Here is a 72,089-nt window from a genome sequence, read left to right as displayed (position 1 = left end):
TTTGTTGTGAATTTTGACTTTGTATTTTCTGTTCCCTAAGAACGATTTGAACCATGATAGTGCTGTTCCTGTTATTCCGATGTTTGCTTATTGGATTAGTAGGGTGGAGTGGTTAACCGTGTCAAAGGCGGCTGAGAGGTCCAGGAGGATCAGTAGATAAGTGTGACCTTTGTCCAGGCCCATGATGAGGTAGTCGGTCAGTGAAATTAGTAGTGATTCGGTGCTTAAAGCTTTTCTGAAGCCATATTGAGATGGGAACAGAATTTTATGTTCTTCGAGGTAGTCGGAGAGTCTGGAGTTAACTAATTTTTCCATTACCTTAGCTATGAAAGGGAGATTGGATATAGGACGGAAATTGGTAGGATCATTAGGATTTAAGTTGGGTTTTTTTAAGAGCGGTTTGATGGATGCAATTTTCAGGTTGTCCGGGTAGATTCCTTGTGCTAGAGAACAGTTAATAATGTCTGTCAGAGCATTGGAGATTGTGTCTGGTATTAGCAGGAGAAGTTTGGATGGGATGTGGTCTAAAGGGTGAGATGAAGGTTTCATTTTCTTCAGTGTAGACAGTATTTCAGAATTAGTGATGGGTTCGAAGGATTGTAGAGTAACGTCTTTGTTGTGGTGGAAGTATGTTTTGGGTGGTGTTGAAGTGTTGGTTCTCAGCTGTGTTATTAGGTTGGAGATCTTGTTGCTAAAGAAGAGGGCCAACTCCTCTGCTTTTTCTTGTGCTAGGTTGGCAGGGATGTCAGGAGTCATGGTTTGCGTTAAATTAGATACATAGGCAAAGAGGGCTTTGGAATCAAAGATAATATGGTGGATCTTCTGTGCAAAGAAGTCCCTTTTTGTTTTTAATGTAGCGCTTTTGTATTGGTGGAGTGCGAGTTTGTAAGCAGAGAGGGATGTCTGTGTTGGTGTTTTTCGCCATTTGCTTTCCTTCTGTCGGAGGTAGTGTTTCAGTTTTTGAAGTTCTTCTTTAAACCAAGGTTGTCTTTTGGAGGAGTTGTGTACGAGTTTTTTTGTTGCCAGAGGACAGAGATTGTTGGCTGCAGTTTCTGTTATCATGGACCAAGAGTGGAGGGCTGAGTTGGGTGATGAGATGTCTATGAGAGGGAGTTCTGGGCCAAGATGATTGTGTAATTCCTCGGATGTGCAAGATTTCCTGTAAATGAATTCAGGTTGTAGGACAGGTTTTTTGCTTATTTGTTCTAGCAAGAAGGCGGAAGATATTAGAGTATGGTCAGACCAGGGAACAGGTTGGCATTTGGGTGGAGTTGAGTGAGAGATGCTAGAGTTTACGAATATAAGGTCCAGGGTGTGACCTGCTCTGTGGGTGGGTTTATTTATGATCTGCTTGAACCCTATGGCCGACATGGAGGTTAGGAAGGATTCGCAATTGGTTGAGAGGATGGGGTCGTCGACGTGTAAGTTGAAATCTCCCAATATTATAGCGGGATGCTCCAGATTTAGGTAAGTTGTTGTTAATTCTAGGATGGGTGAAGCATCGGATTCCAGAAGGCCTGGAGGAGCATAGATTAGAAGGATTTGTAGACTGTCAGATTTGAATAGACCTGTTTCTATTTTTGATGGGGAGTTGATTGGGAATTGAGTGATTTTTAGCTCTTTTTTGGCTGCTAGGAGGATACCTCCACCCCTTTTTTTCTTTCTGGGGATAGAGAAGATATCATAGATTTGAGTTGGAAGTTGGTTTAGTAGTGCGGTATCCGTTTGTTTAAGCCATGTTTCAGTTATGGCGCAGAGGTCAGGATTTTTGTCCAAGAGAATGTCGTTGAGAATTAGTGTTTTCTTGGCGAGTGATTGTGCGTTGAATAGTATCAAAGAAAAGAGAGCTAGGCCTAAAGTTTGGGTAAACGGGGAAATCATGATGGGGATAAGGGATTTGTAGGTGGGAGGTCGTGAGATCAAAGAGTGTTTTGCTGTGAGAAAGGTTCTGTGCTGGAGTATTGGAATTGGGAGGCCCATGTACATTGTGGTCTGCTGGATGAAGAATGGATGAGTGGCTGCTGGATGAAGATTGGATGAGAGGCTGCTGGATGAGGATTGGATGAGTGGCTGCTGGTTGAAGATTGGATGAGAGGCTGCTGGATGAAGATTGGATGAGAGGCTGCTGGATGAGGATTGGATGAGTGGCTGCTGGATGAAGATTGGATGAGTGGCTGCTGGATGAAGATTGGATGAGAGGCTGCTGGATGAAGATTGGATGAGGGGCTGCTGGATGAGGATTGGATGAGAGGCTGCTGGATGAGGATTGGATGAGTGGCTGCTGGATGAAGATTGGATGAGAGGCTGCTGGATGAGGATTTGAAGAGTGGAATTGCTGTGAGAAGGTAGGTGAGTGTTTGCTGGAAGACGATTTAGGTGCATGTATATGATTAATGTTTGGGGTGGCTGTACTGTGTGTGCCAATTTGAGGTTGAACGTTGAAACTCGCTGGTGGGAGCTAGAGGACGGGCTGGAGTACTTTTGCTTAGCGCTGTGGAGGTCTACTCCGCTCTTAGGGGCCGCACGAAGGGGCGCACAAAGGGGCAGGCCCCTTTGTCGCGCTCCTTCGTGCGCGCGACGCCCGGCGCGCGACGCCTAGCTGCCGTTCGTCGATTTAAGCCAAAGGGGCTGTCCCCCGATTGGCTGTGCGGCTGAGCTGGCGATTGGTTCCGGCGACGGAGGAGGCGGAGAGGAGGCGCGGTTTTTATCGGGACAGCCTCGTGGTCGGCGCTGGGTCTGCCGTGGGTAAGCTGAGAATTTTTAAAGGCCTTACCCCGGCAGGTCTCGGCGCCGAATGCGCAGGCCCTCAGCGATCCCCGGAGCTCCTTCTGCCACGAAAAGGATTTTTTCAGCCTGCCGCTCGTCGATTTAAGCCAAAGGGGCTGTCCCCCGATTGGCTGTGCGGCTGAGCTGGCGATTGGTTCCGGCGACGGAGGAGGCGGAGAGGAGGCGCGGTTTTTATCGGGACAGCCTCGTGGTCGGCGCTGGGTCTGCCGTGGGTAAGCTGAGAATTTTTAAATAGTGATTTGCTCATGTGGTTCTACATTGTGATTGTTGATAAAAGGAATGCCAGTTACCTTTGTACAGTTTGATGTGTGATTCTATGGATAAAACATGTGGTCTTTTCTGAGCTATTTGGATTGTGTAGGTATGGGAGGTAATTGTCTGTAGCACTGCTGACCCTAATAGGTGTGGAAGAGGGGGAAGCAGTGTAGCAGATAGGTTACAGAACCCCTAATATTGCATACAAATATATCCTTCTAACTTTAAGATAGCCGAATATATTCAGCAGCACTGCCATGCTGCTGAATATCCCAGCTACGTTACTTGCTTAAGTGAATCCAGTTACCTTGCCGACCATTCAGTGGCTGAATATGGACCTCATAGTTTATAAACAACTTGGTTAAATTTCCACATGTCCACTTATATGCATAAATGCTATACTGTGAATAGTTTACAAAGTAATTATCTATTTTTTAATTTTTAAAAGAAAATCTTTAAAAATTGGATTTTCATACATGTTTATTAATATAAAATTTTGCTAATGAATGCAAATATTACATGGAATTACAGCATAATTTCTAATTCTCAATTCAGATTCTACTCAGAAGCTGATGCAGGAAAATGGTAGCATTAATTCTAGCTAGGTGCTTCCATATCTAAAATGTCCCTTCTCTGCAAACTAATTTTCCTGTCACTTTATCCAAAAAGCATGTGTTTCAGTTTTTATGAAGCCACTGCAGAATAAGTTGTGTGTGCAATGCCTTTTGTGGTATAAGCATAGTCAGAACATTTCCTTCCTCTTTGCACTCTTAATAAACATTATTTATGATGATGGTGTATTATTCATGAAGGTCACTCTTTATGTGAGAGCATGCACAAGGAACAGAAGATCAATGGGTGAGGGACATTTTCATATTATACAGTGTTTGTAGATGTATAAAATGGAAAAGTCCATGTAATAAGGTCAGCATAGATGGAATTCATTGATGCAACCAGGAATTATCTAATAAAGAATTTGATAAAGTCAGCTGAGTGGGAAGCTGCCATGTAAAGGGATTTGGATTTGATTTCTTGTTCAAATCTACTATACCCCATGATGATTAGATCTGGGTATACCACAGAGGGAACATTCATAGCCCCAGGGTAGGAAGGAGTTCTAATGACTGTGAAATGGTCTCACCCAGTAGCCAGATTTAGGGCCTATGACTACAGAATTCTAGAGGGAACCCTGGTGTATGGCTCCTGACCAAAGGTGTCACTGCAATGACTAAAGTAAGTTGGAAGGGAATATAAAAATGGGAGAAAATTGTTAAGAGATTCTACCTTGTCCCTGTCAACTGAAAAGCAGGCTGTTAATATCAACAAAAAAAAGTATCCCTGTTAACTGAAAAGCATGTTGTTAATACAAACACAAAACACACTTTGAAATGTTTATATGCCAATACCAGAAGTCTAAGAAGTAAGCTGGGAGAGTTAGAGTGTATAGTAACAAATGATAAGATAGTCTTAATTGGCATCTCAGAGACATAGTAGAAGGATGAGAAACAATGGCATAATGTCATACCAGGGTTCAAATTATATAAGCAGGAACAAATTGGTGGTGGGGGGGAGAAGCACTTTGGGGCTTATGCAATATAGTGCGCTGAGCTGAGCCCACCATTAACAAGCAGTTAGACGCGGGTAAAATAGGTGCTAATCAATCCCCTAATGCAATTAGGGGATTGGCGCCTATTTTACCCGCATCTAACGTGGAGTGAATGTAATAGCGCTCTTCACATACAAATGCATGTGAATGAGGCTATTAGGCATGGACTCCCGATGCAAAAAGAAAAATGTGCGTCTCCGACGCACATTTAACTGTCATCTATTAACGTCTGCCAGGAGCAGGTGTTAATAGATGTGCGCACTGAAAAAAGAATAAAAATAAAAGAAATAAAAGTAAAAAAACAAAATTGATGATCGGGCCCATCACCAAAACTGACGCCGAGTTTATCAGTGTCGGTTTTCGTGGCTGTCTGCCGCTAAGGAAAACCAAAGCTGATAAACCAGGTGTTAGTTTTCATGATGGGCCTGATCGTCACTTCTTCCTACCTCGCTCCTTCTAGAGCAGCAGCGCCTGTCCTCCCCATCTTCTCTTGCAAAGGTGATGTCCTGCTGTCCGGGGCTTCCTGTTAACTGAAGAGTAGTAAATCACCTGGACCAGATGGTATACACCCCAGAGTTCTGAAGGAACTAAAAAAATGAAATTTCAGACCTATTAGTAAAAATGTGTAACCTATCATTCAAATCATCCATTGTACCTGAAGACTCTAGGGTGGCTAATGTAACCAAAAGGGTGCCAGGGACAATCCAGAAGACTACAGACTAGTTAGCCTGACTTCAATGCCAGGAATATAGTGGAAAGTTTTCTAAATATCAAAATCAGAGAACATATAGAAAGACATGGTTTAATGGAACAAAGTCAGCATGGCTTTACCCAAGGCAAGTCTTGCCTCACAAATCTGCTTCACTTTGTAGAAGGACTTAATAAACATGTGGATAAAGGTGAACTGGTAGATGTAGTGTATTTGGATTTTCAGAAGGCTTTTGGCAAAGTTCTTCATGAGAGGCTTCTAGGAAAAGTAAAAAGTCATGGCGACGTCCTTTTGTCGATTACAAACTGGCTAAAAGACAGGAAACAGAGAGTAGAATTAAACGGACAATTTTCTCAGTGGGAGTGGGCAGTCGAGTGCCTCAGGGATCTGTATTGGGACCCGTACTTTTCAATATATTTATAAATGATCTGGAAAGATATACGACAAGTGAGGTAATCAAATTTGCAGATGATACAAAATTATTCAGAGTAGTTAAATCACAAGCAGATTGTGTTAAATTGCAGGAAGACCTTGTGATACTGGAAAATTGGGCATCCAAATGGCAGATGAAATTTAATGCAGATAAGTGCAAGGTGATGCATATTGGGAAAAATAACCCATGCTATAGTTATACAATGTTAGGTTCCATATTAGGAGCTACCATCCAAGAAAGAGATCTAGGCGTCATAGTGGATAACAAATTGAAATTGTCAGTTCACTGTGCTGTGGCAGTCAAAAAAGCAAACAGAATGTTGGGAATTATTAGAAAGGAAATGGTGAATAAAACGAAAATTGTCATAATGCCTCTGTATCGCTCCATGGTGAGACTGCACCTTGAACACTGCGTACAATTCTGGTTGCCGCTTCTCAAATTGGTTGTGATGGAGAAGGTACAGAGAAGGGCTACCAAAATGATAAAGGGGATGGAATAGCTCCCCTATGAGGAAAGACTAAAGAGGTTAGGACTTTTCAGCTTGGAGAAGATACAGCTGAGGGGGGATATGATAGAGGTGTTTAAAATCATGAGAGGTCTAGAATGGGTAAATGTGAATCAGTTATATACTATTTCGAATAATAGAAGGACTAGGGGGGCACTCCATGAAGTTAGCAGGTGGCACATTTAAAACTAATCGGAGAAAGTTCTTTTTCACTCAACGCACAATTAAATTCTGGAATTTTGGTTGCCAGGGGATGTGGTTATTGCAGTTAGTGTAGCTGTGTTTAAAAAAGGATTGGATAAGTTCTTGGAGGAGAAGTCCATTATCTGCTAATAATTAAGTTGATTTAGAAAATAGCCACTGCTTTACTAGCAACAGTAACATGGACTAGACTTAGTTTTGGGGTACTTGCCAGGTTCTTATGGCCTGGATTGGCCACTGTTGGAAACAGGATGCTGGGCTTGATGGACCCTTGGTCTGACCCAGTATGGCATATTCTTATGTTCTTAGCCTCAGCTTCAGCAGTGATGGATATAGTCTTGGCCATGATTTAATTTTCTTTTCCTTAAACCCTGGAGGAAGCAGGCAGTAGGGATCATGTCTGGTCCCCCTCCCTAAGAATAGGAAGACAGAGCAGAGCCTAGGGAACTATAAAAGCAGCAGACTGTGTAGGATTAAGGAAGCCCTGAGAAGTGGAGGCAAGCTACTGTAATTGAAAGGAGAGGGGTGAGCCAGAAAGAGGTGCCTGTGCATTGTTAGTGAGGCTTCAGTCTGAGGTGGCTGGGCTGAGCTTTGTGGGAGCAGCTGGCTGTAGGTCTAGTAAGTCTTCTAGAGATTGAAGATGCCAAGAAGGTGTGAAAATGAGAAAGGGAGTGGGCTGCTGCAGGCTGAGGAAGGGCTTGCATCAAACATCAACTTTTAAATAATGAAGCAGTGCTGGGTGCAGGGGGACCCTCACTGAATGAGCCCATGAGAAGCAGCACAACAGAAAATGTCTGTATGTGTTTGAACTACTGCTAGTAGTGTGAGTGTCTCACTACTTGGCAAATAGTTCAAGAGTAGATTGGTTGGCAAAACACTAATACTAGACCAGGAATCTAGGATATATGAGAGATTAACCAGAATTGGGGGAGGGGGACCCAACCAATTGCCTGGATAGAAGTGGGGACTGCAGCTCTGCTTTCTCACCACCTGTCTGGGATGTGCTCTACTTAGGGGGTCATTTATCATAATGCGGTAAGGCGTTTTCACATGCGTTAAGGGCTTATTACATGCGAAAAGTCAAGTTAATGCATGGGATAGGCCCTTAACGCATGTGAAAATGCCTTTAACACATGTGTTAGCACCATATTGTATGGTGTGATGCAAATCTGAAAAAGAGGAGGAGTGGGCTGGGTTTGCCAATCTGTGAAGTGCTATTGCACAGACTTAATGCTAATTTTAACTACACCTTTTTCAGTAGTGTTAAGCTGTTAGTGCATTTTGTAATGTCTCCTGAAAGGCCTGTTTAAGTTGGTTTGAAGCTCCTAGAGAGAGAGAGAGAGAGAGAGAGAGAGAGAGAGAACCTAGCCATAATGTCCTTGCCCTAGATAGTTGTTTGTATCCCTGTGGGAGGCCCACCTAGTAACTCGAGGAGAGGTTTAGGTATTAGTGTAGGGGGTTAGGGGCCACTTTGACATTCAACGTGAGATTTACGAACAGAACAGTGGTCTCTTGTGAAGATTTGATGACCTTTGGAGTAAGGAAACTCACCCAAAGATGAGATTTGTGCAATGTTCTCTCCACCTAGCTTGATGGACTCTCTACCTGGGTAACATCAAGCTAGGTGGAGAGAACATTGCACAAATCTCATCTTTGGGTGAGTTTCCTCTCTCCGAAGGTCACCAAATCTTCACAAGAGACCACTGTTCTGTTTGTATGTCTCACGTTGAATGTCAAAGTGGCCCCAAACCCCCTACACTAATACCTAAACCTCTTCTCGAGTTACTAGGTAGGCCTCCCACAGGGATACAAATAGCTATCTAGGGAGAGGACATTACAGCTCTCTCTCTCTCTTTCTTCCATTAACAATGGTCCTCTAGTGGTTGAATGCAGGAAATTCAACAGGTATGGCACTTATTGCAAAGTCTGAAAATATCATCACAATTTGCACTAACTTACAGGCTGATACAGTAAAGTGGGGCCACAGTTACCCCACTCCTAACCCGCTTTCTACTCACTTTCCGGCCGCATTAGCCCTTCCTGCGATATACTATCACCTTTAACTCATCCTTACCGCCTCTTTAAATCCACGGGTAACCCCTTCCGCACGCAGCATGTATATTAAATGTAAACGATCGAATTAGCTATTCCCTCCCTCCCTCCATACAGTAACGCGCGCCCTGACTATCGCTATTTTATCCTGTCATTTTGCCGCATGTTTAACCTGCTAACTTACCGCTTACCCTTACCCCTGCGTTAGAGGCAGGGGTAATGGTAGACGGCAAACTTTCCCCCAAAAGGAAACCTCTAAAAACCTAAAATACCCTCCTTCCCTCCTCCTGAAGCGACTTGACATTACTTTTTGTTGTTTTCTTACTTTTTGTTGCTTTCAGCTCCTTCCCTTCTCTGCCGTCCTCTGGAGGGGCAGCTGGCAGCGAAAGCGGCTTGCAGCGTTCCCTCATGACCATGTGCAGTGTCTTTTGGGAGGAACCGGAGTCCTAGCGCCTCCAGTGCCCTGGAGGAAAAATCCTCCCCCTCGGAGAACCCAGCTGGGGTTGAGAGGCGCGAGTACTGAGTGAATTCCCTTCCCCAGGGCAGTGCCCCTGACAGGGGCTGCAAGGATGTGAGGGAAGCAAAGCGTACTTTCATTGGCCTGAGCGCCTGTCAGTTTGCGCGCTCCAGCCAATGAAAGCACATAGAAGGGCGCGCGTGACGTCACGGCGTGCGTCACGCCCATCTATGTGCTTTCATTGGCTGGAGCGCCCAAATTGACGGGTGCTCAGGCCAATGAAAGCACGCCCGTCTATGTGCTTTCATTGGCTGGAGCGCCCGTCAATTTGGGCGCTCCAGCCAATGAAAGCACATAGAAGGGCGCGCGTGACGTCACGGTGTGCGTCACGCCCGTCTATGTGCTTTCATTGGCTGGAGCGCCCAAATTGACGGGTGCTCAGGCCAACGAAAGTACGCTTTGCTTCCCTCACAACCTTGCAGCCCCTGTCGGGGGCACTGCCCTGGGGAAGGGGATTCACTCAGTACTCTCAACCCCAGCTGGGTTCTCCGGGGGGGGGAGGATTTTTCCTCCAGGAGAACCGGGACCTGCACGGGGGGACCGCTGCGAGCCGTTTTCGCCGCCGGCTGCCCCCTCCGGAGGGCGGCAGAGAAGGGAAGGGGCTGAAAAGCAACAAAAGGTAAGTTGGCAAATGTCGAGCCGCTTCGGGAGGAGGGGATTTTCGGTTTTTAGGTTTTCATGGGTTAAAGTTGGGATCCACTTCCTGGTGCCTGTCATTTCAAATGTCTTTTGAAATGACATTTGAAATGACAGGTACCAGCGCACCCAGGATACTGTATAGGCGCTGTATTAAGCGCCTTTACAGTAAAATGGGTTGCGCGGGCCTAATGCTTCGCCTAACGCTTTGCAGACGCGGCTTGCATTTGCAAGAAATTTAAATAGAGTATCGAGCGGTATGTGATCAGAACAGTGCGTGGGGCAAACGAGGGTGCGCCCGGCACTGCCGCACTCTTTCTAACGCGGCCTTACTGTATCGACCCGTTAGCTCTTCACATAGGTAATTAGCACAAATTGCAATAAACTGTATATTAGCATAAAACACACCCCTTTTGCTATCACATGCAATACTTATTGCATTTTGATAAATCCAGGCCTTACTTTGTTAGGAAAAATGTGAAATGCATGCTGGATATTTTTTCTAAGTTCTGCCAGGCTCAGTTCACATGATGTACATTTCAATGATTAGCTGCTATTGTTTTGGGAGCTTTTAAATTATGTGCCACACAGAAAGGGCCAGATTTTTAAAAGGTTACGCACGTAAATCTGGAGGGCTGATATTTGCCTGCAATCCGTCCCTGGGTGGAGGAACCATACCTATGATGTGTGATTCTACTGATGTGTCATTCAAGCATCATGTTCATCCTTTATAAAAGATAATCTTGTTATCCACAATCAGCTTAAAATAATAGAGAATAATACGAGAAACTTTAATCTACTTTTTTTTTTAACTTTCCTATGTTCATGTTCTTATTGCTGGATGAATTGTATAAAAAATACATTTGTGAAGTATTATTGTTTAATGAAGACAAAATACCAGTTCTTTTTAAGATTTACTACCTACCAAAGAGAAAAGTGCTCACTGCTAGGGAAGGGAAAATGGATGTGTTAGAGAGTTCAAGGTTTTCTGCATTTTTAGAAGCCTCTATAGATGACATTCCAACTAGATCTACTCTATTAGCTTCTTTTTCTCTGCAGAAATATTTAGTATTTTATAAATATTTTCAATGTAAGGATTTTCTTTTCTGTGCTTAAAAGATACAGATTTTTCCTGATATGTCACGAGCAACTCAAGCCCATAGGAAACATTTTCTTTCCTATAAACAAAGGGTGCAAGTTTCTATCTAAAATTTCCATATAAGTGATTAATTATACATTTAATAATACATTTGTTTTCTCTGATCAACTGCATTTGGATCGTTTTTTAATAGATAAGACTATAGGATTTTTTGTGAGTGTTATGTAAACTAAAGTCTGGTGTTAAGGCAAAAAAAATAGTTTCGCTAATCTCCTCAACTTAATGTGACTGATTCTCATATAATTATTTGTACAAATTGCCTTATTCTCTGTTCCGTCCTCAATTAATAATGTGAGCTAAATGTAGAAAAGTAATTTCTGTGTTTCTTTTTTCTCTCCAAAGAGTTATTTCTTGTTTTTTTTTCTTATTTCATTACATGTAATGTTAATGATATAATTAATAAAATATAAATAAAAAAAAGAACATGAAATCTGGAGCTTCTTCCAATTAGGATAATTTGCATGGAGACAAAGAATTCCTGGGCCTCTACATTCAGCAGCTGTGCGACACTGCTAGTTCTCAGGATAAACTTATCCAGCTAACTAGTGCTGTATATTCAATGGCTCAGTCGCGCCACTGAATATACCCGGCTATCTTAAAGTTAGTGGATAAGTCTATCCAGCTAACTTTAGGACAGCTTTATGGAACAACCAGAGTTAGCCAGATAAATTATCTGGTTAATTCTGAATAATGGAGTTAGCTGGATAACTTATATGGCAAACTCAACTCTTCCCTGGAATGCCTCTGGACCTCTCCTGGAACACCCCTTGTTTATCTGGCCAAATTCTAGCCAGACAAATAGTTATCTGGCTAGAATTTAGTTGGATAAGTGACCAAATTGATATTTAGCTGGATAACATCTTGGTTATCTGGCTAAATGCATTTGAATATGGACCTCATAGAATGTAAATGGGATCCAGCTGATCTCTATTCCTTTTAACCCCCACCCTCTGACTTATTTATTTTATTTATTTAACACTTTTCTATACCGACCTTCATAGTAAGAAACCATATCGGATCGGTTTACATCGAACAGGGTAAAAACTAGAGAGACAACTAGAATAAATAAAATAGAATAAGCAAATGAAGTGGAAGAGGCAAAGTTACATTCAAACAAGGGGTATGAACTTGGAAGCTTAATCAGCTGGAAAGGTTAAAAACTGGCGATAATTATAAATATAATACAATCGAGAAAAACAGGTTAAATCATCATGTGCTTAGAAGTACCATAGTCCACCGTTCAGGTAGAGGAGAGGTCAATCGTTCTGGCAGGGAAGAAGGACAGACTAGTGTGTATCTGGGGGGTCTGAGAAGGCTTGGCGGAAAAGCCACGTCTTGAGTTTTTTCCTAAATGTTAAGAGGCAGGGTTCCAATCTGAGGTCTGAGGGGATGTTATTCCAGATGGATGGGCCTGCTGTCGAGAAAGCTCGGTCTTTGGTCGAGGTGAGGCGTGTGGCTTTAGTCGGGGGAAATTGCAGGGTTCCTTTGTGAATTTCTCTAGTTGGTCTGTTGGTGGAATGAAGTTTGAAGGGGATTTCGAGATCGAGTTGAAGTTGGTTGTAGATGGATTTGTATATTAAGGTGATTGATTTGTGCAGGATTCTGAAATTAACTGGTAACCAATGTAGGTTTCTGAGGATGGGTGAAATGTGTTCTCTACGGTTAGTGTTGGTCAGCAATCTCGCTGCGGCATTCTGTATCATCTGCAGTGGCTTGGTGGTAGATTTGGGGAGGCCTAGGAGGAGGGCGCTGCAGTAGTCAATTTTGGTAAACAGCAAGGATTGGAGAACTGTCCTGAAGTCGTAGATGAATAGGAGTGGTTTGAGTCATTTTAGAACCTGGAGTCTGTAGAAGCAGTCTTTGGTTGTGGTGTTGACCATTTTCTTTAAGTTTAGACGATTGTCGAGAATTACCCCGAGGTCTCTTACATGTGTATGGGTGAGGTGGATGTTGTCGGAGTGTGGTGGGGGAACGTTATCTTGATTTGGAGAGATGAGGAGGAGCTCTGTCTTCGAAGCATTGAGTACCAGGTTTAATCTGTTGAGAAGGCTGGTGATAGATAGTAGGCAGTTATTCCAGTGGGTGAGAGTTTTCGAGATAGATTCTGTAATAGGGATCAGAATCTGTACATCGTCTGCGTAAAGGTAGTGAATAAGGTTAAGATCAGTTAGCAATTGGCAGAGGGGGAGGAGGTAGATGTTGAAAAGGGTTGGAGATAAGGAGGATCCTTGTGGTACACCAAGTGGGGACTTTGTTAAGGGTGATTCTTTATTATTGATTTTGACTTTAAAGGTTCTATTGCAGAGGAAGGACTTGAACCAGCTGTGGGCTGATCCGGAGATACTAATGTCTGTTAGGCGATCCAGGAGGATGGAGTGGTTGATGGTGTCAAATGCCACCGAAATGTCTAGCAGGACCAGTATAAATGAGTGGCCTTTGTCTAATCCCATGATGATATGGTCTGTAAGTGAGATGAGGAGGGTTTCCGTGTTGCGTGATTTGCGGAAGCCATATTGCGAAGGGTATAAGATGTTGTGATCTTCTAGATACTCTGAAAGCTGGGTGTTTACCAGTTTCTCCGTTAGTTTGGCTAGGAAGGGGAGATTAGAGATGGGGCGGAAGTTGACCAATTCATTGGGGTCTAAATTATGTTTCTTAAGGAGGGGTTTAAGGGAAGCGGTTTTTAGACTATCTGGGTAGCTCCCTTGAGTTAGAAGGCAGTTTATAATGCTCGTCAGAGATCCGGAGATCGTGTTTGGGATGAGAAGTAAGAGTTTCGACGGGATATTGTCTGCTGGGTGGCTAGATGGTTTCTGTCTTTTTAGGAGCGATTCAATCTCCTTGGTGGAGATTAATTCAAAACTGTTGAACTTGGCTCCTGTGAGGGGGTGAGGATTCCCACCTGAAGTGGGCGGTGTAGTAATAGAAGGGAGGAGGGATAACGTATTCGAGATCTTCTGTTGGAAAAATGAGGCAAGATCATTAGCCTTGGATAGTGCTTGTTCGTCTGGTATAGACGGGGGGTTGCTTTAGTGATTTGTGCAACATAGGAGAAGAGGGCCTGGGCATCATACTGGAGATGATGGATTTTGTTGGCGTATTCCTTTTTTGTTGTTAGAATAGAGGTCCTGTAGTGATGCAAAGTTCCTTTGTATGCTGAAAGGGTAAATGAGTTGGGGGTTTTGCGCCATCTATTTTCCTTGTGCAGTAAGTCTTGTTTCATCCATTTGAGTTCGGAGGTGAACCAGGGTTGATTTCCTTTTTTTGCTGGGTTAATTGTTTTGGAGACTATTGGGCACAGTTTGTTTGCAACTGCTTCTGTGATCTTATGCCAAGAAGATAAGGCTGAGTCAGGTTTAGATCAGACTTGGTTTAGATCAGAGGTTCACAAACTATGACCATTGGGATAATTGTAGCACATGGACACAATTGTCTAGCCTACCGCACAGCTGAATATTGTGCTGAGATACATCCCTTATCCCTGACTTGCACTAGAGGGCACCCCTTTAAAAGTAGGGTGAGGCCAAGGCAGAAAAATCTCAGAGCAAAACAGACATTCACCAGAACTACATTTCCAAGGTTCAATGAGGAAAGTTTAAACCAACTGGGCTCTGTGCATGGGAAGGATGCAACACAAGTGTGGAGAGCTGGGAGAACTTTCTGGCAAATGTGGAGCTCCACCCAATTTAAAACGTTTGGGAGCCAGATGGATAGTTGGAAGGAGACGTGGTAGAAAAAAATAGAGTTAGAGGTTCCTCCATTAGGCAATGAGACACTGCAATTGAGGTGAACTGAAAACAGCAGACCACAAGTTTCATTTTTTGTGGGCAGAAGAGCTTAAAACTATTTTGCTATTTCTTCCTCCCCCCCCCCCCCTTTTTTTTTGGCATTTTTTTTCTCAAACAAGGCACTGAGTTTGGGGCTGGGCTCACACTTCTGTGGGGAGAAGGGGTATGAATTGTTTCCAGTTTCCACAGTTTGAAATGCTGGTACTGGCAAAGCTGTTTTTAATTTACAGGATTGTTGTGTCTTGGAACATTGGCTTGATATTGTACTTGTAACTCACAAAAAGAGCTTTATTACCATATGAATTTTAAATCTCCCCTGCTCTCGAGGGTGGTCTTACCCCACCATACATTGAACAATTATTGATATGTTTTTTTTTCTCATTGCACTCAAAATGTTATCACTATGTGGGCTCTGGATTTCACCCTGAAAGAAAATCTTTTTTGCTGTATGAGTCTGGGTTTGCCAGTTCCTCAGAACAGGCCTTGTACTAGCACAAACTGCAGTGGTATTTTCTATTACCTTTCTGGATATTTTGGAAAAAGGTATGCACTTCTAGATAAGCCTTTATTATTTATTTATTTGTTTATCCCTTGACAGCATTGCTGCCCAGAGCAAGGTGGCAGAGTGCTAGTTAGGCAGACTGAGTGGTCACCAGACAGGGATGGCCCTGCAGAGGAGAATTAGCTAGCCAAGTCAAGTCTGTTTTTTCAACTCATGAGGTCAATTGGAGTTGGGACCATGACAATATATAATAATACTTGCAGTCAAGATCTCATGGAAACCCCCAGAGCCTCTTTACAACCAGGGCCCGGTTCCTTGTAGTAGGCCTCAGAGACTCACAGAGATCAGGATCTCATGAGTAGACCCAGAGCCCATTCAACACCACAGCCAGGAACCTCCTTAGAGCCACTGAAGGTAGAAACGGGGCAAGAATCAGCCTATTTGGGAGAGGAGGGTGGCTGAAAAGGGAGATGCTACTGAAACTGCTCATGGTTGATGGTTTATAGAGAGAGATGCTGAGCAGGGATGAATGTCAACAGGAGAAATAAATTATTTGAAAAAATGCAAAAATTGTTCTTTGTTGATATGCAATCTTGAAAAAACACCACCATACTCCCCAGTGTAATTTTTAATACTTGCAATAGAATTCACTGTTACATTTGTTGGACCTTCATGGATATCCAGTGGTGAAGAGAATCATGTGAATGTGGTGACTGGCTTTCCCTAGGACCAGTCATGGTGTTATGGAACAGCTGGAAAGAGGGTAGTGAAAGGGGAAAATGCTAGGTAGTGTGTGGAAGAAAAGGGCATACTACTGCTGCTGGGCACTGGTGGTGGGACAGAGAGGGGATTTACAGGCTGGAGACAGTATCAACAGAAGAAGTAAACATCTTTTTAGTATTTGAAGGTCTTTCTCCTTTTGGCAGTGACCCCTGCCCAGTATCTTTGGCCCTACCTTCCCACCTATGCTGAGCAGCAATAGTGCCCATTTTCAAATGTGAACATCTTTTAGTATTTAAAATTTGTTTGAAAACAAATAATGGGAATATAAATACTGTTTATTGTGAGAATGCCACTGCTGTCTTAGCACATTGAACTAAGTTGAATTTTTTCTAAGACTCATAGGTAAAAGTACAGCAGTGGAAAGGTAAAAAGTTGTGAATTTTGCTGTTCACTTCATCACTAATTTGAGAGATATACATATTATTAGAGAGGCATGGGAATTAAGCTACTTACTAAAAACATTATTGGAAGGGGATAATAAACATGTGGATAATGTTGAGAGCATGGATTATAGTGCAAGGGTAGCAAACTCTGGTACTCAAGAGTTAAATACAGGCCAGGTTTTCAGGATATCCACAATGCATATGCATGGAAAATATTTGCATACAATGGAGGCTGTGCATACAAATCTATCTCATGCATATTCGTTGTGGATATCCTGAAAATCCAGCCTGTTTGTGGCTCTCAAGGACAAAAATTGGCTACTCCTGATAGGTAGGATAACTTTCAAACAACTGCATGCAGCCACATATATTCGCTGTAGTATATTATAATATGTGAATATGATATGTGCACATTTTATAAAATATGCGTAATTCTACCACACAGCATACATGCATATGTAGGCTTGTATGCAAATGTATGCAATGCACTGAAACCTTGTATATCAAGGGATTGAAAACATGTAACTTATCCACCTATTTTAAATATAGTTTTCATGTAAAAGTGGAGTGCCTTAGGGATCTGTATTGGGACCCTTACTTTTCAATATATTTACAAATGATCTGGAAAGAAATACGACGAGTGAGATAATCAAATTTGCAGATGATACAAAATTGTTCAGAGTAGTTAAATCACAAGCAGATTGTGATAAATTGCAGGAAGACCTTGTGAGACTGGAAAATTGGGCATCCAAATGGCAGATGAAATTTAATGTGGATAAGTGCAAGGTGATGCATATAGGGAAAAATAACCCATGCTATAATTACACAATGTTGGGTTCCATATAAGGTGCTACAACCCAAGAAAGAGATCTAGGCATCATAGTGGATAACACATTGAAATTGTCGGTTCAGTGTGCTGCGGCAGTCAAAAAAGCAAACAGAATGTTGGAAATTATTAGAAAGGGATTGGTGAATAAAACGGAAAATGTCATAATGACTCTGTATCGCTCCATGGTGAGACCGCACCTTGAATACTGTGTACAATTCTGGTTGCCGCATCTCAAAAAAGATATAATTGCGATGGAGAAGGTACAGAGAAGGGCTACCAAAATGATAAGGGGAATGGAACAGCTCCCCTATGAGGAAAGACTAAAGAGGTTAAGACCTTTCAGCTTGGAGAAGAGACGGCTGAGGGGGGATATGATAGAGATGTTTAAAATTATGAGAGGTCTAGAATGGGTAGATGTGAATCGGTTATTTACTCTTTCGGATAGTAGAAAGACTAGGGGGCACTCCATGACGTTAGCATGTGGCACATTTAAAACTAATCGGAGAAAGTTCTTTTTCACTCAATGCACAATTAAACTCTGGAATTTGTTGCCAGAGGATGTGGTTAGTGCAGTTAGTATAGCGGTGTTTAAAAAGGATTGGATAAGTTCTTGGAGGAGAAGTCCATTACCTGCTATTAAGTTCACTTAGAGAATAGCCACTGCCATTAGCAATGGTAACATGGAATAGACTTAGTTTTTGGGTGCTTGCCAGGTTCTTATGGCCTGGATTGGCCACTGTTGGAAACAGGATGCTGGGCTTGATGGACCCTTGGTCTGACCCAGTATGGCATTTTCTTATGTTCTTATGTTCTTAAGTAAACTAGGACTTACTTGCATAAGTTCCGATTTACATGCTTAACTTGACCAATTTTAAAATATGTATGTGTCGAAGACCAACAGTCCCATCATGTTTGCCCAACTGTAATTTTATGTGCATTTACCCAAAGTAGAACATGAAACTCAACTCCCAATCCCATTGTGTCCCCTTTAGATTTGCAACTGTGGATTGTGAGAAATTGCAGGGGGACATTTGAGACTGGGGAGGCTGGGCATCCAAATAGGAGATAAAGTTTAATGTGGTCAAGGGTAAAATGGTACACACATTAGGGATGTGAATCGTTTTCCATATCGTCTTAACGATAGAAATCGTGTGGCAGGGCAAGAAAATCGTCTTAGGCACGATTTTTTAGTTAAAAAATCGTTAAAAATCGTTTTTTCCGATTAGTGCGCACTAACTCGAGTTAGTGCGCACTAACTCGAGTTAGTGCGCACTAACTGGGAGTTAGTGCGCACTAACTGAAAATGATACAATTTGACACTTTTCAGGTCAGTTAAGGTCAGTTTAGGAATGAATATGTATTCCTATTGGCTGCCCTCTTATTTATTCATGTTACCAAGTTTCCTACTGACAGTATATGGGGGATGGGAAATGGAAACAGTTGGTAGCTTGACAAAACAAGTAATGTGATCAGTCAATGTGACTAGAACTTGTGCCCTAACCCTGATACCAGGGGTATTGTGATCTTCCTGCACACAGTGCCCTATCCCTATTAATACCAGGAGTGTTGTGATCTTCCTGCACACAGTGCCCTATCCCTAATACCAGGGGTGTTGTGATCTTCCTGCACACAGTGCCCTATTCCTGATACTGGGGGTGTTGTGATCTTCCTGCACACAGTGCCCTATTCCTGATAACGGGGGTGTTGTGATCTTCTTGCACACATCCCGATATCAGGGATAGGGCACTGCATGCAGGAAGATCACAACACTCCTGGTATTAATAGGGATAGGGCACTGCATGCAGGAAGATCACAACACCCCTGGTATCAGGGATAGGGCACTGTGTGCAGGAAGATCACAATACCCCGGAGGAGTGAGGGTCAGGCAGCTCCCCCCTGTCTGTGAAGCCAGCCTATCACTAGTAATGCAGGGAGGGAGCTGTCTCAGACTTCACCATCCACCCCCCCCCCCCTCACCCACACACCATTCACTAGCTGGGACATGGGGGAAGTCAGGAGTGAGGGACAGGCAGCTCCCCCCTGTCTGTGAAGCCAGCCTATCACTAGTAATGCAGGGAGGGAGCTGTCTCAGACTTCACCATCCTCCCCCCCCCCTCACCCACACACCATTCACTAGCTGGGACATGGGGGAAGTCAGGAGTGAGGGTCAGGCAGCTCCCCCCTGTCTGTGAAGCCAGCCTCTCACTAGTAATGCAGGGAGGGAGCTGTCTCAGACTTCACCATCCTCCCCCCCCCCTCACCCACACACCATTCACTAGCTGGGACATGGGGGAAGTCAGGAGTGAGGGTCAGGCAGCTCCCCCCTGTCTGTGAAGCCAGCCTCTCACTAGTAATGCAGGGAGGGAGCTGTCTCAGACTTCACCATCCACCCCCCCCCCCCTCACCCACACACCATTCACTAGCTGGGACATGGGGGAAGTCAGGAGTGAGGGTCAGGCAGCTCCCCCCTGTCTGTGAAGCCAGCCTCTCACTAGTAATGCAGGGAGGGAGCTGTCTCAGACTTCACCATCCTCCCCCCCCCCCCTCACCCACACACCATTCACTAGCTGGGACATGGGGGAAGTCAGGAGTGAGGGTCAGGCAGCTCCCCCCTGTCTGTGAAGCCAGCCTCTCACTAGTAATGCAGGGAGGGAGCTGTCTCAGACTTCACCATCCTCCCCCCCCCCCCTCACCCACACACCATTCACTAGCTGGGACATGGGGGAAGTCAGGAGTGAGGGTCAGGCAGCTCCCCCCTGTCTGTGAAGCCAGCCTCTCACTAGTAATGCAGGGAGGGAGCTGTCTCAGACTTCACCATCCTCCCCCCCCCCCCCTCACCCACACACCATTCACTAGCTGGGACATGGGGGAAGTCAGGAGTGAGGGTCAGGCAGCTCCCCCCTGTCTGTGAAGCCAGCCTCTCACTAGTAATGCAGGGAGGGAGCTGTCTCAGACTGGTATCAGGGTTAGGGCACTGTGTGCAGGAAGATCACAACACTCCTGGTATTAATAGGGATAGGGCACTGTAAGAGATGACTGTAGTAGATTGAATAAAGATCTGATGTTTCTGCTCTCCTCACACCAAACAAAAACAACACACAAGCAGAGAAGCCCTTCTTACAAAGCTGAGCTAGTGAGTTAAGTAGGAGGAAAAGTAAACATACTGGTGCCAGTGTGGCTACTTAAAAAATACACTTACCAACAATCAATTACATATATTTGAACTGTGTACAGTTCCAGCCAGGACCACCTTTCTAAAATGCACAGTGATTGGCAAATTCAACATGCACTAGCATTTCAGGTGCCTGCTAACAAAAATAATAAACAAACAAGTTCTAGTCACATGAGTGCTGATCATTACATTACTTTTTTTGTCAAGCTTCCAACTGTTTCCATTTCACATCCCCCCAACCATATTGGTAACATCAATAGATAAGAGCACAGCCAGCCAATAGGAATACATACATACATATTCATTCCTAAGTGACCTTTACTGACCTGGGAAGTGTGAACACTTTGTTTCATTTTCTGTTGGTGTTCGTTAGTTTCCAGTTCCATTTCCCATCCCCCCAACCATCACCTCAGTGGTAACCTTGGTAACATCAATAGATAAGAGGGCAGCCAGCCAATAGGAACACATATTCATTCCTAACTGACCTTCAGTGACCTGGAAAGTGTTTATTTGTATCATTTTCAGTTAGTGCGCACTAAATCGAGTTAGTGCGCACTAACTCGAGTTAGTGCGCACTAACACGATTTAACGATTTTTAACGATAAATCGTTAGAATTTCTATTGTATCGTGTTCTATAACGATTTAAGACGATATAAACATTATCGGACGATAATTTTAATCGTTGAAAAACGATTCACATCCCTAACACACATTAAAAAATAATCCAGAATGTAATTACATGATGTCAGGGTCCATATTATCAGTTACTGCTTAGGAAAGTAATCTAGGCATCACTGTGGACAATACATTGAAATTCTCAGCTAAGGGATCGATTTTAAGAGGCCCGTACGCAGGTCCATGTGCACGGCTCCAAGTGCACACACATGGACGCGGCTATTTTATAGCATGTACGTGTTGGCACATGCATGTTATAAAATACAATTCCCACATGCGTGCCGAATTTTAGTGTCCGTTCGCGGATGTCACCTCCACCGCACGCAGGGGATGGGATTTTTTCAATTACGCGTTTCGACGCGATCGGGCTTCTTCCCTACCCTTCCTACCTAACATTCCTCCCTTTTCCCCTCTCTACCCCAACCCCTAAATCTCGTGCAACTAACCCCATTTTTTTTGTTTTGAAATTTACCTGCTCTAATGAGCAGAAGTAAGTTATGCACACTGGCTAGCTGCCGGCATACACTTTCCCGGGACAGCGTTTATTGGCACTGTCCCGGCCTGCACCCTGCCCCACCCCTCCCCATCCACCATCCCGCCTTTTTCTTCTGACTCGGCACTTTGGCACATATCGGGGGTTACGCACATGGCTGGGCCCTCTAGAAAATGCACGCAGCGCACGCAGGGCCCAGCCACACCATTACCCCTGAATTTTATACGTGCGGGCCTTATAAAATCTGGCCTTAAGTGTGCAGTGGTGCTTAGAAAAGTAAACAGAATGTTAGAAATTATTAGGAAAGGAATGGAGAGTAAAAAAAGAATATCATTATATCTCTGTATCGCTCCATGGTGTGTCTGCACTTAGAGTACTGTGTGCAATTTGGGTCACCTCATCTCAAAAAAGATATAGCAGAACTAGAAAAGATACAGAGAAAGGAGATCAAAAGGATAAAGGTAATTGAATGAGTCCCCTATGAGGAAAGGCTAAAAAGGTTAAAACTCTTCAGTTTGGTGACGAGATGGTTGAGGAGAGACATAATAGAGGTCTATAAAATCATGAGTGGAGTGGCATGGGTAAATGCAAATTAATTTTTTTACTCTTTCAAAAAATAAAAAGATTAGGGGACATTTCATGCAATGACTAAATAGTACATTTAAAAGAAATAGGAGAAAATATTTCTCACTCAATGCACAGTTGAGCTCTGGAATTTATTGCCAGAGGATATGATAAAGGCAATTTATTTTTTGACTATGTTTGACATTAAAGGTTATGCCCAAGTATCCCTCAAAAACAGGCATTGGAAATCATTTGTCATACACTGGAGAAACCTGTACCACCAATCAGGATTCCTATGGAGTTTGTACGTGAAATAGCAGAATTAGCTTTTTGCTTCAATTATTTTGGATTCAAGGGGAGTATTTGCTCCACATACAAAGAGGCAAGTATGGCACATCTTTTGAGGAAAAGTTCCTGTACATGAGTGAATAGATATCCTTATTTGTGTGTTGGAAGAGGTACTTTAATGAGATTTTTGTTCAGTGTAAATGATCAGAACAACTGATCCAGTTTCAGGAAAAGATGAATTGTCAAGACCCTTTTCTAAAGTTTAAAGTAAAATATCATCCTAGTTATCTCCTTTTTAGATATTTCTATTAATTTCCAAAACAATCATAATATTAATTTTTCCCAAACCTATAGATAAGAACAGTTTGCTTATTTATCATAGTTTCCATCCAACAAATCTCAAAAAAAGGTTTCCTATTAATTAGACATCTATGTAGTGATATTCACGAGTTTAAAGTAAAAGCAAAGTAGCCAAGGAAGGCCTGAAATTAACCCTGCAAATTACCTACTCCAAAAATGTTATCCAACAGAAAAAGGTTCGCTAATACATAATTCTGCATCTTATCTTTTAAGATATAATAAAATGGATGGAAATCCATCACCATGTGCCACAATATAAGTGAATACTGTGAAATAAAATTACAGTATCTTACTTATTCAAATGTGAACATTGTGAATACAAATTACTAGCATGGGCAGGTGGGACACCTAGGCATTCCCCTCATTCATCTCTTTGCAAACACACTGGACAAAATGAATGGATTTAACAAAGGCTACAGTTGAAACAGGAGTACATCAGGGTTCAGTGCTGTCTGCTACCTTCTTTAACATATATATGCTACCCTTATGTCATCTGCTGGCAGGCCTAGGGATAATATATTACATTTATGCAGACAACATTCAATTAATTCTACCAATAGACGACACAATTGAAAAAACATTAAGTCTAGCAAACATGTACCTAGACATAATTAAACAACTACTAAACCAAATGGAACTGGTTATCAACATTGACAAAACTGAATTCCTTCACCTTGAGAGAAAAAATACTGAAATCATTCAAACACCGATAACCCTAAGTAATAACCAGAAAATTGAGCTATCCGAAAAAGTAAGAAATCTGGGAGTAATAATGGACCCAGAAATCAACCTGAAGCAACACATATCTATAAAAGTAAGAGAAGGCTACGCAAAACTTATGGTCCTCAGAAGATTGAAACCATTACTCATACCCGCCCACTTCAGAACAGTATTGCAAACACTTATCTTTTCCAGCACTGACTACTGCAATGCACTCTTTCTAGGACTCCCAAGCACATCAATAAGACCACTCCAGATACTTCAAAATACTGCAGCCAGAATACTGATGGGGAAAAAGAGGAGGGACCATATAACCGAAACTCTAGCAGACTTACATTGGTTGCCCATCAAATACAGGGTAAAATACAAGGCCTTATGTACCATACACAAACTAATATATGATAAAGAAGCAGACTGGCTAAACACAGCCTTATGAGTACACGTTCCACAAAGAAACCTCCGCTCAGCAAACAAAGCACTACTAACAATCCCTTCAGTAAAGTCAGCAAAATTAACCCAAGTGAGAGAAAGGGCTTTATCATTGGCTGGGCCCATACTATGGAACACGATGCCCCCTGAATTCAGATTACAGAGTAATCTCAAATCTTTTAAGAAAAATTTAAAAACATGGCTCTTTAAAAAAGCCTTCACTAAAGAGTCTGGAGGGTAGAGAATGAAAGTACAGGGTAATGCAGATGAGAATGAATTTACTCAATCCTACATTTAAGAAGTAATATCTCAAAGAGATAGTAACTCAATAATATACCTGGACTTGACCAACAATACTCAAATAATGATTTTATTTATGAAATTGTAACCGAACTGTATTGGCACCTGTTAGAATGTACGATAACCTACATTTACTTACCTTAGTCTATGTGCCTATTTGTAAACCGTTGCGATGGTATATAACTTAGCGACGGTATAGAAAAGTGTTTAAATAAATAAATAAAAAATAAATTAACATAACTGAACCCGAGCCAAACAATACTTTAACAGCTGTCGCTCACACACCACTCCTTCAGTTCAGAGCATCCTAATGCCATGGCCCAGCAGTGTTTTCCCTGCATCCCCTCAAAGCTTCTGATAACACTCAGGTAGCCGGTCCTCTCAGTCACGCCCCAACAAGAGAGTACCTTCTAGACCAGACGATGACGTGCACTGTCTGCACGACTTCATGTAACAGCCCCCCAGCTACATGTGCACCACCATTTCATCCACCCATATCGAAAGCTGGCTTGTTTATACATTCAAAATCACCCAGGCTTGGGTTTACCACCCAAACTGCAAGGCATAAAAAAAATCTTCAACAACATCACAATTCAATTACAACTGCAAACAAGGGAGGGAGGATGGGAAGAACTGCTGGTAAAGCCACTTGCAGGTAAGAATGAGGGGCAGGGACATCCCTCAACCAGCTCACCCACCCCATCCAAACATGGAACAGGAGCTCACGGTTTGAAACAAATTCCCCTAACACCACCAATAAAACCGTGGGGAACAGAAAGAAGAGAGGAGGGAGGGGAAAGGAAGGGGGGAAGGGTGAATCCCATGGGGGCCAAGAAGAGAAAGCGGGAAGGAGTTACTAGGAAGAGAAAGTGCAGGGAAATCACTTGTTCAGGCTGATTGGAAGGGTAATGCCCGGCCCACCACCATGTAATCGTAGCAGGGTAAGGCTACACCTTCAAAGCCTTGAACATACAGTGGGGTAGTTTTCAATGGCTCTGGTTGTTGCAAAATGCTCAGATACTTTTGCACTATCGGATCTTCTAGGCAGTTTCCAAAGGGAAACATGAATAGTTTCCCTTTGCCTACAAGGTACACAAAGCATCAATAGCCTTTGCATTTGCTGTATGTGAAAGTGGAGCAATAAGAGGTAAATAGCATGCACTCATTTGAAAATCTAAATGCTCAAGTGTTGTTTGCTCCTCTGACTTAAACACAACCAAGGAATGTCTCTTCTTAATCCAGAAAGTACGGTTTTAAAAGCCCAGCATTATAGTGTGCAATGTATACTGTTGTGTTCTTCCCAACATTCTGATAGAGGCAACTTTCAAACAGAGTGATCTAGTTGAGTAACTGCTAAATTGAAAACTAACCTAAGAATGATGCATATCATAGCCAATGCATCCAATTCATATACTTATGCAGAGCCAATAATCGTAAAAAATATTTGTTCTTTTAAATAAACTCTACTTTTTAAAACCTTCATATTAACATAATTGATTTTAGATTTTCTGTTGATGAAAGAAAGAGATTTTGTTTTTCCTTATATTTTCTAACTATGAGGCATTTTAATCTGCATCTAATAATTTGTGCTCTTGGATCTCTACCCTCCTTTGGGGATTTGATTTCTCTCTATATTTTAATGATGATTTTTCTTTTTATGATATAAACATGTGTGTATGTGTCTGTGTATGTGTGTGCATATTTGTTTAATGTATAGGTTTTTCTTATTTTAAGTTATTTTCTTGGGAATTAATGCTATATGCCATATATAAATAAAAAAGACCTGAGTATAAATTTTGCTTACTAAAATAACTGATAAAAATGGATTTACTTTTAAAATAAATACTTGATTGAAAAGGAAAGTGAAGAATGTTTATATGCCCCTATAGCAACAGTAGAGATTAAGCTTTTCAGATCAATAAAGTCGGTTGTTGTTTCAACTTTGCTCGGTATTTCATCAGAGTAACATTTTTTATGTTTATCTAAAATGAAACATAGTTCTTTGGGTCAAAAGATTCTAACATTTGAGCAGCAGTTGAAAAGCAATTCCAAAAGAGAGCTACCTCACAGCATGTGACTGTAATTACAATGGACCATGAAGATGAACAGTGCCTTGGAGTGTTTTATTTTGTCTAAGGAAGTGAATTTCTGCATGCGAGTTGCTGATCAGTTTTCGTTCAGCAGGGGTGTGGGCTTAAGCCATTTCTTGTTTTCTTGCATTAGAGGAACAAATGAGGTTTCAGTATTCAGTTCCTATTTCACTGGAAAATGTGATTATGGCTTCTTGCAGCAGCTACAGTAAAATAATCCTTCACATGTCACCCCCTGAGAGGAAGCTTGCTGATATTTTGCCTTTACTGCTACCAAAAAGTTATCAGCAGCTAAAGCAGTCTCAGTGCAGCTTTTTTATTTTTTTTTTAGATTAAATGTCCACTATAGACTATGACAAAGTAGTAGACCCTTTTCTATAATAATACCAATTCCTGTTAAGACGACACAAAGTAAAATCAAGTTCTATGGGTAGACTTAAGAATCAGGTAGCCAAAAAAGAACTTCAGAAATTGTTTAATCTGATTTTAGTTGCAGAACAATTAAATTAGCTGGTTATTATAATAATGCCAATAACATGCCAATTGAGAGCCTGTTAGTGGAAGTGCTAGTTATTTCATTCAAAATATTGATCAAAATAAAATGTTTCTATGGATAATATTATAAATCTTGACTACAGTGCATTATAGTATTATATAACATCAAACCTTCATGAAATATGGTATAATTATGTACTTGGAAAAATAATTATATCCAGACTGTAGCTCAAAGTATGTAAGTAATACATACTGTTACTTATCCTGAACTTTCACTAAAAGAACCGGCATTAAACACCATTTGTGATTGGTATTTTATCTCTGCTATGCATTTTCTAAGCACAATTTCAAGAGATAGATTAACTCAGTCCTTACTTACAGAGGCAGATTCTTCAATTCTAACTTTATTAACATGTAAAACAATTAACAGAGTCTTACTGTGCATAAACTGGGGACAAGGCCTTCCAGCACAGTCTGGCCCACTGAAATAAGGACAGGTAAAATGAAAATAATTATGCAAGGGTGGCCAGGTTAGCTACTGATTCATATTGACTTGACCAAGGAAACTCCCAGGTACCCCTGCTTTCAGCCACAGTTAAATCTTTAGAGCCAGCAGCACTGAATATAACAGAAGCTGTGAATGTGCAGGCTGACTACCAGTTGGCAGATAATAGTAAACATAGAAATTATGCAAAATAATGCATGCTCTCAGCATTAATTTAGAAATTAGAGTAAATAGAGGACAACAGTGAATAAATAGGAAAACACCTTTGGAGACAGATATTGCCTACCTGAAAAAATAAGGTTTCACTATTAACTTTTCTTTAATCAAATACTAATTACATCATTGTAGTCAATGTAAGGCATCCAAAGTGCTCAAACTTCACCATAAGCCAAGAGAAACATTGTTTCAGTGATGGGTTTAACAAAGTTCTTTACAGTCCCTTGTCTGGCAGTCCATCTTTCAACTTTATAGATCTTCCCATCTCTGCTGAGTATTGTCTTGATGATGAGTTTTCCAGGTGGTGCCAGATTCACATGAGTCTTCTGGGTAAGGTTGGCAGGAGGAGTCAGGATGGTTGGAGACTCTGGATCATTGGCATAGCTACAGGGTCAGGGGGAGACCAATGCCCCCAGGTGCTGGGCTATAGGGAGCACTCAGGAGCTGTTTTTGTATTTTTGTTTCAGCACTGGGAACTTCTGAAAACTCCGGGCCCTGCTGCAGAAAAAGGCCTGGACGAAATTGCATGCAGGAGACCTGGCACTATTGGATGTGCATTTCATGCAATTGTACAGGGCAGCATGCCTGGGGGGGGGGGGGGGGGGGGCAAGGTAGCAGAAGAGCAGAAGACTAGGAGGCCCACAAAGCCACTGCTGGACCCTATCCCACCAGCAGCTATCAAGAAGAAGAAGTCAACAGAGAGAAGAAGAGGCCACCAGTGGAACCTATCCCACCAGCAGTCAAAGAAAGAAGAGGGAGCCTATTCATCGGCATTCACTTTTCCAAATATGTGCAACTAGCATGTGATCAATGCTGATGTCATGATGCACAAGATCATCATAGAGGAAGTTCTAGCTTCATGAGATCTGAGTAGTGCAGGGGGCTGGCATACAAAGAAGAGCAGCAGGATTGGCTCCCTCATCTGCTTCCAGTGGTATGTGTTTGTGTGAATGAATGAAAGCTTGACTACGAATTGTGTGTGTATATGTATGTATAGTAATCTAACTGGGGGTATGTGGTGTATGTGTGTATAACCTGACTGGAGTGTGTGAATGGGAGCCTGACTGGGGTGTGTGTGTATGTGTGAATGGGAGCCTGACCGGGGTATGTGTTTCTCGGATCCTGTCTAGGGTGTGTGTGTATGTATGTGTGTGTGTGTGTATGTGTATGAGAGCGAGGGAGCATACATGTGAGAGCATGTGTGTATGAGAGAGAGGGAGTGTGCATGTGTGTGAGAGCCTATGCATATGAGAGGGAATGTTTATGTGAGAGCCTGTGTGTATGAGAAAGAGGAAACTTGTGTTTGTGTGAGAGAACATGTGTTTATGAGAAAGGAGCAAGTGCATCGGGTGTGTGTATGAGAGAGGAAACTTGCATATGTGTGAGAGCCTTTGTGTATGAGAGAGAGGGGCATTTGTGTGAGCATGTGTATATAAGAGAGAGGGAACATGTGTGTATGAGAGAGAGGGAGTATGTGTATGTGTGAGAATATGCGTACAAGAGAGAGGGAGCATTTATGTGAAGGCCTGTGTGTATGAGAAAGAGAGAGCTTGTGTGTATGTGTGAGAACATATGTGTATGAGGGAGAGGGAGCTTGCATGTGTATAAGAGCCTGTGCATAAGAGGGAGAGAGGCATTTGTGTGAGCATGTGTACATAAGAGAGAAGGAGCATGTGTGATTGAGAGAGAGGGAGTGCAAGTGTGTGTAACAGCCTATGCATATGAGAGAGAGAAAGCATTTATATGAGAATATGTGTGTAAGAGAGAGAGGGACCATGTGTGTATGGGTATGTGTATGAACACATAGGAAATCACGGGAAACAGTGGGACATTCACTTTTCAATATCCCCTGAGGAAGGACGACGAGTCTGAAACATGGCCATGTAGGGAGGAAAGTATCCTGTTTTTTGTTTGATTTAATCAACTGTACCGTATCATTAACAGAGACTTTTGAGAGTTGGACTGTTTCTTTGGAGCTTGTAACTTTAGACTCGTCAACAATAAAAATACAGAGCACTCAGAGCACCTTAATAAAAAAAACAAAACACATGTGGAAGGAGGGCGGTGGTTAATGATTACTTATATTGCATAAACATTGCTATGGGGTAATGTAATCTTATGAAACCAACAACCCTTTCCTTAATATTTATGTACAGTTTATTGAATTGCTCTAACAAGATTTAAGCTTGAAGTTTGTCAGAAAATGGGAGAGTGATGTGTCACTTTTTCAGTAACTTTGAAGGTATAAATAAGCTTTCGTAGTAGTTTGGGAAGTGATTATATTTTGTATATTTGCATTATTAGCATTCACTGAATTGTAGTTTATTATTTTGGTAACTTCTGAGTTACAAGGTGATGCATATAGGAAAAATAACCCATGCTATAGTTACACAATGTTAGGTTCCATATTAGGAGCTACCACCCAAGAAAGAGATCTAGGTGTCATAGTGGATAACACATTGAAATCAATGGAATAGTTCCCCTATGAGGAAAGACTAAAGAGGTTAGGACTTTTCAGCTTGGAGAAGAGACGGCTGAGGGGGGATATGATAGAGGTGTTTAAAATCATGAGAGGTCTATAACGGGTTAATGTGAATCGGTTATTTACTCTTTCAGATAATAGACTAGGGGGCACTCCATAAAGTTAGCATGTGGCACATTTAAAACTACTCGGAGAAAGTTCTTTTTCTCTCAATGCACAATTAAACTCTGGAATTTGTTGCCAGAGGATGTGGTTAGTGCAGTTAGTGTAGATGTGTTTAAAAAAGGATTGGATAAGTTATTGGAGGAGAAGTCCATTACCTGCTATTAATTAAGTTGACTTAGAAAATAGCCACTTCTCTTACTAGCAACAGTAACATGGAATAGATTTAGTTTTTGGGTACTTGCCAGGTTCTTATGGCCTGGATTTGCCTCTGTTGGAAACAGGATACTGGGCTTGATGGACCCTTGGTCTGACCCAGTACGGCATGTTCTTATGTTCTCCATGACAGAAGGAAAGATGAGCAGATCCATTGGGCCTTTCTAGAGGAAGAAGTGTTAGATCTCTCCATTGTGAAAGAAGAGACTGCTGTCATTGGTAGGTTTGGGGTGAGTAGAATGAGAGGGAGTGAGTGAGAGTGGATGAGGGAGAGGGAGAGTAATAAGATTGCAAGTGAGCATGGGTATGGCTATGAAAGGGAGAGAAGCAAGTGAGCGATCATGTGTGTGTGTGTATAGGAGAATGAGAACAGTTAGAATGAGCTGTATTTTGTTAAAAAGCATGAGGTGAACGTGTGTGTGTGTGTGTGTGTGTGTGTGTGTGTGTGTGTGTGTGTTTGAGAAAATTTGTGCATATGCTTGTGCTGCACCTGCTCTCCATCCCCCACCCCTGGAAAATCTGTGACAATCTCAAGGTAACCAGAAATCAAAAGTTCCCAAGTATGACTACAACCATTAGAGTGATCAGAATGAGCATTGCTCTTCTTGACACCAAATTGAAATAGTGTGTTCATAATGGCTTTTTACTTGGAACATTTGTAAGCAGATCACTCACCTGAGGACCGATTTTTGCATCCAGTTCAGGATTTCCCAGTTCAAAAGACTGTTGAGTTTGGTGCTGTCTCACTACTGCTCCAAAGAAGTTCTGGCGCTGTCAACCAAGTACTCTGCAGTCTGCATTAGGTGAGCTGCAAAGACAGACCTCATTGCATGTTCAGCAAGTTTCAGTTCACTGGGAATATATTGCCACTGTTCTGCTCAGGTTGATTTTCTGATGCGTTCAACCCTGTTGCTCACATATACATAAAATCTCCTGCTCTATTTCTATATGTAAACCAAAACCATTTTACAGCCAGTGTAAGATTCACCAATGTCAGGTTGTAAGTCTATTTTATTTAGCACCAGTTTAGCAATTTCCACTGCTAACACTCCCCACACAAATCAAGTCTTGGGATAGTGTGGTTAGTCTGTGGAACTAATTTAGCTTTACCAAGAATAAATCCCTCATGGGGCTTACCTATGTTGTCATTTATCTTTCTGTAGGCCACTGCAGCTATAGCTTTAACAGAGGAATCTCAAAAGACACAGATTTCTCTGTATTGTGCTGAAGTGAGAGAAATAGAGGTATATGTACATGGAATCTGGAACTGATCAAGAGCTTGTAGGGAGAATCTTTATGCTTCCTACTCCCCTTTCTGGTGTCCCATTCACGTGTCTCTGCTAAAAGCTCTCTTAACAAAGATTTCCCTTTTATAGTGACCGATGCTACAAATCCAAATGGATCATAAAGACTGTTTACCATTGATAGGATCCCATGTCTGGTATATGTATTTTTCTGGATTGATATCTGAAAGGTAAATGTGTCTTTCTCAGCATTCAGCCAGGTTAATCCATGACAAATGGGTTATGCACTTCTACCAGCAGATGGAGACGGAGCAAAGCTGATGTCACAGTGTATGTATACCCCTGCTCTGACATCAGCCTGCCAGTTCTCCGTCTCCAGCAGATGGTGGAGACCTATATGTATACAGGCATCCTATAACTTGGTGCTTTAAATTTTGGGTGTCCGTTTTTTGGGCGTTTTGTCCGAGATTGCTGGGGATGGATGGACTGTTGCATGCACAGTTGTTCAACGCTTGTGTTGTAGAGCATGCTGCTTCTGGATGTCCTTTTTCCATGGTGCCAGTGGCAAAGAAGTCTAAGCACCTTGCAATTTGTACAGCTTGCCATATTCTGGCATCACAGCTGGGAGCCCCCTCTATCATTGTCAGTTCTGCTTGGAGGCTCAGGGTGAGTTGTCTCCAACTGATTTTGTTGAGCCCAGCTCTTCCCGGCAATTTGCAGGATGGGAACCGAAGGGAACCTGTAAGAAGTTTTGCCTGGACTTAAGACCCTTAACTGGTTTGTCAGCAGGGAGGGCAATTCAGTGGGCACCAGACCAATGACTGATGACAGATGACCCATGATTTTGATATGGACCCTTCCATCTTCTCTTGGGTGGAGTTTTTTCACAGGTTGCAATCCTTTCTACAGTCACATTTGGCAGAGTCATCCAAACCTGAAAGTTCAAGATGGCAGGCTATGGAATCCCACAAGGCTGGTGCTGCAGGTAAACGTCAGAAGGCATCTCGGGCTGTTGCGGATCACAATAATGGGGATCCAGATGGCACGGATGAGGAAGGTGATCCTTACACGCTGGAGGATAGGGAAATTCTTCTGGGGTTGAAACTTTTCTAAGAAAAGTAAAAAGCATAGGATAGGTAGCGATGTCCTTTCATGGATTACAAACTAGTTAAAATACAGGAAACAGAGAGTAGGATTAAATGGACAATTTTCTCAGTGGAAAACACACATTGGTGTGCCTCAATGATCTGTACTAGGACCCATGCTTTTCAATATATTTATAAATGATCTGGAAAGGAGTACGATGAGTGAGGTAATCAAATTTGCAGATGATACAAAATTATTCAGAGTAAATCACAAGCGGATTGTGATAAATTGCAGGAGGACCTTGTAAGACTGGAAAATTGGGCATCCAAATTGCAGATGAAATTTAATGTGGATAAGTGCAAGGTGATGCATATAGGGAAAAATAACTCATGCCGTAGTTACACGATGTTAGGTTCCATATTAGGAGCTACTACCCAGGAAAGAGATCTAGGTGTCATAGTGGATAATACTTTGAAGTCATCGGCTCAGTATACTGTGGCAGGCAAAAAAGCAAACAGAATGTTGGGAATTATTAGGAAGGGAATGGTGAACAAAATGGAGGATGTCATAATTCCTCTGTATCGCTCCTTGAATACTGTGTACAATTCTGGGCACCACATCTCAAGAAAGATATAGTTGTGATGGAGAAAGTACAGAGAAGGGCAACCAAAATGATAAAGGGGATGGAACTGCTCCCCTATGAGGAAAGACTAAATAGGTTAGGGCTGTTCAGCTTGAAGAAGGGACAGCTGAGGGGGGATATGATAGAGGTGTTTAAAATCATGAGAGATCTAGAATGGGTAAATGTGAATCGGTTATTTACTCTTTCGGATAATAGGAGGACTAGGGGGCACTCAATGAAGATAGTATGTAATACATTTAAAACTAATCGGAGAAAATTATTTTTCACTCACCGTGCAATTAAACTCTGGAATTTGTTGCCAGGGGATGTGGTTAGTGCAGTTTGTGTAGCTGTGTTTAAAAAAGGATTAGATAAGCTCTTGGAGGAGAAGTCCATTACCTGCTATTAATCAAGTTGACTTAGAAAATAGCCACTGCTATTACTAGCATCAATAGCGTCGGATATACTTAGTTTTTGGGTACTTGCCAGGTACTTGTAACCTGGATTGGCCACTGTTGGAAAGAGGATCCTGGGCTTGATGGACCCTTGGTCTGAACCAATATGGCAATTTCTTTTGTTCTTATGTTCTTATTTTGCACTTCTTTCATAGAGATGAGTTCTGGTACTAATCTCTCAGACACTGAAGATGCTGGGAGTACCAGGTGCTAATCCCATGTTGAGTCAAAATAAATCCTATTTTAGTTACTTCGTGTAAAGCATAATTGTTCTTCCCCATTATGGATGCTATTCAAGAGTGGATTGTTTTTGAATGGGGAGCTCATTTTAAAGGGGGATGAGTCTTGGAAGTTCTGTATCCCCTGGATCCAGTGGCAAGAGAGCAGTTGAGTTTTCTGAAAGTGGATATGCTGGTGTTTTCCATCACCTAGCAGACAACCATTCTGGAAGAAGGTGGAAAAGCATTTCAGGATGCTCAGGATTGTAGAATTGAGGCTATCCTTAAGCAGGCCTTTGAAGCAGTGGCAATGAATCTGCAAATAGCTTCATGCTGATTCCTGGTGGCTTGCACTTGTTTGCTTCTATCTCAAGAGGTGAATGAGACTGGTTTGAGTTCCAGGGCAGTGATGGAACTGGCAGCTACCTTTTTAGCAGATGCAGGCTGTGAACTGTTCCACATTTTAAAGGATCACTCTTATTTGGGTGTGAGTTGGAAAAATGGCCAATAAGTAGAGTGAGTTCCAGGTTCCTCAGTTGCCAGATGATAAGGAGCAAGTTTCACACTCGTTCGGCATGAGAGACCATTCTCGGGGTTTCAGATATTTTCTACCCTAGAGAGGAGTGGCTTCGCAGAGGGCTAGACCTTTGGGTAGGCCCCAGTCCTTTTGGCCCAGACAACCCAGACAATGCCTGTATTTGAGGGTTACAAGAAAAGGAATCAGCTGGAGCTAAGACTCAGGCTGAGATCCTTGAAGTGGCTGCAGGACAGGATGGTGGAGAAAACTGGATAAGTCTGCCAGGTATCTCAGTTTGGCCTCCCGAGGGCAAATTGAGATACCTGACAGAATGACTTAGCACATAGTTTCTTATATGCTGGGTTGGATCTTCTGATGAAATATGACTTATCTGGATTTCTCCACCATCCTGTCCTGCAACCACTTCAAGGATCTCAACCTGAGTCTTAGCTCCAGCTGCTTCCTTTTCTTGTTGTAACACTTCTAGGTTAGCTTCTAACAGCTTGTGTGCAACAGCATTGGCAGTATTCCTATCCTATTCTTCCAACTCGGCTTTCTTGTGTGCAACAGTAGTGGAGGCAATCTGTTCTTCCTCTTCCAACTTGACTTTCTTGCATGCAGCAGCAATCTGTTCCCACTCTTCCAACTAGGCTTTCTCTGCTCCTATGCCTCAACTCTAGCTTGTTCTAGTTTTAAGGCTGCCTCTTTCTTGCTATAAGATGTTCCTATCTGTACAGCTTCTACTTGAGTGCATGCTCTGGTGGTAGCTGCGCTTGTTGAAGATATGTTTGAATGTACTGATTTTAAGGATTTTGATGTTCACTGGAGGACCTAGAACACTGAGATACAGTTTCTTTTGAACATTTCATTTAAGATTCTACTTCTGCTATAATCTTCTTGATCAAACTGGCACATATTTGATCAATGGTTGCTGAAGATCATGTGCCTGCAAGCTCTTGTCGAATTGGTTCATGTTAGAATAATTAGATAGTCTACTGACAGGAAATGGTAGCTTCTCAAAGTGAAATTGAGCTGGCTCAGAGCGTGTTTACTGACTGTGCTTGTAATATTACACATATCACTCTGAGTCTTTTGCCAAACTTTATCCAATTTATCATGATATTGATCACTGACAATGTTGTAGTTTTCCCTGGCCTTCTTTGTGAGAGTCACAAGCTAGTTAGACCTTCCACATTCCTGAATTTGTTGAGGCAGGATTTCAGCCTCTGTAGTTTCTAGAGAAAGAGTAGTGCTGTTTGTGTGCTTAGATTGTTCATTGATGTCCAGCTTATGAGTCTGTAGCACTATAACAAACAAAAAGATAATTGCTTTGCAGCAGAGAAGAAAGCTAACAGAGTTCAGATGACACTGGTTAGAGTCTTGTTGTGAATCAGCTGGATACTAACTGAGAAGTCACAGTAGTTAGTAGAACAGCATGTCTAGAACCCGCACTGAACTCCTGGATTTGACTGTATGTCTGAAGTGTGGCTGTGAGGAAAGGCCTGGCTGCAGAGATGTAGCCAAAGGAGTTAATCTGTTGTGGGAGTTACTGGAGTGCTGCTTCTTTTCTGTCTTTATGATTTAATCTTTCATTTTACTATTCCATCTCTGCTGTGTGTTTCCTATACCCAGTATCAATAGATAGCTTAATTTAGTCATTACTCACAGACAGAGGAGGCTGCTTCTTCAACTCCAATTTTATTAATATGTAAAACAATTAACAGAGCCTACCTTTGAATAAACTGGAGAAAAGAGCAGCCAGCATAGTCTGGACCACTGAAATAGAGCCAGATAAAATGAAAATAATCATTCAGGGTTGGCCAGGTTAGCTGCTGATTCATATAGGCCTGACCAGACCACTACTGACCAGAGATGAAAGAGAGCCACAACAAAAGTAAACTCCCAGGCACCCCTGCTTTCAGTTACTGTTAACCCTTTAGAGCTAGCTTCACTGAAGATAATAGAAGCTAAGAATGTGCAGGCTAACCACCAGTTGGCAATGTAATAGTAAACTTAAAAACTATGCAAAGTAAAGCATGCACATAGCATAAATAACAGAAACAGACAAGCTGCTGAGAAGCAGAACACTGTGAACACTGGACAACAGTGAATAAACAGGCAAGCACCTGTGGAGTCAGAACAATTGGTATTTACTAGTGCAATATGCCAAAATAAAATATCATGTTACTTAAAATGGTTAACTATGAATAAATATTAGATTGAAAGAAGCATTTTTTCAGAATCTTAGAATAATATTGAATAGTATTCTCATGCTTTTCCTCTGTGTGTGTGTTTATAGATAGACAGCAAGATAAACACATACACTTCCTCTGTGTATATAAATACATTTATATTTGTTTAGTTTTATTTATGCTCCAGACATTTGGCATTGAAACAGATTCAGCTGTAAATAATGGTTAGCCTGCAATGCAGTCTTCATGTTCTATTAAAATAAAGGCTCTGAATCGACAAAATTAACATAAAACATAATAAAAAAGACGAGGTGCTTAGATTTTTGCAAAGAAAATAAACCTGAAAGGTAATTGCTACTTTATGGCTATGTCTTGAAATTCCAACCAGGTGGACATCAAATTGTCAGAGCAAATTTAGAAAAAAAAAAAAAAAAGAGCGTGAAATATCATGAGGGATCACAGTGAATTCAATGTCATAGTACATGACTAAAGCACCATCAAACTGGAGTCATCTAGAGCTATAGGTCAGCTCTGACTTTGAATATTTAAGAAATCAAGAGGGAAAAAATGAGTGGGATCAGGAACAATAGGAAAGGTTACAATGAAGGCTTGTAGTGGAAGAAAGCAAGACTGCAGGTCTTTCTAGAGATTTAAAACAGAACATGGGCTGGAATAAAGAAAGGGTTGTGAGGAATGGAGCATCCAAGTTTCATTCAGCCTGCTCTTTATTACAGTAAATTGGAAAATGAATGTTGCTCTTTCATGGTGAATAAAGAATGCAGAATAAATATTGTGTAAATGGTGAAAAGATTTTTTTTTCATTTGTACACTAACTGTTTGTTTTCAAACTATAAGAAGCATATTTTTTCCTGCAGGTGAATGCTGGCATTTTCCCCATTATTTCTAGGGATTCTAGGTGAAAGATTATGCAAATGAGGCAAAATAGAGATTGAAATAAATAATAACCTGAATAACACTGAATAATAAATAATAACACTGAATAACCAAAACTCAAGAAAAAAGAGATTTACCGTGGGCTCAGGTAGGATAAGACCTGTAACCCACAGACACCCATTATTGAAAGCTGTGCAACCCACAACTCTATCCCACCACTCACACAGGCCATTAAGGAACTTAAAAAGTATTACAGTGGGCTCTGGAAGAATAAGACCTGTGGAACACAGTGTGTGTCTACGGAACGTAGACACACACTGTATCAAGTGCAACAAGTACAAAATGCCTTCTCTGTATTAAATTCTGAAGAAGTCCTTGAGAAAAAGATTGAAATGTTATCAGAAAAGAGAGAAAAAACCCAATGCATACAGAAATTCCAAATCAGAAACCAAAGGAAAAAGCTCACAGTGATGGATGACTCTGTCATCAGAGGCATTAATATCTTCCCTTGCACAAATGCAAAGAGAAAAGTGGATAACAAAACTCAACTAAATAGGTCACAAAAGGAGTCCAGGAACAGCAGTAACCTGAGCAAAGAAAGCTGGAAAGCTATGAGCACAAATGCTCGTAGTTTGGGTAATAAAATCCCAGAGCTGCAAGCCCTAATGGTGGAGGCGGACTTGGACGTTGTTGCTGTCACGTAAACATGGTTTACAGAATATCATGACTGGGATACGGCAATACCAGGCTATAACTTGTTAAGGAAGGACAGAGAGGATAGGAAAGGGGGAGGAGTGGCTCTATATGTCAGAAACAATATCCAAGCATCTGAGCTGCAAGGAAGATGGGGCAAAGAAGAAGCACTATGGGCCGACTTAAAAAAAGATGGGGCATCCATTTTTATTGGAGTGGTTTACAGGCCTCCAAACCAAAAGGAAGAGCTGGACAGAGATCTGATTGAAGACATCCACAGGATAGCAAGGAAAGGAGAAGTGGTGATCGTTGGAGACTTTAATATGCCAGATGTAAACTGGAGAATCCCATCTGCAGAATCTAATAATAGTAGAGAAATAGTAGATGCCCTGCAATTAGCTTTGTTCAAACAAATGGTAATGGAACCCATGAGAGAAGGAGCTATACTCGACTTAGTGCTCACTAATGGAGATAATGTCTCAGACGTCCAGGTGGGTGCCCACCTCAGCACCAGTGACCATCAAACAGTATGGTTTAATATCACAAAAAGGACACGGAAAAGAAGCACAAAAACCCAAGTTTTGATGTTCAAAAACACAGACTTTGATGAAATGGGGAAGTACCTGGAGGAAGAACTAAAAGGCTGGGAAAACGAGAGAGATGTGGATCAACAGTGGACCAATCTAAAAGGAGCAATCACCAAGGCAACTAATCTATATGTTAGAAAAGTAAAGAAAAGCAAAAGAAAAATGAAACCTATCTGGTTCTCAAAGGAGGTGGCTGACAAAATAAAGGCTAAAAGAACAGCGTTCAAGAAATATAAAAGATCCCAAAAGCAGGAACACAAAGAAGAATATCTGGTAGAACTGAGGAAGAAAAGCAAAAGAAAAATGAAACCTATCTGGTTCTCAAAGGAGGTGGCTGACAAAATAAAGGCTAAAAGAACAGCGTTCAAGAAATATAAAAGATCCCAAAAGCAGGAACACAAAGAAGAATATCTGGTAGAACTGAGGGAGACGAAGAAATTAATCAAGATGGCAAAAAGTCAAGCGGAAGAGAGGATTGCCAAAGAGGTAAAGAGTGGTAACAAAACATTTTTCAGATACATCAGTGAAAAGAGAAAAGTTCAAAGTGGTATAGTGAAATTGAAAGGTGGAAAGGATCAATGTGTGGAGAGAGACGAAGAAATGGCAGAAATATTAAATGAATACTTCAGTTCTGTGTTCACTAAAGAGGATCCTGGAGAAGGACCGACACTAGTTAACAAGAAACTGGAGGGGAATGGAGTAGATGTAACTCCATTTACAGTAGAAAATGTATGGGAAGAGCTGGTGAAACTGAAAGTGGACAAAGCCATGGGGCCTGATGAAGTTCATCCCAGAATACTGAGGGAGCTCAGAGATGTGCTGGCGGGTCCGCTGTGTGACCTATTCAATAGATCCCTAGAAACGGGAGTGGTGCCGAATGATTGGAGGAGAGCGGTGGTGGTCCCGCTTCACAAGAGTGGGAACAGAGAAGAGGCTGGTAACTACAGACCTGTTAGCCTCACTTCGGTGGTGGGAAAAGTAATGGAGTCACTGTTGAAAGAGAGAATAGTGAACTATCTACAGTCGGGAGAATTGCTGGACCAGAGGCAGCATGGATTCACCATTGGAAGATCCTGTCAGACAAATCTGATTGACTTTTTTGACTGGGTAACCAAGGAATTGGATCGAGGAAGAGCACTCGATGTCATCTACTTGGATTTCAGCAAAGCTTTTGACACTGTCCCGCACAGGAGACTGGTGAATAAAATGAGAAGCTTAGGAGTGAGTGCCGAGGTGGTGGCCTGGATTGCAAACTGGTTGACGGACAGAAGACAATGTGTGATGGTAAATGGAACTCTCTCTGAAGAGAGAGCGGTTTTAAGCGGTGTACCGCAGGGATCAGTGTTGGGACCGGTCCTTTTCAATATCTTTGTGAGCGACATTGCGGAAGGGATAGAAGGTAAGGTATGTCTTTTTGCGGATGACACTAAGATCTGCAACAGAGTGGACACGCCGGAAGAAGTGGAGAGAATGAGACGGGATTTAAGGAAGATGGAAGAGTGGTCGAAGACATGGCAGCTGACATTCAATGCCAAGAAGTGCAAAGTCATGCATATGGGGAGTGGAAATCCGAATGAACTGTATTCGATGGGGGGAGAAAGGCTGATGTGCACGGAGCAGGAGAGAGACCTTGGGGTGATGGTGTCTAATGATCTGAAGTCGGCGAAACAATGTGACAAGGCGATAGCTAAAGCCAGAAGAATGCTGGGCTGCATAGAGAGAGGAATATCGAGTAAGAAAAGGGAAGTGATTATCCCCTTGTACAGGTCCTTGGTGAGACCTCACCTGGAGTATTGTGTTCAGTTCTGGAGACCGTATCTCCGAAGAGACAGAGACAAGATGGAGGCGGTCCAGAGAAGGGTGACCAAAAAGGTGGAAGGTCTTCATCAAATGACTTATGAGGAGAGATTGAAGAATCTAAATATGTACACCCTGGAGGAAAGGAGGAGCAGAGGTGATATGATACAGACTTTCAGATACTTGAAAGGTTTTAATGATCCAAAGACAACGACAAACCTTTTTCATAGGAAAAAAATCAGCAGAATCAGGGGTCACGATTTGAAGCTCCAGGGAGGAAGATTCAGAACCAATGTCAGGAAGTATTTCTTCACGGAGAGGGTGGTGGATGCCTGGAATGCCCTTCCGAAGGAAGTGGTGAAGACCAGAACTGTGAAGGACTTCAAAGGGGCGTGGGATAAACACTGTGGATCCATAAAATCAAGAGGCCGTCAATAAATAGTGGGTGGCTAGCCAGAATGACGGCTACTGCCTGGAGACAATACCCTTATTCAATAAACATACACATGGTTACTATGACTCCAACATCACTCTAAGCTACAACAGCAAGAGGATATGTGGAAAAAAGGATTCACACTCACAAAGAGGGGAGTAGCTGGCTTGTTACGGCGGTTACTACCCCAAACCAAATAAGCCTGATACTTCACTTTCAATGCATATCCAGCATAGCTCTCTGCTTCAACGGCAGGGGAGAAGAAAAACTGATACTTCACGCATATCCAGCATAGCTCCCTGCTTCAACAGCAGGGGAGAAGAAAAACTGATACTTCACGCATATCCAGCATGGCTCTCTGCTTCAACGGCAGGGGAGAAGAAAAACTGATACTTCACGCATATCCAGCATAGCTCTCTGCTTCAACGGCAGGGGAGAAGAAAAATTGATACTTCACACATATCCAGCATGGCTCTCTGCTTCAACGGCAGGGGAGATGAAAAACTGATACTACAAGCATATCCAGCATAGCTCCCTGCTTCAACGGCAGGGGAGAAGAAAAACAACCAATAAGGGCTGAATGGCACGGTCTGGGTAAAGCAGATGGGCATGGGTGTAGCTTGCTTATTGCGGCGGTTACTTCCCCTACTTCCCCTATTACCCATAACTAATCAAGCTTGATATTTCACTTGGTTGCAGCTCCATCACTGCTCTCTACATTAATGGTGGGGGTGGAAGGGAAATAGAACCAAAGAGCTAAGAGAAACAGATAAGTATGAGAAAAAAATGTGAAGCTTGCTGGGCAGACTGGATGGGCCGTTTGGTCTTCTTCTGCCGTCATTTCTATGTTTCTATGTTTCTATGTTTCTATAATATGGGCAGGCATTTTTGGTTTCTTGCCATTAGATTAGAGGTAGGCATCTCTGGTTCTCAAGTGCCTCTAATAGGTCTGGTTTTCTGAGCAACCCCAATGAATATGCACAAGATAGATTTGCATAGAGCAGAGCTTTCCAAACTTTTCATGTTGGTGACTCACTTTTTAGACAAACATAATTTCGGGACACAGTAATTCAGTCTACTAGCAAACCAGAGTTTAAAGGTTAAATGAACGAAACATATTTCAACAAATTATGTATGTTTCCTTAAATATATACATAAATAAAATGTTTCATGACACAACTAATCTCATGAAAACCTTTCATTTATATTAAAAATATATAATATTCCAAGATTAATGTTATTGTTATAATTTATGAGTAACAATAATAAAACAAATTGTCTGTCCCCCACACATTCATCTCTCTCCTCCCAATCACATGTCTGGCCCCCATACACTCATATCTCCCCCCCCCCCCAGCACATGTCTGTCTCCCATGCATTCATCTCTCTCCCCCCCCCCAAGCTCATGTTTGTCCTCCACACACTCATATCTCCACCCCCCCAGCACATGCCTGGCCCCCATACTTATGTTAAGGAACCTCTACGCCGTGGGTCCCGCCCCCCCCCCCCCTAAAGTAATAACATCAAGGTTAGTTATTATATTCGGTGGAGGCGCCAGGGCTTGGAGGGAGATGTATTCCCTCATCATACCCAACCGCTGACGGAGGTAAATTATTTCGATGTGAAGCACAAACCCAGGATCCAGCTACAGCGTCGGTGGGCCTCCTGCGGCTCTGGGTAAGAAATAAGAGCGGCCAGTTGAGGGAGGGTCCTGTGACCGGCCAAACCCAACACCAGGGACGGATTGCAGGAAAATATTACCCCGGGGGATTTTTTTCATAACCAGCCCCTAGGTATCTGTTTGACTCCCTTGTGCATTCTCCTTGCAGCAAGCATTTCAAAAAGCACACCAAACTGACCCTTCATAGGTACCTGTGACCTGGAGCCTGGCAGAACTGAGACAAAAAGATTAGGGATGTGAATCGTGTGATCGATCGTCTTAACGATAGATTTTGGCTGGAGGGGGAGGGAAATCTGATCGTCATGGTTTTTTTGGTTAAAAAATCGTAAATCGGGGGAGGGCGGGAAAACCGGCACACCAAAACAACCCTAAAACCCACCCCGACCCTTTAAAACAAATCCCCCACCCTCCCGAACCCCCCCAAAATGTTTTAAATTACCTGTGGTCCAATGGGGGGGGGGGGTCCCGGCGTGATATCCCGCTCTCGGGCCATGGCTGCGTTAATAGAAATGGTGCCGGTGGCCCTTTGCCCTTACCATATGACAGGGCAAAGGTAGTGCCGGCGCCATTTTGGTTCCTGTCACCAGAAGTCACGAGTGCAGGAGATCGCTCCCGGACCCCCGCTGGACCCCCAGGGACTTTTGGACAGCTTGGAGGGGCCTCCTGACCCCCACAAGACTTGCCAAAAGTCCAACGGGGGTCTGGGAGCGACCTCCTGCACTCGCGCCGTATTGCCAATATTTAAAATGGCGCCGGCGCTACCTTTGCCCTCACTATGTCATACGACCCGTATGACATAATCTGTTTAAACTTCTATCAATCACCCTCAAAGCCATATTCAACAACACTCCACTGGACCTCAGAATCCCTCTTCAGCTTCACACGTCTTCCCGACCGCTAAGATTAGCACAAAGAGGAACTCTACATGCACCTCCCATGAAAACATCTTTAAGTAAAAGAGCTCTATCCACAGCAGGCCCCAAACAGTGGAATCTGCTTCCTCCGGAGCTAAGGCTGATACATTGCCCCAACACGTTCAAAAAAAGACTCAAGACATGGCTATTTGGTCAACCATTCCCTTAACTTACTTAGTTTTCCACAGCTCCCATAGACTGTTTTCATACTGTTGACGTCCAGAACCTATGCTCATGTTTTTACTCATCAATAAGAAATTTCTCCCTCCTCCCCCCCTCCACGAACAACCTTCCTTCCCCCTCCCCCCCCCCATTAGCAAACCTCCCTCCTCATGCGCTAGTCTCGCTCTAATAGTGCATAGTGCTACTGTTCCTAGTTATGTTATGTTATATTATCCAAGTTGTTCACTCCCTTGTTCATTGTAAGACATATGTTGTCATTGTTTTCTACTTGTTATAATGTAAACCGGAGTGATAAGTAATTCTGTTACCTGAACTTCGGTATAAAAAAAAGTTATAAATAAATAAATAAAAGTAGCGCCGGCGCCAATTTGAATATTGGCAATACGGCACGAGTGTAGGAGGTCGCTCCCGGAACCCCGCTGGACTTTTGGCAAGTCTTGTGGGGGTCAGAAGGCCCCCCCAAGCTGGCCAAAAGTCCCTGGGGGTCCAGCGGGGGTCCGGGAGCGATCTCCTGCACTCGTGACGTCGGGTGACAGGAACCAAAATGGCGCCGGCGCTACCTTTGCCCTGTCATATGGTAAGGGCAAAGGGCCCCCGGCTCCATTTCTATTAACGCAGCCGTGGCCCGAGAGCGGGAGATTGCGCCGGCCCCCCGCCCCCCACTGGACCCCAGGTAATTTAAAACATTTTGGAGGGGTTCGGGAGGGTGGGGGATTTGTTTTAAAGGGTCGGGGTGGGTTTTAGGGTTGTTTTGGTGTGCCGGTTTTCCCGCCCTCCCCCGATTTACGATTTTTTGACGATAAATCGGGGGAATTGCTATTGTATCGCCACTCTAACGATTGTTGATGATTTAAAATATATCTGACGATTGTTTTAAATCATAAAAAAACGATTCACATCCCTAAAAAAGATCTCCAACATAAATGTCACATTTTCACTAAATAACTAAGTAGTAAAACATTCCCTAGACTAGAGCAAGGCTGCTCATTTTAACACTTCTGTGCTAAGGCAATGAGAAGCCAGCAGCCCGGGCACTGTCACCCTCTCTGGCGTGGCCTCTCTTCTTAATGTCTGCAGCAGCTCTGGGCAAATGTCACTCTGCACACATGCAAATACACACTGCAGTGATCACCCAGAGCTCCCAAATATTTGTGTGTATATATATATATATATATATATATATATATATATATATATCTATAAATAAAGAATGAGGTGAGTGGGCTGAGAGGATCCAGAGGGAAGGGAGTTGGGGTGAGGGAGGGATGTGTAAGGGAGACTGAATGAGAAGAAAGGGGAGAGTGGAGGTGAGATGGGAGTTCAAAAGGGGATATGAAAGAGAATGGGAGAATGAGTGGGAGTCCAAAAGGAGATGTGAGAGCCCCTTTCACATCTCCTTTCGAATCCCCACTCGTTCGCCCCTTTTCACATCCTATTTTGAGCTCCCATCTCCACTTTCCCCTTTCCTGTCACTCACACCCCCTTTCCTTCCTTTTGTCACTCACCCCCTTCTCTCACCTTCCCTCTCATACCCCTTGGCTCGCTCACCCCATTCCCTTCCCTCTCGCTCACCCTCTTTCTTTCTCTCTCATTTGACTCAACCTCACTCTTCTTTTCCTTCCCCACTTCACCCCTCCCATTTGACTATTTAACCTCCCCGAGTCCCCCCCTCCCCCAGTGGTCGTCGCCTATCCTTTCTTCCTCTAGGTCACTCAGCTCTATATTTGGGCTCACGTGCGCTTTTCTGCTGGCAGGGTGTGGGAAGACACCCCCCCGCCCCCAGCACGACATCACTCAGTAAGGAACCTGCCCCACGGCTGCGGATTCCTCTACTGCTCGCTGGGAAGGGCCAGGGCCGCAGGGGAGTTTGTGGGTGGCGGAAGCCAGGGGACACTTTCTGCCGGCGTCATCTTCTAGTTTTGCACCACGCTTGGCCCTTGCCTAATTACAAAACAGCCGCGATTCTACAGTTAGGCAGGGGGCGAGCGCGGTGCAAAACTGGAAAGCAGACACCAGCAGAAACTATGACCGCTCCTGCTTGTGCTGGTATCTTGTGCCAGCACAAGCTGGACTGCCTATCTTGTGCATCTACCTTGGGCACCCAGAAAAAAAAATTTTTGAGACTTTTTTTTAATACTTCAATATGCTTTCTTTGGTTCCTCCTGCTTAGTATCATGACAATACTACATGGAGGAATCACAGAAACCAGGAATTTTTATTTTTCCAGTAAGCCCTTGAGCGCGGCATAGCCTTACACCAGCCTTGGGTTGACGTAAAATTTGCCACATTGCAATGAGCACATTAGCCACAGCGAAATGTTTAGAATTGTGGGGATCGGCTAACAGCCCATCCAGCTTTGAATACCAAACATTTTTATTCACTAATCTTCCCAAATTACTTTTTACTTCAGCCCTCTTTGAAAATGGATGGATTGATCATAAAATGAATAATAAATACTCACCTATGCCTAAAATAATGCACAGAAATTAACTGGTCAATATTCAGTAAACCAGCAAGTGGTGAGAAAGCTGATTAAATTAGAAGAAGAAGAAGAAGGGAGGTTGAGATGGTAGGTTTCAGAGTATGGGAGAAGGGAGAGGTGAGAAGAAAGGGAGATTCTAATTCAAGATCTAATTCAAGATCAAGAGAGCGAGGATCTGCAGAGGGAGGGGAAGGGGCATGTTCCTACCATGCTACACTCCTGTTTCCCTTAAATTCCTTCACTATCCTCCCATCCAAACTGTCATGCATGCACATAATGCCTGGCAACAACTTCTTTTCTCTCTCACACAACAAAAACTGCCCTATCACCAACATCCCCCACACCCTGCTCCCCTCTCACATGCAAATACATGGCCCAAACCTAATCCCCTCTCACCCTCCCAGCCTCTCTGCTCACCCCCAATCTCAGTGATCCCTCACTTGACACCTTCTGAACTCCGCAAAATAATCCCCCTCTGCTCTGTCTACTCCAGGTTTACCCCTCCCCTCCTATTCCTGCATGACATGAGGGAAAGGGCTGGATTAGGGAGCAGAGTAACCTTTCTTTGCTCTATATTGCTCCAGACTCAGCATACGTGAGGCAGGATAAGGGCTGTTTTTAACTGAATGAGATTCAGCACATTTAGAAGCAGCAAATCTTCAGTTAGCTTACTGTCCCCAGATTCATTGCCACTGTAAGTACAAGCCTGGTATGCCTATTCACAAATTCAGACTTGGCTTTTTGAGCCACTGTAATCTGCTGCCTGGACTACTGTAACTCATTCTATGCTGGAATCCCTAACACATTAAATTGCCATCTGCAACTCATACAAAATGCTACAGCTCATATGAAATTGAATGTAAATACATTTGAACATATATCTCCTGCCCTTCAAACCTAAGTGGAAAGTCAGCCTTATTAATACTCCTGGACCTTTTGGCAGCCTTTGACACAGCAGCCACAATATTTTCATCGCTTGACTAAACAGCCTAGAAGTGCCTGGTCCCACACTTGCATGGTTTACCTCCTTCCTCCAAGGTGGCACCCAAACAGTATCAGTAGGTGTATCACTCTCAGAACCACATCTGCTCTCCTTTGGTATTCCACGAAGCTGGCATGCAAAAGCTGAAAATCTAATTTAGCCAGATATGTCCAAGTTATTTGGATAAGTACTGTTTTTAGCAGGACAAAAATCACCTAAGCTTTTGAATATTGACGTCTAAGGTATCAAGCATAAGAACTTCAAATGTAATCCCACCCTCCTTTCAAGAGGGCCTTGATTCCATGCTGTGCTTACACTCATTGCAGGGTTGGAGACCTGGGATATGCTTTGGGAATAACCTGTGCCCTAAAGGAGATCACTCTCTCAAATAAGCAGTTCAAACTCCAATTGTGTTCTAATCAAAAAATACAGTTTACAGGATAAAATACAAATTAAAGCTCAGTATACAAAAATATTCACAGTCCAGAGTTCAAAAAGCAAAACAGGAGAAAGCTCCTTCAGTTCCAAACTCACGTAAAAGCAGATGCAGTTCCTTGTGTAGCTTAAGTAATACACAAAAGCTCTGAAAGCTCTTCATATTCTCAAAAAGGCCCTTGACTCTTCAGACCTCCAAAAGGATTTTACAGAATTCTACTTTTTCTCCAAAAGTTACTCACAAATGACTAGTTTAAAAGGAACAAATCATTTCCCTGTTTCACATGGCTGTATCTCCCTGAGTCAACCTCACACAACTTGCAAAAAAGGACTCACCTCTTCTATGACTCAAATAAAGCCCAAATGCAGAGAATAGTTCCTTTGCTACCACACCCCCTCCAAAATGTCTCTCAAAGAATTCTTATTGACTCCTTCATAATGAACTCACTGAGTCTCTATGTCAGGGGCTTCCCAAACCTGCCCTGGGGACCCCTAAGCCAGTCGGGTTTTCAGGATATCCACAATAAATATGCTTGAGATATATTTGCATATATTGAGTCTCCTTGGTATGCAAATATATCTCATGCATATTGATTGCGGATATCCTGAAAATGTGATTGGCTGTGGGCAGGTTTGGGAAGCCATGCTGTATGTATACTCCACAGATACTGATAACCACCATTTAGGATATGGCCCTTCCTGTTGCTCCTAAGTGATACTGCTACCCATTGCTATAACTTTCCCAATATTGAAGTTAGAGTCAGCCCTACATTGATATCAGTTATTATGTGTAAAAAGGTGTTTAAAAAAAGAATAAAAATTAAAGTTTAATTACCTGGAGTTCTCCCTTGGTGCCTTGGGATGGCTGGTAGCTGCCGTCCCATGTAGAGGGGGGACTCAGACTGTGTACATGTGTTGAGGGCAGCTGAGTGTAGAGTGGGGAGGAGGAGGAGGAAATGCCTGTTCAGGGAGCCATATTTTGTATTTCTTTGTATTTCTTAATGTATTTTTGTTTTAGGAGTACTAGAAGGACCTGGGGCAATAGAAGGCCTATGGATGACGGCAACATAAAGCTGCATCAGTGCTAGAAAGCTGCATTAAGGCAACACTGTGTTGCAGCCAAGCTAGGACTTCTGCCTGGTTGAAGTGGCTGGAGGCTGTATCTGGAGGTGAGGAGGCAGAAGAGAGGCCTAGAAGCATGAGCAGGGCAGTGTTGTACTGCCGTTGGCTATGAGCTGCAGTAATTTTGCTGCTGCAGGAGCAGCAGGAGGGTTTCCACAGCACTGGTGAAGTACCATCAGACTGCAGGTGGAAGGAGGTGGAGTGAAGAGAGAGACATAAGGCTGCTGCCACTGCCGTTGCTCCTACTTAAGGTGTGGCAGTGGTAAGACTAGCCATGCATGACTGCAGTTTGTTGTTGGGAGGATCTGTGAGGCATCGAAGGGTTCCAAGAAAGCCCCAGGCATTAGATTAAGGTATAGGCCATGATTCTGATGACATCACACTGATGTCACGGGCAAGAAGCAGCTCTGGCCCAGGGAACATAAAAAATAAATCAAAATAGACAAAATAAGTTAAAATAATCACAAAGTGGTCATGGGCACTGGGAAAGCCCTTGCAACGTATGTAAATGTGGTGAAAGAAACAAAATTGGTATCAGTTCAGCCATGATGTTTTCTGGGGAAAAATAAAAATAAAACCCAGCCAAATTAAATTCAATATAAAGTGTAGGTGCATGTGGTTAGAGGTTGGGAATCTCTAAAATGTCCTTGCCTATTGTGTAAAAGCAATGGTTAATACAGAAATGATTGAACTGTTTTTGAACTCTGCTAAAGCTTGTACAGGGTAAAATCAGATAAGCCACTACCACTGTTCACATTCTCTTAGAACCTTTTTTGAGTGTTAAAAATGTTTAATATAAAATTGAATTTGGTCTGAATACTTTTTAGCAGTCTGTATGGGTTTTCCATCAAGAAAAATCTCCGTTCAGTCCAGCACTGGTGGCATTCCAAAGCCATTCCCTAGGCAATTTTGAAACAATTTGGTAAATACCATGGTAATTGGACCAGTGGAAGAACACTCAGGTTGCACTTTGACCAGCTTCTTCTATGTTTTTCAGCCTATTTTAAATAATTTTCAGACTACCATAACTTCTCTAAAGTGGAGTATACCTGCAGCAAGGGATAGAGGAAGCTGTCATGGAATTGTTTTTGTTGCATCTCAATTGGCACAGGAACTACTTTGGAACTTGACATCACGAAAGCAGGAATATCATTTAGAAAGAAAGCTTTTTTAGAGTTTAGAATCTAAGAGAGCATCGTATTTCTGCCAGAGAGAAAGTGCTATGCCCAGGCTCCTCTGAGGCAGTGAAATAGTTTTTTTTTAAGAAATACCTTAAGAACAGTGTAGAAACATGTGTGTGAGTGAATAGTAAACTTGAAAATAATTTTTATGCAAAGGTGTTGCGGTCCCAGTCGCGGCAGCCGCGACTGGGCCTTTACCTCCTTGGTCCCGGTCCATCTCCGAGGGTCTGCGGCCTGTTTCGCGGCATCCCCGCGGGGGGGGACGCCACCGAGAAGCCCTGCCTGGATGCCTTCTCCCTAGGCGCGCGCGCACAGTCCGCGCTTATGAAGGCCGTTTCCCACCCTGGAAGCTCTGCCCTACCGATGACGTCAGACGCCGCGGCCTATGTAAGGATGCCACGGAGCCCAGGACTTTGCCTTACGGTTCTCAGTTGCTCCATGCCCCGGAGTGCGCTATTGCGTTAGCGACTCCGTTCCTGCCTGAGACTTGTGTTCTCTCCGTGCTCAAGTCTTACTTTTGTCTGACTTGCTTGCAGTAACCTGTTCTGCTTCAGTTCCAGCTTGGTTCCAGGTTCCAGTAGCCAGTCCTGCTTCAGCTCCTGTCTGGTTCCAGTAGCCAGTCCTGCTTCAGCACCTGTCTGGTTCCAGTAGCCAGTTCTGCTTCAGCACCTGTCTGGTTCCAGTAGCCAGTCCTGCTTCAGTTCCAGTCTGGTTCCAGTAGCCAGTCCTGCTACAGCTCCTGTCCGGTTCCAGTAGCCAGTCCTGCTTCAGCTTCTGTCTGGTTCCAGTAGCCAGTCCTGCTTCAGCTCCTGTCTGGTTCCAGTAGCCAGTTCTGCTTCAGCACCTGTCTGGTTCCAGTAGCCAGTCCTGCTTCAGTTCCAGTCTGGTTCCAGTAGCCAGTCCTGCTTCAGCTCCAGTCTGGTTCCAGTAGCCAGTCCTGCTTCAGCACCTGTCTGGTTCCAGTAGCCAGTTCTGCTTCAGCACCTGTCTGGTTCCAGTAGCCAGTCCTGCTTCAGTTCCAGTCTGGTTCCAGTAGCCAGTCCTGCTACAGCTCCTGTCCGGTTCCAGTAGCCAGTCCTGCTTCAGCTTCTGTCTGGTTTCAGTAGCCAGTCCTGCTTCAGCTCCTGTCTGGTTCCAGTAGCCAGTTCTGCTTCAGCACCTGTCTGGTTCCAGTAGCCAGTCCTGCTTCAGTTCCAGTCTGGTTCCAGTAGCCAGTCCTGCTTCAGCTCCAGTCTGGTTCCAGTAGCCAGTTCTGCTTCAGTTCCTGCTTGCTTCAGTCCTAGCCTGCTTCAGTTCCTTCCTGTCACCAGAGCCCTGCCTGCCTGCTTCAGCTCCAGCTTCAGTGATCGCCTAAGTCCCAGCGGCCAGGCTCCTACGGGCTCCTCCCGGGGGAGTACCGGCTTCCAGGGTGAACCTCACCTTCAGCTCCTGCCTGGTATCCGCCTCCCGATCTGTCACTCTCCAGAGACTACAGTACACCTCTCCCCAGTCTCTCACAGGTCGGCCTAAGGGTCCACTAAACACTTCACTCACAACACAAAGGAAATCTAATAAAGATAGGAATTAGTCAGGATTACTTGTAATTCCAGTTTATAATCAGTAATAAAAACATCTATTTTGTTAGTTTAGCTGGTATTTTGGAAAAAGAGTCTAAAATGAAAAGAATAATAAAAAAGTAAGTGTGTCCTGACACAATAAAAACTCATGGAATAAAGTTCAACACCCTTAGAAGATTTAGGCAAAAGCAAAGTCCAATATAAAGAAGAAGTCCTGTTGTTGGAAGATATAGTTGAAGAGCAAATATAAGCTCCTAAAAGGAGCAAGAATAGTAAAGAGTGTGTAAAAGAAAAAAAATGGCTCTCTTATAAGAAAGGAAAGCCAGTGTGTGCCACAGATGTGGCTGTTAATTAACTTTACAGTCTGGCATTTGCAGTTTGTTTGCATAAGGTTACTGAAAAAGTCACTTTATCCAGAAACAAGGATAACATAATTTTAAAAGGCAAAGCCAGAGAAGTTTACTGAGAATTGGGAGAATTTTTTGGTTTTACTAAAATCATGGGAGAGAATACCAGAAGACTCAAAAACTTTGAGAACAGAGTTAAAAGTATAAACCTTTTCTGAAATAAGAATCAGCAGAAGATAACATCTATCTGAAGCACAGTAAAGTATTTTTAGCAGAATATTATATAAAGTTCAATTTCTCCCTAGAAACACTGCAGAACAGGAGATTTTCCATCTAACACATCACTGTCCTTCAGTTAGGAGTAGGGGAATTCTGCTTATCTTTTTTATTTTGACTATCTTTTTCAGTTCACCAAACCAGCATAGGCACACTTTCAGGTAAGATTGTAGAAGCCAGAAGAATTACAATGCAAGGGAGTTAGCACTTCTTTTTAAGTTTTTAAAGGATAGGATAACAGGTAGTATAACCTAGGAAGATCTTTGTGGTCAAGAGCTCCAGCCTTCGATCCCCAGTCATGCTCCCAAGCTTCACACACTAACTAATGAGATAATGCACTGCCTTGGGCCTTGGGCTCAAATCATGCTCATAAGCTATATCAGCCAAAAGAAAAAAGTCAAGCTAAGTAAAAGCATACCATTGATATCACAAACATGTATTTATTTATTTATTTATTTATTTATTTATTTATTTATTTAACAGTTTTTCTATACCGACATTAAAATACACATCATGTCGGTTTACATGATAACAATAGATGGAAATTACAAATAACAGGGAGGGGGAGGGAACTGAGAATAACTTGGAGTCGAAGGGGACCCCAAAACAAAAGAAGAAGGAGAGAAACGAGAGGAACAGTAGCGTATATGTAAATACAGGTTAACTATGGTTCAACAGTTCAACAGTAACATCTAAGAAAATACAAGTTAACTATGGTTCAGCAGTTCAAAGGTAACATCTAAGTAAATACAGGTTAATTGTGGTTCAGGTGTAGAAAATATGTTGAAAGAAACGTACCAAGAGTGGTGAAGTAGTTAGGGAGTCAAGGAGATTAATCCGGGAAGGCTTGATGAAAGAGCCACGTAAACAGAGATGTTTAAAAGATATACATGTAGAGAAAGAAAGCAAAAAGAAAATTAGGATGTCACCTGTTTCACAGGCTCATTGTGCATCTATCTGCAATGATGCCTTCTCACTAACAGAGACCTCCAGTGTGCTCTGTTTTGAGCTACCCAAGCCATCTCTTCACTGACTACCTGACTCAGCCTGCGGTGCAGTCTCCTCTCCACCAGGAGACCTCAGCAAGCTTAACTCCTAGCTTTTTCAGGTTCTTCCTCACTGCTTGCACCACACCCAAGCTCCAGCCCTATGTAACCAATCTTTGCTAGTACACCTTTGTCTTCATGGAGTCATTATTGGCTTTCTGACCTAGCTATGCTTACCTTGTTCCATACCCTGTGGCCTCTGGGCCTTATTGTTCTTTGCTCCTTGCTCTGTGGCCTACTCAGGCCTTATCTTGTCCTGTAGTCTCTGGGTCTTATGGCCTTTTCAGGCCTCTCTATACCTAGTGGCCTTTGGACCTATAGCCTAGTAGCCTTTGGGACTCTATGTTCCTTGTTCTGTGTTGTCTTGCCTTGTCTTTATCTAGTCCTGTCCTGGCCTGTCTTGTCAAGTCCTGTCTCTGTTTGGAGGGAGCACTGATTGGCCGGCATCATCTTTAAAAATGGCGCGGGCCATCCAGTGCTCCTACCATGTGACAGGGGCCGGCCAATGGCACGGATACCCTGTCACGTGGTAAGGGCAAAGGGCCATCAGCTCCATTTTTATTAGTGGCAACCAATGGCCCGAGAGTTGGAGATCGCTCCTGGGACCCCCACTGGACCACCAGGTACCTGTAAAAGGTTTTGGGGGGTGGGGGAAGCTAAGGGATTAGTTTTAAAAGGTCGGGGTGGGTTTTTTGTTTTCCGATTCCGGTTCCGATTCACATCGTGATTTTTTTTTCGTCCGGCCCGATCGGGTTTTTTTTATCGGCTGCGCCCGAGCCATAAATCAAAAAACCCACCCTGACCTTTTAAAACTAATCCCTTAGCTTTCCCCCCCCCCCCCAAAACCTTTTACAGGTACCTGGTGGTCCAGTGGGGGTCCCAGGAGCGATCTCCCCCTCTCGGGCCATCGGCTGCCACTAATAAAAATGGCGCTGATGGCCCTTTGCCCTTACCATCTGACAGGGTATCCGTGCCATTGGCCGGCCGCTGTCACATGGTAGGAGCACTGGATGGCCCGCACCATTTTTAAAGATGGTGCCGGCCAATCAGTGCTCCCTCCATGTGACAGGGGCCGGCCAATGGCACGGATACCCTGTCACATGGTAAGGGCAAAGGGCCATCAGCGCCATTTTGATTAGTGGCAGCCGACGGCCCGGGAGCAGGAGATCGCTCCCGGGACCCCCACTGGACCACCAGGTACCTGTAAAAAGTTTTTTGGGGGGTTGGGAAGGTGGGGGAAGCTAAGGGATTAGTTTTAAAGGGTCGGGGTGGGTTTAGGAGTTATTTTTGTGTGCCCATTTTCCCGCCCTCCCCCAAAACAATAAGAGAACTCCACGAACAATTTCATGAGGTTTTCTATCGGTTTCGGGGAGCCCCCGATTTCTGATGATTTTGAAAATATCATACGATATTTTCAATCGTCAGAAATACGATTCACATCCCTAGTAGACATTGTTTTAAGTTTCTGGTTCAACAGAACAAATCATTTTTGTTACACGTGAAAAGCCTCAGGTGCCAAGTTCACAGGTAGGAAGTTTGCATGAAATGCAGCAAATGGTGTGGGGGCAGAATAAAGGTCCAAAATCTTTTCTTGCCCTAGGATATCATACATGTGCATATATGTAGGGTCTAAAAGTTGATCTTGATTTGATGTTACCACAATCAAGTAGCACACAAATGGTGAGCTTCCAATATGACTTCATCTTAACTGGTTTATATATATATATATATATATATATATATATCTATTAGAGATGTGAATCGGAACCGGAATCAGTTTCGGTTTCGGATTCGTGGACCATCGGAAAATTATTTTTTCCGTGGTCCAATCGTTGTTTTCTTTTTTATCGGCTGGATGAAGCAAGGCTTGAAATGTGGACAGAGCAAGCTGGAACAGGTTTGGACTGGATACTGGAGCTGGACATAGAACAGGGACAAAGGCTGAGAGCAGACAGAAAAAAGGCAAGGTACTGAGCATGGCCGGAGAGAGACATAGGTAAGGCAGGATACTGAACAGGGACAAGAACTAAATATAGGCTGGGGCAAGACAAGACAGTCTGGATAGCAAAGTTAGTCATTAGGGATGTGAATCATTTTTGAACGATTAAAACGGTCGCCCGTATGACATAGTGAGGGCAAAGGTAGCGCCGGCGCCATTTTGAAGATTGGCAATACTGCCCGCGTTCAGGAGGTCGCTCCTGGACCCCCGCTGGACGTTTGGCAAGTCTTGTGGAGGTCAGGAGGCCCCCCCCCCAAGCTGGCCAAAAGTCCCTGGGGCTCCAGCGGGGGTCCGGGAGCGATCTCCTGCACGCGTGACATCGGGAGCCAGGAACCAAAATGGCGCCGGCGCTACCTTTGCCCTGTCACATGATAAGGGCAAAGGGCCACCGGCGCCATTTCTCAACGCAGCCATAGCCAGAGAGCTGGAGATCTCGTCGGGACCCCCCTACTGGACCCCAGGTAATGTAAAACATTTTGGGGGGGTTCGGGAGGGTGGGGGATTTGTTTTAAAGGTTCGGGGTGGGTTTTAGGGTTTTTTTGGTGTGCCGGTTTTCCCGCGCCCTATTTAACGATACAATACAAATGCTCCTGACGATAAATCGGGGGCATTTGTATTGTATCGTGCACTCTAACGATTTTGGACGATTTTAAAATTATCTGACGATAATTTTAATTGTTCAAAAACGATTCACATCCCAAATGACTAACTTTGCTATCCAGACTGTGTCTGAATATAGACCTCTAATTATCTATCTCAAAATGTGTAAGAGTTCTGCTCCTTTAAATAAATAAACAAATGATGTATGTTATAACCTTCAAAAGGAGTCAGTCCAGAGGATGGCTACTAAAATGGCTACTATGAAGGATAAACTTAAAGATCTAAACATGTATACCCTAGAGGAAAGGCGAGGTAGGGGAGATATGATAGAGACATTCAAATATCTCAAAGGTTTCCATGCACAGGAGGTGAGCCTTTTTCAATGGAAAGGAGGCTCTAGAAAGAGGGGTCATGAGATGGGGTAGACTCAGGAGTAATCTTAGGAAATATTTCTTTCCAGAGGGGGTGGTGGATGTGTGGAACAGCCTCTCAGTTGAAGTGGTTGTTAGCGGTTACCCCGCCAGGAGGGCGGAGTTAGCAATCTGTTATGCTTTACTCCTCAAGAAGGGAGGAGTTAGCAATCTGTTGTCGATCACCCCACCAGGAGGGTGGAGTTAGCAATCTGTTAGAGTTTCTACTAGGAGTTGGCAGTCTGTTAGGGTATGCTTCTCCCAAGGGAAGGAGTTAGCAATCCTGTTGAGCTTTGCTCCCCCAAAGGGGAGGCGCTAGCAATCTGTTAGCGACTCTGCTAAGGTTAGCAATCTGTTATAGGTTAGGACTGCAGAGTAGCAATCTGTTGTAGGAGCTGCTATGGAGTTGCTCCCCAGAGGGGAGAGGTCAGCAACCATCTAAGATCTGTTCTTCCAGAGAGAAGGAGTTAGTATCTGTTCCTATCTGCAATCTGTAATAACTCACAGTCTCCGTACCTGCAATAGCATCTTAGACAGAAGAGAATCTTCAGAGTTCTAGGAACATGGGCCCTCGAGGAGCAAGTACCGGTTCCTATATGCAACTGAAATAGAAACTCACAATGTTCATGCCTGCGATCGCTTCCAAGCAATAAGGAGTCTTCTGAGCGTTCAGGGACGTAGGCCCTCAAGGAGTAAGTACCGGATCTCGTCTTAGTAATCTGAAAACAAGAAGAGAGAGCGGGGCCCCTGAGGAGCGGGTACCCCTAGTAAGTTCGAGGAGGATGAAGTGGGTTGAGATGATCCCCGCAATCAATCCCTTGCTAACTCGATTCGTAAGTGTGAGCAAAGACCTTTTATGTTGGAAGTGGATGACGTCACTACGGGGGATGCCCCCGAGGTTCGCGCCCTTGCTGGTACAAACTTCGGAGCACGCACGTGCGCCCTATGTCATCAGGAACATGGCGGATCCGCAGCGTCAGGCCAGCCTGGGGACTCCGGGAAGAAACGGCGAGGAGAAACCGCAGCAGCAACTGCCCATCAGACCCGAAGGGAGTCACCTCAGAGGTAGAGAGGGTGGAGCGAGGGCAAGAGCAGGCATGAACGCAACAGAGGTGGAGACAAAAACTATCTGAATTCAAGAAAGCTTGGGGTAATTACAGGGGATCTCTAAGGAAATAATGAGAATTATAATGCTTAATTGATTGGATGGATGGGCAGACTAGATGGGCCACATGGTGCTTTTCTGCCATCATGTTTATTTCAAGTAGTAATCTGTAGGAATTCCCCTACATACCATGCTGAGGCCCTCCTACAGGTAACACCATCAGCTTTCAATGCAATATGGATGACCTTGTTCTCATCTAACCAAGTTGCCACTCCTCAGGATGGACACTCCCTTGAATTGATATTCCATTCATCAAGAATCAATTTAGACCCTAACAAAATAGTGGTGAACCCTGTCTCTGGTCAGATAACTACCTAGTATTAGTCGTCTTTCAAATATCTTCACAAATCTAATTTGTTCCTCCACTCAAACCCGAAACCAGAAATATGCCCTCTATTATGAATTTCAGTCTATTTGAGCACCTCAAAATATAGAAAATATTAGAGATGTGAATCGTGTGCCCGATCGTTTTAACGATCAGGTTTGGATGGAGGGAGAAAAACATCGGATCGTAGAGATATGAATTGGAATTGGTTCTGATTCCGATTCACATCGTTAATTTTTTAGTGAGGCCTGAGCAGATAAATAAAACCACCCCGACCCTTTACAAATGACCCCTTTGCTCTCCCACCCTCCCAACCCCCCCCCCCCCCAAAATGTTAAATTACCTGGTGGTCCCGTGGGGGGTAGGGGGGTCCCGGCAAGATCTCCCGCTCTCGGACCATTGGCGCCATTTTAAACTTCAAGTTAGACAATGGACAAAGATTAAGCAGACACATTCATGTTAAAGAAACTTTTCAACCAGTGTATCCCAACTGGCAAATGCATATCATGACTTCATGAAAATACTAGTAGTCCCTTTTTTGCAGCCATTTCTCTATTGGATCTTAGAGAAGGTTGTGGTTATGAGATTCTTGCTTGGAAGTTCAGAGTTAAAGAACATCTTATAAAAGCAATTTCTATTTATTTATATGTATTTATTACTGCCTTTTTGAACATGAGATTCACTCAAAGCAAATTTCACCATCACTGTGCCATAACTATGGTTTAGCAGGACAACTGTAAACTCTCTATCAGAGAGTTACAGTGTATATCATCAGTGTAAATCTAATCTAGTACTATAGCAGACAGTGTCTGCAGAAATAATAGAGAGAATGACTCTTTCTTGCTGTACGTACAGACTGTCCAATGACTGTCACAGATTGGAGCTTGCTTTCTCTTTGTAAAAGAGTCAGTGATAGTGTGCTGAATCTTGTGTGTGTGCCAATCTAGCACAGGGCTGGATTTACTAATACCGCCGGGCTCTTTGAATCCCGCGGTAACAGGGGGGGGGTTTGAAACGGGGGGGGGGGCGGTCCTGCGATAGCAGGCAGCAATCGCACCTCCGCGGTGCAATCGCTGCCGGCGTCGCGCCAAATAACTACACCATAAAAGGTGTACTTATTCGGCGCAAAACTGGCAGAGAAAAGATGCGCACCTTTCGCTGTCGGCGAAAGTCTTCACGGCATCAGGCCCGGTGCTGCCCCGACTCCTCCTCTTCCGGGGCTGATGCCACCCCGACTCTGCCCCAATCTTGATATCGCATGCAATAAAGGACTTTTCGCGTGCGAAACGTCCCTTATCGCGGGCGATCCTCTTGGAAAATGACCCCCTAACTTTGACTTAGTATATATTGTCAGCAAGCCTCAGAAGCTACTGTGCTCTGTTTGCCACAAAAGTGATTGTCTTGTATGCTTCTGTGTGTGTTCATACTAGGATATACATATTAACACTAAACAACTCTACTGAATTATGAACAGGGATTGGCCCTTTTGCTAGAAGTGAAGAGCCAATCTGTAAATAAACTAATACATAAGTGCCAGAAGCTGTCAGAACTTGAAGCACATATGTATTAAACAGTTGAGAGAAGGAAAAAGACACTATTTCTCCCACTTTACACTGCAGAAAATGTTGGGGGTTTCAGGGTGGGAATTTTCTCAATATTTCTTTAAGATAGGGGAGGGGGTAGAATCATGAACCACTATTTTTTTAAGACAATGGAGGGGGAAGGGAGTGTCTGCTGTTCTATTACTACTTCTTTGTAGAGATTAGGATTGAAAGGATATCTGAGGATATTTTTTTAAAGAGAATGAGGGAAGAGAAGTCTCTGCTGCTTGGTTTCTGCTTTGTGAAAAGATTAGGGGAATGAAACTAGTAGAGGAGGCATCATATGATATATGATGATATGTTTGATTAATTTAGAATGTTTTTATATTTAATCTAATATGTATTTAATTTTAATGTTATGTGCACTTTTATTGTAATCCACTCAGCATGAATCTTTTCAATATGAGTGGAATATAAAAAAAATGTCAAATAAATAAATAAATAAATAAAATTAACTGCTGTTTAGCAGCAATTTTTTTAAAACGTTATCTGGCTAACCTTAGGCCTGGGTATTTTTTCTTACCAGAATTAGCTTGATAGCTTACCTGGCAATTGATTAATATCAGAGCTAGCTGGGTAAACTTAAACCATACCCTCAAAGAATCCCTGTTGTGACTCTTTTTTACCTAGCTAAAACTTTAGGGCCTGATTTTAAAAAGCATTTGCATGCATAAAACTGGGTTTTATTCGAATAAATGCACTTTACTCAAATAAGTGGACTTTTGAAAATTGCTACAATATATGCCATTGAATTGTCCATAGGGTTTACTTCTGTAAGTGCACTTTGTATGAGTAAATGGCTTTTGAAAATTGCTACAATAGTAGCTACATTTACGCATGTAACTCCTTTTGAAAATTACCTCCTTACTGTTTAACAAGGCAGGATGTTTAAAACAGGCAGTTTACATGGCCAGTTCTCGACCTCAGCTGGAAAACCCCCTGTGAATATCATCCATATACAGAGATGGAAATATTCAGTAAGCTGGTGAATGGACAAGGTATCCTGCTAAAGGAGGTCATTTTTCAAATCGTGATGCAGTTGTTATCATGACTTTAATATTTAAATGAGGGAAAAGGGCGAGGTTTGGGCGGGGTTAAGAAAATGTTTATGCCGGTACTGCTGCAGGCGATAATGTTTTGCACATTATCACTGACAGTAGCGCCGGAAATAACACCACCTTTTGCAGTGCTGCTATGCGGGCAATACTGTGTAGGCGCGGCCGCAACCGCGGTGGGCGAAAGCACACTGCTGCAATGTGGCCAGCTGCATGCACACTGTCGCCCCGCCCGCCCCTTTTCTGGTCACGGCTCCTCATTCCGCTATATTTAAAGTGGAATGATAAATCCTATGGAAACTTAGCCAGATAACTTGCCCAGATATTCAGCGTCATAAATGTCCCGTTAAGTATCCACAAAAAAAAGTTATCCTGCTAGCTTTAGTCATTTTGGCTATTTTTTAATATTACTGGTTAGGTTTAAAGATATCAATCCACATGTGACTGGATAACTTGATCATAACTTGCTATACTCAAAGCATAAAGCCTTTTCAGTGGCTTTAGTGAGACCAAAAGAAAAAAAAAATGCAGCACAGGCCCAGCAACTCAAATCCTTGACTCCTACCAAATATAAGCAATGGGGTCCTGCTTAGCCAGGACTCCCAGCCCCTGAACACCTCCGAGGAAATGTTAGTTAGAAAATGTATTCTTTGTCTCTGGCCTCCCTCCTTCCACCTCCTTGGTTTTCAAAAGTTACATGTGAAAGCTATCCTTCTCCTCTCCCCCCCCCCCCCCTCCATTCCCAGTCCCACACCTCCCACCCATCTGGTACCACTTTAAATTCCACCCAGCAGTTTCTATGGTTGCTCTGACAGCAATGCTGGAAGCATACACTACCAGGGATTTAAGCTCACACTGCTTTGTTTTACTTTTTGGTCACACTAAAGGCACTTTACAATTTACAGGGAGAGTAGAAAATAATATGTGGCATAATTACCACAACAAATACAAGGATCTATCCTGATACCTTGCAGTTTGGAGATTAGTGAAAAATAGGGAGCTTCCCACTAATTTCTAAAATATCCCAAAAAAGCCTACAAAAATGTCCCAAGTTAACAGTTTTGTGAGGTAAACCTCTAAATTAGAAAAAAAAAAAAAATCAACTATTTTCAAAGTCATGAAAATGTTTGCTTGCAAGGTTGCCCTTGCTTTTCCCCTTTTGGGATGCAAACAGAATGAGGCAGGCACAGTTTTTGTAGTAAATCTGCTTATGCAGCCTATCTCATGCACCTTGATTGCAATATTAAAATTATAGCACACAGGGAAAAGATGCTATAAGGCTACAAACTGTGAAGTCTTCTAAACAGAGCTTTATTTTTAGTGCTAACATGGGGCTGTAATTTTCAAAAAATGCTATGGCTACAGTGTCAAATAGACAAATAATAAAATATTGCTATATAAACTATGGCTATAGTGTTAGCACCATGAATTGTAAATGACCCTTCTGTTTAGTTTTACACTAATATTACAAGCCTTGAAGATTAATTATGGTGAACGGGAAGGGTTAAATCCACAAGCAAAAATGGAGAAAAAAAACTGCACTCAGAATCAGTCCACACACCAAAGAGAGATGCAGAAAAAATACACAGACCTTGTGTCTAAAAAAACAATTATAATGTAGATTTTATTAGGCATGGAGACTCCACTGCTTCTTAATAACAATGATACTTCAAAGCGGGTCCCTCGAAATGGACCCTGTGTTTCGCCGAAAGGTTGCATTGGGAAAGACAATTACACAGTAGATTCTAAAGCTAAAAAACAAAATATAATTACACAATATCAAGGACTACAACAATGCAGAGGAAACCATGAAACTATATCACAGGTACATATCTCAATCAAAATTAGCACAAACATACAGGGAGCGTGAGCAGTGCGTACAGATATAAACATTTAAAGCCACTTTGAAATGGCGTGAAAAAAGTGACCAATTAGAAACCACCAGGATATTGGAGAAAGGACTTTCCTTTGTCCCTACAGTGACCTATGATTCATTTGATGTCCATGTACACCTATATCGTTTTTTCCGAATTTTGCAAATAAAATTATTTTTTGGAGGCTCTCCCTCCACTAATGATATCTCTTTTGTACACAGAATGTCTAGGTGGGTCCCTCCTGGACCAGATGATCCGGTCTTGCTCACTCTTGAGAAAATGATACAGTCCAACATTAATCATTTAATGTCAAATTTTCCTGTGAGGTATTACAATACCTCTTAGGGATGTGAATCGGGCTTCTGACGATTGAAAATATCATACGATATTTTCAAAATCGTCAGAAATCGGGGGCTCCCCGAAACCGATAGGAAAAGGTTCTCTTATTGTTTGGGGGAGGGCGGGAAAAACGGCACATAAAAATAACCCCTAAACCCACCCCTACCGTTTAAAATTAATCCCTTAGCTTCCCCCACCTTCCCGACCCCCCAAAAAACTTTTTACAGGTACCTGGTGGTCCAGTGGGGGTCCCGGGAGCGATCTCCCGCTCCCGGGCCGTCGGCTGCCACTAATCAAATTGGCGCCGATGGCCCTTTGCCCTTACCATGTGACAGGGCATCCGTGCCATTGACCGGCCCCTGTCACATGGAGGGAGGAGCACTGGATGGCCGGTGCCATCTTTAAAAATGGCGCGGGCCATCCAGTGCTCCTACTATGTGACAGGGGCCGGCCAATGGCACGGATACCCTGTCACATGGTAAGGGCAAAGGCCATCGGCGCCATTTGATTAGTGGCAGCATACGGCCCGAGAGCAGGAGATTGCTCCCGGGACCCCCACTGGACTACCAGGTACCTGTAAAAAGTTTTTTGGGGGGTCGGGAGGGTGGGAGAAACTAAGGGATTAGTTTAAAGGGTCGGGGTGGGTTTTTTGTTTATCGGCTGGGGCGCAGCCGATAAAAAAACACCCGTTCGGGCCGGACAAAAAAAACACGATGTGAATCGGAACCGGAATCAGAACCGATTCCGGTTCCGATTCACATCTCTAATACCTCTAGAGAAGAGAGACTGGCTATTAGATCTTTGGCGAGTGACCAAACAATTGTCATTAAACTGACAGACAAAGGGGGGGCGGTATTGTTATTTTGGATAGAATGTGGTATATAGAGGAGGGAATACATCAATTACAGGATTCAAATTTTTATCTCTCTTTATCTTCTGATCCCACTCCCGAGTTACAGAATATGATTAAGGATCTGGTGCATCAAGCCCATGAATTACAACAGATCACTCTCCAGGAGGCACAATTTTTGCAGGTTGATTTTCCAAGGATCCTCTCCTTTTACATACTTCCTAAATCCTTAAATCTTTACACAATCCCCCTGGCCACCCCATTGTGTCAGGAATAGGATCAGTGTTGGAACCCCTGTCTCAATTTATCGATTTGTTTTTACAGCCCTTCGGCTGCCTGAATCGCTGCTATGTTCAAGATTTGGGCCACTTTATTTGTATTCTCCATGACTTATCCTTACCATCAACACTTTTTTCTTCATGTCCTTAGACATCGTATCACTTTATTTCAATATTCCCCAGGAGGCAGCCTTGTCCCTGATTAAGGATATGCTTAATCATTGGTCTGGAACTATTCGGGCCCCTACAAGCTTTTTACTTGAACTCACATGGTTAGCCCTCACAATTTTTTTTTTCAATTTCAGTCTACATTTTATTAACAAATAAAAGGAACTGCTATGGGTGCCACCATGGCACCCAGTTGAGCCTGTTTATATGTTATTAATTTTGAGGAGGATTTCATATATCCTTCCTCTTGGTCTACTTTCATTTACACATGGCTCAGGTATATAGACAATGTTTTTCTGATTTGGACTGGGATGGATGTTCAATTTTTTTCTTTTTTTGGATTGGTTGAACAACTGTAATAAAAACCTACAATTTAATTTTTGTATCAATCCTTTGCAGATTTCTCTTTTGGATATGTTGGTTTCTTTTGATTTACATGTTTTTATACTTCTATTTTTCAGATAGAGACAGATCATAACACTCTATTAATATGTGACAGTCATCACCCATCCTTTTGAGAAACAATATCCCTGTAAGTCAACTGTTAAGACTTTGATGGCTGTGTTTGTTGAAATCTGATTTTTTTTGTGTCAAGCTGAGCAGATGCTGGCTAGGTTCAGGAAAAGAGGGTACCTTCAACGTGTCCTTAAAAAAGCTTTCAAGCATGCTTTGTATGCTAACTGCGATTTGCTTTTTATTCCTCAACCCCGTTCCTCTGATGGATGTGTTAATTGTATATTACCTTTTTTGTCCCATGTACGCTACATGTAGCTATTATAAGCCATCATTGGCCAGTCTTGTCTCTGCAGAAGATTTTTGACTGTCTAAGTTTCACATTTCGTCGGGGCAAAAATCTCAAAGATGCATTTGTCCATTATCATTTGGTACTAGGGATGTGAATCGTTTTTCAACGATTAAAATTATCGTCCGATAATGTTAATATCGTCTTAAATCGTTATAGAACACGATACAATAGAAATTCTAACGATTTATCGTTAAAAGTCGTTAAATCGTGTTAGTGCGCACTAACTCCCCGTTAGTGCGCACTAACTCGATTTAGTGCGCACTAACTGAAAATGATACAAATAAACACTTTCCAGGTCACTGAAGGTCAGTTAGGAATGAATATGTGTTCCTATTGGCTGGCAGCCCTCTTATCTATTGATGTTACCAAGGTTACCACTGAGGTGATGGTTGGGGGGATGGGAAATGGAACTGGAAACTAACGAACACCAACAGAAAATGAAACAAAGTGTTCACACTTCCCAGGTCAGTAAAGGTCACTTAGGAATGAATATGTATGTATGTATTCCTATTGGCTGGCTGTGCTCTTATCTATTGATGTTACCAAGGCTAACACTGAGGTAATGGTTGGGGGGATGTGAAATGGAAACAGTTGGAAGCTTGACAAAAAAAGTAATGTAATGAACAGCACTCACGTGACTAGAACTTGTTTGTTTATTATTTTTGTTAGCAGGCACCTGAAATGCTAGTGTATGTTGAATTTGCCAATCACTGTGCATTTTAGAAAGGTGGTCCTGGCTGGAACTGTACACAGTTCAAATATATGTAATTGATTGTTGGTAAGTGTATTTTTTAAGTAGCCACACTGGCACAAGTATGTTTACTGTTCCTCCTACTTAACTCACTAGCTCAGCTTTGTAAGAAGGGCTTCTCTGCTTGTGTGTTGTTTTTGTTTGGTGTGAGGAGAGCAGAAACATCAGATCTTTATTCAATCTACTACAGTCATCTCTTACAGTGCCCTATCCCTATTAATACCAGGAGTGTTGTGATCTTCCTGCACACAGTGCCCTAACCCTGATACCAGTCTGAGACAGCTCTCTCCCTGCATTACTAGTGAGAGGCTGGCTTCACAGACAGGGGGGAGCTGCCTGACCCTCACTCCTGACTTCCCCCATGTCCCAGCTAGTGAATGCTGTGTGGGTGAGGGGGGGGGGGAGGATGGTGAAGTCTGAGACAGCTCCCTCCCTGCATTACTAGTGAGAGGCTGGCTTCACAGACAGGGGGGAGCTGCCTGACCCTCACTCCTGACTTCCCCCATGTCCCAGCTAGTGAATGGTGTGTGGGTGAGGGGGGGGGGGGGAGGAGGATGGTGAAGTCTGAGACAGCTCCCTCCCTGCATTACTAGTGAGAGGCTGGCTTCACAGACAGGGGGGAGCTGCCTGACCCTCACTCCTGACTTCCCCCATGTCCCAGCTAGTGAATGGTGTGTGGGTGAGGGGGGGGGGGAGGATGGTGAAGTCTGAGACAGCTCCCTCCCTGCATTACTAGTGAGAGGCTGGCTTCACAGACAGGGGGGAGCTGCCTGACCCTCACTCCTGACTTCCCCCCATGTCCCAGCTAGTGAATGGTGTGTGGGTGAGGGGGGGGGGGAGGATGGTGAAGTCTGAGACAGCTCCCTCCCTGCATTACTAGTGAGAGGCTGGCTTCACAGACAGGGGGGAGCTGCCTGACCCTCACTCCTGACTTCCCCCATGTCCCAGCTAGTGAATGGTGTGTGGGTGAGGGGGGGGGGGGGGGGGGGAGGATGGTGAAGTCTGAGACAGCTCCCTCCCTGCATTACTAGTGAGAGGCTGGCTTCACAGACAGGGGGGAGCTGCCTGACCCTCACTCCTGACTTCCCCCATGCCCCAGCTAGTGAATGGTGTGTGGGTGAGGGGGGGGGGGAGGATGGTGAAGTCTGAGACAGCTCCCTCCCTGCATTACTAGTGAGAGGCTGGCTTCACAGACAGGGGGGAGCTGCCTGACCCTCACTCCTGACTTTCCCCATGTCCCAGCTAGTGAATGGTGTGTGGGTGAGGGGGGGGGGGGGGAGGATGGTGAAGTCTGAGACAGCTCCCTCCCTGCATTACTAGTGAGAGGCTGGCTTCACAGACAGGGGGGAGCTGCCTGACCCTCACTCCTGACTTTCCCCATGTCCCAGCTAGTGAATGGTGTGTGGGTGAGGGGGGGGGGGGGAGGATGGTGAAGTCTGAGACAGCTCCCTCCTGCATTACTAGTGAGAGGCTGGCTTCACAGACAGGGGGGAGCTGCCTGACCCTCACTCCTGACTTCCCCCATGTCCCAGCTAGTGAATGGTGTGTGGGTGAGGGGGGGGGGGGGGGAGGATGGGGAAGTCTGAGACAGCTCCCTCCCTGCATTACTAGTGAGAGGCTGGCTTCACAGACAGGGGGGAGCTGCCTGACCCTCACTCCTGACTTCCCCCATGTCCCAGCTAGTGAATGGTGTGTGGGTGAGGGGGGGGGGGGGGGGGAGGAGGATGGTGAAGTCTGAGACAGCTCCCTCCCTGCATTACTAGTGAGAGGCTGGCTTCACAGACAGGGGGGAGCTGCCTGATCCTCACTCAAGCAGAGAAGCCCTTCTTACAAAGCTGAGCTAGTGAGTTAAGTAGGAGGAAAAGTAAACATACTTGTGCCAGTGTGGCTACTTAAAAAATACACTTACCAACAATCAATTACATATATTTGAACTGTGTACAGTTCCAGCCAGGACCACCTTTCTAAAATGCACAGTGATTGGCAAATTCAACATGCACGTGTCTGCTAACAAAAATAATAAACAAAGAAGTTCTAGTCACGTGAGTGCTGATCATCACATGTCAAGCTTCCAACTGTTTCCATTTCACATCCCCCCAACCATTACCTCAGTGGTAACCTTGGTAACATCAATAGATAAGAGCACAGCCAGCCAATAGGAATACATATTCATTCCTAAGTGACCTTTACTGACCTGGGAAGTGTGAACACTTTGTTTCATTTTCTGTTGGTGTTCATGAGTTTCCAGTTCCATTTCCCATCCCCCCAACCATCACCTCAGTGGTAACCTTGGTAACATCAATAGATAAGAGGGCTGCCAGCCAATAGGAACACATATTCATTCCTAACTGACCTTCAGTGACCTGGAAAGTGTCTATTTGTATCATTTTGAGTTAGTGTGCACTAACTCGAGTTAGTGCGCACTAATCGGAAAAAATGATTTTTAACGATTTTTCAACGAAATAATTGTGCCAAACACGATTTTCTTCTCCTGCCACACGATTTCTATCGTTAAGACGATATGGAAAACGATTCACATCTCTATTTGGTACCCAACCTTCCCTTGATCTTCTGCCAATTACTGGTCACCAACCATGTGGACATTGCTCTGTCTGTTCTCTTTCCCTATCTTTGACGGTTTTTGAATACCCCATTTCCCATAAACGATACCTCCTTAAATTTTCTACTACGTGCCAATCTATGGGAGTGATCTATATTATTATCTGTCCATGTCAGAAGTTATATATTGGCAAGACTACCCATTCAATGAGAACACGGATCATCTAATACCGTTCAGCATTAAAATCCATTGTGAATCTGTCCCATTGGTTATTCATTGGTCTGCTTTATCTCACACAGAAGCTGATTTGAAGTTTTTCGTAATTGACGTGTTGCCTCCTCAGTCCCAGGGGGGTGTGTGTGTGTGTGTGTGTGGGGGGGGGGTATTTTGGAGATGTTAATTCGTAAGGAACAGATATGGATATATAGCCTGGACAGTTTATCTCCGAATGGTCTCAATAATGAGAGAGAATGGAGTTACTTCATTTGATTCTGTGTTCCGAACATTATTCATTATTTCCCACAATTATACACTGGATTCTTATTGGTTAGGTCCTACCATTGTGGTGGTTTCTGATTAGTCACTTTTTTCATGCCATTTCACAGAGGCTTTAAATATTTGTATCTGTGCACACTGCTTGTGCGCCCTGTATGTTCGTGCTAATTTTGATTGAGGTATGTACCCGTGATATTATTTCATGGTTTCCCCTGCATTGTGCTAGTCCTTGATATTGTGTAATTATATTTTGTTTTTTAGCTTTGGAATCTACTGTGTAATTGTTCCTCCCGATGCAGCCTTTCGGTGAAACATGGGATCCGTGTTGGGGGACCCACTTTGAAGTATCATTATTACTAAGAACATAAGAAATTGCCATGCCTGGTCAGACCAAGGGTCCATCAAGCCCAGCATCCTGTTTCCAACAGAGGCCAAAACCAGGCCACAAGAACCTGGCAATTACCCAAACACTAAGAAGAACCCATGCTACTGATGCAATTAATAGCAGTGGCTATTCCCTAAGTATAATTGATTAATAGTCATTAATGGACTTCTCCTCCAAGAACTTATCCAAACCAGCAGTGGAGTTGCCTCACCTAATAAAATCTACATTATAATTGTTTTTTAGACACAAGGACTGTGTATTTTTTCTTCATCTCTCTTTGGTGTGTGAATGGGAAGGGTTACCATATAGCTCCATATCTGTAGGGAATGGTTAAATCAGTCTTGCTTTTCCACTCATTGTATACGTGGACTATAGTATTTGTTTCTTAAGAAATTGGAAATATAAGAAGGGCCCTGTTCACTCATGATTCCATGAAACTACTCTGTGCTGCCACAGGGCACTGAGGATTGTGAATGTATATCCATTTATGCAATGGAATTAAAACCAAATCTGAATCAACTTCAAAAGAATGAAATGAGAAACAGAAGTAGCATGGAGGGTGTCATTTTTTGGCAATGTCATTTAGGATTGTAAAAAATAAATTCAATCTCTTTTCTTCACATATCTGGTCAATCTAGTTTCCATTGCTAAGAGTTTTAAAGTTACTATACCTTCTTCAGTACATTTTCCCCAGAATCCTTCACCAAGGGCTGGCACCTGGTACCCCAGGGGGTATCTGAACAACTATTAGTTTCCAAGTTTTTCTTTTTTCATTTATTTGGCTTCCCTGCTTCCCCTGTGGAATTGTAGATGAAATTCAAATAGAAATGTGTATAAATAATATCTAGTAACACTATTATTTTGTATGAAAGGATTATCCATTATTTCTACCACCCACATGTATTAGAGGTGATTCTTTCTCAGGAATCTATTGAATATAGATGCCTTGTCCTTTACTATGAATGTGATTTTCCTAAAGGACTGAAAAATCAATGTTTAACTGGTTTAGAAAGCAAGTAGAGAAATAATTGATCATCTGATAGCACAGGCAGAAAACTAAAACATCAAATTAAAGCTCAAGAAATAAAGAAGAGGAAATAAGTGAAGGTCATTAATGGAATCACAAGGTTTCTTCCAGATACTGTGTTTTCATGTGAGAGAATAGTCTAATGTCAGTGTAATTGACTCTGTTCTACTGTTTTTTCCCTAGAAGGAATTCACGCTGCAAAAATGTTCCTACAGTTGGATTTTTCTCTTTCTGCACTCAGCTGATTCCCTCGTTTCTTTGAAACTGGACCAGAAATTCTGCAATTCCAAAAGATTCTATTCATTGCCATCTGAAAAAGAACAAGTACAAGAAGTAAAGATACTTGTGCTGGTTTGATCCATTCCTCCAATCTCCAGCAGAATCTAGTAGATAGCACAAAAGATAGAGGAGGTACTTAGGGGTAAACAAAAATTAAGCAGTTTTTCTGAATGTCAGGCTCTCAAGTTAACATTACAAATTTTGGTGAAATGTTTAGACTATGATGATAACCACTGATTAGTACAGCATTCATGGGTTTCTGTGTCTATTACATCTTCCCCTCCTGAATTTTGACCAAAATGGCTAAATAACCTTGATTTGGCTAATATATGCAGTAAAGTTTTTGCGTCCTGCGAACTGCCCAGACAAATAGCTATTACAGAGAGAGAGAAAGCCTATTTATAAGGCCTTCATACTAGTTAACTATTTATATCTGTATAGGAGGGCCAGCTAATAGCAGGGCCTATAAGAGAAACTCCCAGTGTAGGAAGTGCTATACATGGCTCTTGGATGCTGTATGGAGAGGGTGCTATGCTGGAAGTGCTTGGAGGGAAGGGGCATTATATACAATGTTTATCCCTAGAAAGATAAATACAAATCATAGGCAATATTAACATGGCTTATACAAGCTGCATTTTTACAATGTTTTCTCTCACTCTAGCTTGATGGACTCTATAACAGTCTACTATCAAGCAAAGGTGAAAGAACAGTAGAAATCTCAACTTTGTGAGACTTTCCTCACTCCAAATGATGTCAAATCTTCACCAAAGGTGTACTGTGCTGTTTGTACATCTCACTCTGCTTGTAAAATTGGCCCTTAAATCCTAAACCACCACCAATACCTCACCTCAAGGTATTAGCTGGCCCTCCTATAATGATATAAATATTTGAATTCTATGAAGGCCTCTCTCTCGTTCTCTCTCTCTCCCTCCCTCCTTCCAAGCCCAGAAATGGCCAATTTGCAATCTTTATCACAAATTATATTACAGCCATTTCGAGCATATTGTACAGCTTAACCCCAGGAAAAAAGGTGTAGTTATTTCTGGTATAAAAAATGTATGATATTGCTCCTCATTTTAATTAATCCTGCCAAACCCCTCCTCAATCCTGACCCTTCAAAAAAATGTGCATTTGCGCCATGCAGTAAGATGATTATTGCATGCGTTATGGCATTAACACATGCATTAATGCGTTATTGCGTGCATTAACGCCATAATGAATTTTGATGAATGACCCTCTAGATTAGGTAAATAGACTGTTTAGGTGCCTATGTATTAAAGGTTTTCACCCATATTATGTGTGTGTGAGATGAGAAGCTTAGATGATAGAGATGTGCACAGTCAAAATTTTTTGTTTTGTCATTATACATACTTTTGGCTTGTTTTGTAGCTAAATCTTGATTTTGGAATCTTTATTTGCTTTTATTTCATTTCAGAAAACAGCATACACTATTTGCAAATAGTATTCACTATTTTCAAAACAAATATAAATTAATGTTTTTGGGGTTTTCCAGTCTATTATTGATTTTCTTTGGATATAATAAAAAAAACCTGAAAATGGCCTGATTCGGTTCAGAACACACATTTCTTTAAAAAGAGTGTACATCCCTAATAGCTGAACTGTCTTACTGTAATTCTAGATCCAAGTCATGGTGCCACTACAACTGACTTCTCTCTGCTATTCTTTCCACTGGAAGGAAATCACCACTGCCACCTCCAAAAAATGTTTTGGCACCTAGAGTTTTTCTTTCTGCTCTCAACTGGTTTTCTCAGTTCATTTAAAGTGGACCTTAGCCTCTTTAGCTGCAAAAATGATTTTATGTATTGCAATCTGGAAATGAACAAGAAGATGGAATAATGATTCTTAT

Source organism: Rhinatrema bivittatum, chromosome 5, assembly GCF_901001135.1.
Source record: "Rhinatrema bivittatum chromosome 5, aRhiBiv1.1, whole genome shotgun sequence".
In the NCBI taxonomy this organism is placed as follows: Eukaryota; Metazoa; Chordata; class Amphibia; order Gymnophiona; family Rhinatrematidae; genus Rhinatrema; species Rhinatrema bivittatum.
The sequence above is the reverse complement of the archived record's forward strand: the minus strand, read 5'-3'. Positions refer to the sequence as shown.